We start from the raw sequence: 71,536 nt of genomic DNA, 5'->3' as shown, positions 1-71,536 counted from the left end.
TTTGTTTTTATTTTAATTAAATGACCTGATTTTATATTGATGACGTGGACCTCTAATAAGAGGGCATGTCACATTAATGGGTTTGAAAATCTGGATATAGATTCCGTTAATGAAAAAGTGGCATGAATGGACCTTTTCTATAACGGTAATGGCATAAATGAGCCAAACTTTTAACGGATGGCAAAGATGAGCCTTTTCCAATACTTCGATGGCATATTTGAGTCTTTTCCCTACTTTATACCTCTTTCAAAAGACATTTTTATATTTTTCATTTTTTGTTTCTTTTTTTAAAAACTATTTCGTCGGAATTTATTATTGGTGTTAGAGTAGCTTAAAACATTGACTTGAATCTCTTACTAATTAATAGTACTACTAGCTAGTTACTAAATAATATTCCTATTAATTAAATACGTACTAAACGTTGTTGGTTTTCACTATAACTACACATGCATTTATTGCTTAATCCAACAACTCACAATTATAATTATCTTCCTTTGACCATCTATAATTACGTTACGCTAGCTAGAGGTAATTTAATAAAAACAATTCGTGTATAGTCTAATTTTTAGTACTCCATGTTTGTGATAAAAACAGTGACAATGATTTAGTTCATTGTATTCAAAGTAACTATAGTGGATTTGTTTTATCTTATTTAAATTGTCCTATTTAAATTTCTAGCAAATTAAATTTTACCTTCTCCTGTTTGATTGAGAGTTTGTCTCGTCTCAATTGCCATCCTTAGATAAGGTTGTTAACCCTGCCGAATAAGTCTTATAAAGATCCCATTGAGTATATGTTATTGTTGTACTTGTATTAGATTCGAATATAATATAAAAATAGTTGAATTTTTTTTATTTATTTAAAATTGTGAAGAGTTTATGTTTGATTAATTTCATGGACTTTCGACACTTGTATTGATCAAACTAATTAATTATACGGATAATATGTTCTATCTAATCAAATATAATTTTATCACTATCTCAATTTGATTTGTCATTAACGTAACTCTTCCATTCAAATCTAAACAAATTGTCTGTCAGCTTGTAGTCAGGACTTCATTTGAAGCTCCTTTTGACTAAAATTTATATTTTTTAATATATAATTAAAATTATTTTTTATGTATATATAATAGAAATAGATGTGTAATCCCCTTGGGCTAGTTAATATATTCACTTCTTTAAATTATAAATTTCTATTAAAAGTTCTGACTCTGTCACTAATCACAAGTTCTCTTTTCAACAATTGTAAATGGGTCTCTATGACCCCAAAAGAAAGCAAAAATCTAGAAGTTGCAAGGGGCAAATATGAAGAATAAGCTAGATGAGTACCTCAATTAATCCCTAATTTAAAATATAAGTGTAGTTGATAGGTGTGACTTGTAACTTGTAAGGGTGTTCAAAATTAAATCATAAACGGTAACTCAAACAAGTGTTATTATTGCAATAGGTGTCAGGCTATCAGATTAATATTTTCGGAATGGTTTAGTATTTTTAAATAACGAATTATTAGTTCAAAAATAAATTGTCTAATTTTTATATCGAATTAATCGATAATCCGTTAATCCTCAAGGAAGTGATTCACGTAGAGTAAGGGTGTGCATGGTATGGCATGGAGCGGTATTTGAAAGTTTTGATATCGTAATTTCAATAATTGATTTTTAAAACGTTATACCATTATCATATCAATTTAATTCGATATGGTTCGGTATTTTGAAGTTCAGTTTCAATATTCTACGGTTTGGTTAATCGGTAACCATAGTTTGTTTAACTGCGCCTATTATATACTCGTATAATAGAGTATTATGACTCCGACAATTAAAAAAATTAGGTCTCAGTAGTATCATACTAAGACATTACACATGTAAAAATATATATTCAAAATAAAGTACAAACAACTCATTTTGTTAATCAATTATATTTCAAATACATTTCAATCAAAATAGATTAGTCTAAGTTTCAACTTCTAAACATTTATAGTTTATACTAATGCTAGGTTGCATATTTGTTAGTATTTTATTTATATATATATATGTGTGTGTGTGTGTGTTTTATTTATGTAACTATAGACTTCAATATGATATTCAATATTTCGATATGTTATTCGATATTTCAATATGTTATTTCTAAATACCAAATATCGTACTGCATACCAAAAAAAATAAATGTATATCATATACCATACTAAATGTCATAATATCAAAACCACAATATTAAAATTTTCAATATTACATGAATTTTCGATATATACCATACCATTCCTACCATAACGTAGAGAATTGGCATGCTTCAATCAGAGGGAATAACCATTTACTACACTCTGGACTATGGACCCGTGGAGGACACTTAATATTTCGAATATGTATTAATTTCATGGAAAAATTTCATAAATATCACCTTTTAGTTTACTTATTACCATTATCCCCTGTAAGGTTTTACAAATTTTCAAAATCTCTCATTTTCGTGCATTAGATTAGTGTATCTCGCGCATTAGATTAATGTATCATCGCTTATATTATTGTATCTCGCGCATCAGATTAGTGTATCATGTATAAAATGTACATCAGATTAGTGTATCATGTATAAACTGTAATGTATCTTACTTAACAATTAATGTATCTCGCGCATCAGATTAATGTATCAACACTTATATTATTGTATCCATTTGAGGGATTTATGTAATTATAAACTTTTAAGGGATAGATTGTAATTTTGCTTTAAAAGTATGTAATTTCTGTAATTTGCCCTAATTTCATTGATAACCCGATTGATAACCAATCAATAATCATTAAATCCAACAGAATCAATTGATATTTTATTATTTTGGTAGCGGTTTAAAATATATAAAATTCGATAATTGATAAGTCAAATTGTTAAGTACAAATTATCGAATTAAATCGAATCATCGATAAATATCCTACTTATTGCACCTATTCAAGTAAAAAAACATCTATAAGCAGCAAAAGCACAAATAACTATTAGGTATCAATTCATTGATAACTTGTTTGTTAGAAAAACGTATATATCAAAACAATTCAACTCTATTTTAAAAAAACAAATCAAAAGACAAACCTCTTATTTTAGTTTGGCTGCACTGAAATGGCAATTTATTAAGTAGTCTCGGTTGGCTTGTTTTGATCAAAAGGTGACTCGGAGCATGACACCTTTTATACTTAGGGGGAGAAATAAAATCGTTTAAAATGTATTCGTATTCAATATTTATACCAATCAATACTAAGCTCAACTCACATTCACACATGAATTGATAACTTAATTATAACTAATTAGTATCCTTTGGGAGAGAATTTAGAGGCGGAATCAAACTGTTAAGTCTGTAGGTTCTCAGTAAAATAAACTATTCTCACAGTCTTAGTATTCAAACTAATAAATTTTGACTACGATTCAAATATAGAAACTTTATGTTTTTAGAATTGAAATTTATATATTTGAAGACTACGTAAAAAAATTCTATAAATCAGAATAATATTTAAAAACATAAAAAGATTATGATCAAAGAAAATCTTGGTTGACTCTTGAAAGTTCAACTATACTAAAAGAGAGTAATGCACAATAATAATGGACAAAAAACTATTGGTATGACTTTAAGGTGAGTCAATCTTACACCTACAACTCCTTTTAATTGCGAGTTTCTTAACTATCAATTTCTTATATAATAATGGATTCTCAATGTAAATAAAGGATTCAGACAAAAGCAACTGAATTCTCGAGATTCTCGACTGACTGAATGCGCCCCGGTATAGACAAGGGTGGAGCTAGCGATAGCGGCAAAGCTAGCATGCTGAATATCATGAATTCGGCAAAATCCAATAATTTTGACAATGAAAAATAATAATCTAAACTCTAAAAACTTAAAATTCTAACTCCGTTTTTAAATATAAACATCAAGTACAAGTAAATTTTTATTATTGGAAAATACTTTTCAATAACGGCTACATTACTGCGACAAGCCGTACATCCGTATCCTTTGGAGCCCCACGACTAGCAACGGTAACTTTGCTTTTAAAATTTTATGAACGCAACGTTTAGTTTCACTTACTATATATTTCTCCCCAAACAAACATTCTCTTCAATATTCTTCAGTATTTATTTATTCAATTGATTATAGTTTTCCGGCCACCGGAATATTCTATTCTTTTATCAATTTCTGCTAGTTTAACGACCACCGGAATATTCTGTTCTTTCTCATTTTCTAGCATTGCAATATGTCTAAATTCTTTGGCATTGTTATCGTATTTATTCTCGTGTTAAATTCCGGTGAAGCACAAAATGCACCTTCTCAATCCCCAAATTCTTCTCCTTCTAAATCACCGGCGGTAAAATCACAAGCACCGGTTTCTTCCCCGACTAAATCGCCGGCGGTAAAATCTCAAGCACCGGTTTCTTCTCCGGCTAGTGCTCCGGTGTTTTCGCCCTCGGCTCCTATAGTTAGCCCGTCTGCTGCGCCGGTACAGTCACCGAAAGCAGCTTCTCCAGTAACCAGCATTTCACCAGCACTCACTCCGTCAATCAGTAGATCTGCTCCGGTTCCTTCTGTTGCAACTCCTCCGCCGGTATCAACTCCGGTGAGCACTCCGGCGTCTTCCCCGACGGCAGCGGATGTTCCGGCCAGCACTGCGACACCGTCAGCATCCCCAAGCATACCTTCAAGTTCAGCAAGTCCGGCAGAATCTGTTAATGGACCTACTACAGCGCCGGCGAGTTTATCACCGGGAACTTCACCAGCACCAGTTGCTGATGATGTTTCCGCTGCAATTTCAGTATTCAAGGTGCCGGTGGTTCTAAGTGGGCTTGCTATTTGGGCTGCACTTTCAATTTGAATGCATCCGGCCCAATATTGCACAAAATTCCTATTATTAAGTCTTTTATCACATTTATTGTAATTTTTTTTGACACTTTTATTCATTCAATGTCATTTATAATAAATAATTGCAGTGAAATTTTAAATTCCATACTACCCATTGCTACCTGTCTAACCGAAAAACCGCATGCATACCCTGACTTATAGCCAAATGTTTACTTCTTTCGTTATATTTTTTAATGATGTTAAACCTGCAATTTTTTAATGTTAATATGCATTTTTGTAAAAGTAAACAAATTTTAACAAATTCAAATTATTGTGTGAAACTTAGCTTGTCATAAACCCTAACTAAATCATATGGATTTATGGCCAAATTTTAACAAATCTCTAAATATTTGATCATATCTTAACGGATCACCAGAATTTAACCATAAAATTATGATAGATTTCACAATTTATTGTGCTTTACTATGGCTAAAAGCTATTTTGCACATTTTATCTTATTTTACCGGAATCAAATTAATATTAATTATTAATAATAAGATAATTATCCGCAAAAAAAAAACTTATTTTCTTGAATAGTTATTGAGCCCGTGATGGCACATTTTATCTTATTTTACCGGAATCAAATTAATACTATTAAATATTAATAATAAGATAATTATCCAAAAATAAAAAACTTATTTTCTCGAATAGTTATTGAGCCCGTGATGACAGGAATAACACCACTAGTAAAACTCTAATTTGAGTCTTTATATAACACACAAACACAGTGTATTAATAGAAGTTGTGAACTCTCATCTTTGTTTTTCAATCTTCAAAACCTATTTGAGGTTAGTATATTGATTGCCGGTTTTTAATTAGTTTACTAATTATCTAATCTTTGTTTTTTCATTGATGATTTTGATTTAATTAGTATGAAAGCCATCCAAACTTGCAATCTGTTAACTTGTTACCTCAATAGCAGATCCTCCCCCGAATATGCACTAAGCACTAACTCAATTGATGGTTTTTGTTAGTATGAAATATAGTTTGGTTTTAGGCTATCAATTTTATTGAATTGCTGGTTTTACACTATCAAACATAATGCCTCTAATTATAGTTTGGTTTTAGACTATCAATTTAATTGAATTGCTGGTTTTAGACTATCAATTCTATTGAATTTGCAGATTGTCATGGAGCCGTCAGAAGACACAATAATTAATATATTGCATCGGTTGCCTTCAAAATCCCTTGCGAGATTTAAATGTGTGTCTCGGATTTGGGGACAACATGTATCTGACTCTCGTTCTCAGAGACAATTGTGTACTCGTACTATAGGATTATTTTACCAACCTATAGGTACACAATCCCCAATTCATTTTTTCTTCACTTCATCAGAGAAGAAGAATATGGTTAAAGAAAATTTCGATGAGTCTGTAAATTTTCTACCTGACCATAGCCTATACATTATTGCATCGTCGATGGGATTTCTCCTTTGTTGTGAGCAAGAAATATATCAACAACATTACTATGTTTATAATCCCGCCACAAGGCAATCCATTGCCCTTCCCCAAGCACCATCATGTGCTAAACATGTTGCAATTGGGTTTAATTGCAAGTTAGATGACCCAATTAATAGTGATAATGTCTCATTTACATTAGTTCGTTATGAGATACCTGCAGAATCAATGGTAACAATTGAAAGTTTCAGAAGAAATGTGTGGGTTAAGATAAACCTCGCACTTGAAATTCCTCGTATTGATTTTCATACCTCTGTTCACCATCCTTCAAACTGGCTAAAATCAGGAGGATCTATTGATGGAGTGTTCTATTGGCTTGATTTTGGACCTCGAATCAACGTATATGATAGTGTCAATACGTGTTTTTGGTGCATCGATGTGCCTGATGGACTTGATTATCAACATAAGAGAAGTTTAGGTGTATCGAGAGGAGTTCTCTGTTATGGAGGTACGAGTCCTGGACTCATGAATTTTGGAGATATGAGTGTTTGGCACCTGAAGAGCGGTGTGCGAGACAAGACAGCTATATGGGAGCAGTACACTACACTAAGTGTTTGTATTCAAGTTTACACTTGTCTTAGTAACTCGGGACTTTTAAAGAGTGGACGTATTCAATCTAATCGCGATATGACATTTCACCCAGCTGAGCCGCTAATTCTTATTGTTTTAAATAACAAAAAGGGTGGTGCTGAGGTTCTGATGAGCTACGACATGGACAAGTCTTCTTCAAAGTTAGTGTGTGATTTTGGCAATGGTAATAGCAAAACGCACACCAATTTAGTTCCTTATGAGTGGCATGAATGGCCACTTTTTCTTTAGGCATTTTGTTTTTTTGAACTCTTATGTTTTCTCAGATAACAGTTGATTTTATGTTGGTTTAATTATATTACTATATTGTTTCCATATTAGTATGTTTATTCAAATTTGTTGCTGTTATTGTGCCTTGTGTAACAACACATTTCTACTCATTTGCAACAATTGTAAGTTTTTCTTCAATCATCTATTCAAATGTGGAATAAAAGAGTTTACTCCCAACCATAGTAAACTCCATTCTCAAAGCATGAATCGAGACCTCTAATCGTAAAGAAAGTATTTACTATTTCATCACAACATATTGTGGTCATGTACTAAAATGAGAAATAGTCTGGTACACTAAGCTTGCACTATGCGGGGACCAGTCCACAAAAATCTCTATTACAATAGTCATATCTACACTAAATTAATATTCAATTAATTAATAATCTCTCTAAGATAATAATTTCTTTCGGTCCCGATTTGGGTCAATGGAAAAATTTACTCATTTCAATAAGATAATAAGATAATATATTTTTAGAAGACCCCTATATAAATATATGGTCTCATTAATATTATAAATTAATAATTCTTTCAAAGTACAAATATATCTAAGAAAAATTAGTGAAATATGATTCTATTATGTTCTTTTTTTGTTAAAATTTAAATCTAGTTGAAGTTCATCTCTAACTTTTCTTATTGCATCCAAAAGTTTCGACGTTGTCTTTTCTAATTGCACCATAAAATTGTGAAGAGTTCTAGATGCAAGTGTTTCCTTACGCGTAACTGATTTCAATGGTATTGTATCATCTTCAACTTTATCATCAACATTATTTTTTCAATGATATCCACAATTTGTTCAAAGCTCTGACTCTCTGAACATGTATCATTTTCACCCATTCAATAGGTTATTAACGTCCATTTTATTGCGGTAACGAGATCATTAATCATGACCTCAAGTTCATGAATGACGTTTTCACAAGTGGATTCCTGAACAAATTTTTTGGTGTCGAAACACTCTGTAAATTAATAAATATTAATTTATCGATTAAATAATACCTCTATAAAATAATAATATTTGATGATCCCGCCTATATTAATTAAAAGAGGTTTTATTGTATTACAATAGTCTTATCCTACATTTCTGCATGAAACTGTTTTCATCGAACTACAATTTTCTAAAAAAATTTAGCTAGAATTTGTCCCATGTGTGAGTGTTTTTGTAATGACTTTTTTCTCCATTTTCTCATTCGAAAGATTTCATTTTCTATCAACAAGCAAATATTCAAACGCACAAAATCAACAAGTTGGTTGGCATATGAAGAAATTTGTGCACAAGGACAAACTTCTTTTCTTTCTATTATTACTTCCACTTAATTAGCATTTTAATTCTTGTTTTTTTTATTTCGATATATACAAGAAAACGAAGACCAAATAAAGTTAGTTGTGTTGTACTGTATATAGATTTTGGAGCAGAAGTGGAATTATAACTTCATTTTAAAGGTAGTATTTGAGACCAAAAATAATTGCATATCTGTTCGAATCATACCTCGGATTAATGAATGATTTGGTCCACTGCTATCTGCGACAACCTCCCACATGTATCAGGTAACGATGATAAAAAAACACCTAATATTTTTATCTTCATTTGAAATTAAGACCTCAGGATTTTTAACCACTGTATTTTCCACTAAGGGTGTGTTTGGTATGAAGGAAAACATTTTCTGGAAAATGTTTTCCAATTTTCTCATGTTTGGTTGGGCTAAATGTTTTGGAAAATGTTTTCCAAATCAACTCATTTTCCTCAAATTTAAGGAAAATGACTTCCCTTCTAAACTTAGGGAAAACATTTTCCAAAATTCTCTTCCAACGTCAAATTACAATTATTTTTTTGTTGAAAAAATCAAATTATTTTGTCCCTACCCTCAAACCACCCCCCAACCAACCCCCCCCCCCAAAAAAATAAATAAATAAATAAGCTTGTTTTTAAATTCATTTTTTTACCCCACCTTCACCCCTACCCCCTCCCCCTCCCAAAAAAATATTAAAAATTGTTTTTAAAAGATATTTCTAATTTCAATATTTTATTTTTTTACCCCCCACCCACTACCCTCGCCCCCCATCAACCCCCCCCCCCTATTAGCCCCCAACCCCCTTCAAAAAGAAAAAAAATTAAGTTGGTTTTTAAAAAATATTTTCAACTTCAAATTTTTATTTTTTCATCCCGATCCTCGATCACCCACCCCCTCTCCGGTCACCTCCACCCCCCAAAAAAAATTGAGTTTGTTTTTAAAAAATATTTACAAATTCAAAATTTCATTTTTTCACCCTACCCTCGACCCCCCACCCACCTCCTACCCAACCCCCCACCCCTAACTCCCCCCCCCCCCCCCCACCACAAAAAATTTAAGTTTGTTTTTAAAAAATATTTTTAATTTCAAAATTTCATTTTTTCACCCCTAGAACCCCCACCCACCCACCCACCCCAAAAAAAATAAAAAAATTTCAAGTTTGTTTTTAAAAAATATTTTCAATTTCAAAATTTCATTTTTTCACCCCCTACCCTCGACACCCACCCACCCACTCCCTACCAGCCCCCCACCCCCCCTCCCTCGCCAAAAAAAAAATAAAAAATTTCAAGTTTGTTTTTAAAAAATATTTTCAATTTCAAAATTTCATTTTTTCACCCCTACCCTCAACCCCCACCCACCCACTCCCCAACCAGCCCCCCTCCACCCCCAAAAAATAATTTTAAGTTTGTTTTTCAAAAATATTTTTAACTTCAAAATTTCAATTTTTCACCCCTACCCTCGACCCCCCCCCTTCACCCACCCCCTACCACCCCCCACCCCCCAAAAAAAATTTAAGTTTGTTTTTAAAAACTATTTTCAATTTCAAAAATTATTTTCTACTCTAGTAAAAATAAAAGATATTTCTCAAAAATATTTTTCATTCATAAATCAAACACTAAAAATCTTTTCTGTAAAATATTTTCTACTTCCCAACCAAACATGAGAAAATAAGTCAAAAATCAACTTGTTTTCCAGGAAAACATTTTCTAGGAAAACATTTTCCTTCATACCAAACACACCCTAAGTCACACTCCTGGACCATAGTGCCAACCCCAAATAAATATTATGATAAAAACCATCATAGATGTTTATCCAAGGGCTATAGAGTGAAGCCTAAACTCATCACTAGCGTGACAGAACCCATCAAACACATAAATTGCATGGTCCAATCATTTATTACTATACTTATAATGAAATTAACGTTTATAGTGTATATATATATCATCAAATCCATAGTAAAAAAATAAAAAATAATATTTTTATAATATAAGGTCCATGAATATATATGTGAATCAGACTTTGCCACAAAATTAATGGTGGAATCCAATGAGTTGTAGTAATTTAATACTAAATCACAATCTAAATAGCTGTGATAGCGTACAATATTCAACGCTAAAAAAGCTGAGAGTGTTGCCAGAGAATCCTACCCGTCAACGGAAAGTCTAATGAAGTCTCGTACAATATTTTCTAAAGTTTCAATATTCTATTGGTTAAAATTTTCTTTGGGAAAAAATGTTTTATAAACGAGATCGAAAATGATATTATTCAACAAATTTCACAAATAGTGTTCTACATTAATTGTGTTTTCTGCACTCCAATCGTATTCATTCTCTCTTAATATTTATCTAGATTATATACAAATACTTTTAGAATAATATCATTTACTTATTTACGCAACAAAAGAGAAATAAAAAATTCGTTTTTTTTAAAAAAAATATTTTCTTTACCGAATAACTTTTGTGGGCACGACCTGGCTTACGTAATTATGTATCACTGACAGTCATGCTTTATACACGTGGTGGCCTTTTATTTGAACTCCATCTTTTAAGCCTTAGTTTCCTCCTCTTTTTCTGCTAGTATTTCATTTTAGTTTTAAAGATTTTTGATTTAAGAAAATAAATTCTTAATCAATAAGTAACTTTCTCTGTGAAAATATATATATAAAAGAATATCATAACTGATATCTCACGTTTAATGTCTCATTAGTTTCTGTTAGAGATAACAAAATTAAACTCAACCCGCTCAATCTGTTTAAGCTTGGACTAGTTATTGATCTGCTCATTCATTAGCTCAATAATTACAATCCAACCCATGCTATATATGGCTATAATAAAGAAAAATAATAATTTTATTAGGTACTTAAATAATTTAAAAGAACAAAAAAATACTTAAGCTTAGTAAAAATTGAGTTGTGTTCAGTCTTGACCCGTTATATAACTCATTTCCTAACACGCTTTGACACAAGCAAATTTGAATTTGGTTAGGTCTTGACAAAATTGTTGTCTTAACCCATTACGCTCCACCCAAATTTGACCCAACCCGTCCAATTGTCATCCCTAATTTCTGCTACTTATCAAATATAAAAAAATAACTTTTTTAAAAGATCAATCAATTAAGTGCCTTCATACCAAACACACATAAAGAGAATAACATTATATTCATCCCATTTTTTGTATTTTAACTATTCAATCAATCAGTAGAGGAGAAAATCAGTAGATAACAAGGTCAAAGATTAGCATATTTAACGCAGTGACATACTCAATCAGACCACCGTCCATTTTTTTCTTCTAAATTATTTAATGAAATTAAGAGAATAGTCCTATAAGGATTGTATATTTTTAACATATGGTCAAGTATTTGCTAAATTACTTTATGTTAGTAACATTAGTTTTTCTATTTTACGTACACACATTGGGCATCGAAATATAATGCTTTAAAAGGTGACTATTTAAGCGATATAAATGGTAAGTATAGAGTACTAAAAGCTATCTTCAACTTTAAAATGTAAATTGTAAGGTATAGAGTATAAATTGTAAGTTTCTACTTTATCTTCTTTTTTCTTTTCGATATCTCTCAATATTTAAGAGAATAATATTTTCACATGTATTTTCTTTTTACATGTTAATCATGCTAGTGTACTCAAGAATCACGATGACCTTTTTTTTTTTTTTTACCTCAGGTAGAATAAAGGATAAAAAGAGAATTTCTAATTGGTGTGAAATTAGTGAAGTTTTGTTTCGTTAAGTCAACGAAGTTACTAAACAATCTTAAGAATAAAGTAGGAAAAATTCTTCAAGTAGGAATGGTATAACAATAACAAATATTCGGTGAAATTCTACAAGTAAGATATGAAAAGAGGATAAAAACGTTGTTTCCGATAAATTATCATTGACTCAAATAAAACATAACAACAAGAAGAAAATAAAAATACAGAATACTAAATAACACCAATAAATAATACGATAATTGAACCAAAAATTAGACATTTCATCTCTTTTAATATCAACAAATAAAAGGTAAGGTAGAGTAACATAAACCAAAGACACTTAACTTTTTAAAGAAGTAGAAAAAAAAATGTATAGCATTAGCAATGGTCCAACACTTCAATATTAGCTTTCACGTAACCTCTTTTCTTTAATTTCAAGTAATGAGAGTATTTGATTCTAGAGCTCCTTTACAGAAAATCAAATTCTGGTTTATGTTAGTTGCAACAAAACTTTTAAAGATGGGCTATCACTAGTCTACAATATGTAACTAGTATTATTTTTAATAAGTGAAATTATAAATTATTAGTACTTTATTTTACACATAATGATCACCTTCACGGAATCCCCACATGCATATTTGTTTGTTTGCGAAGAAAAGGGTGTAACCGAATCCGGATAATATTAACCTTTTAGAGAAACAAAAAAGAATTCGGATAATATGGTAATGCATTTCCATTTTAGTTTCTTCTGTATACTATTACTCTCACTAAATGTGGAAGAGAACCTCTATTTTCTTTTTCGCATCTTGACTAATTTCACAAAATATCTTTCAGCTCTCGCCAGTAATAAATATAAGGAGTTAGAATGAAATATTTAACTCCAATGGAAAGATATATGAAGAGTACTTTTTTCTCGTTATTTTATAGCTCTGTTGCCCATAATATCAGGATATGTGAAAGCATGTTATATGTGTAAAAATACATTATTACTATAAGGTTCGTACCTGGTCAATAAATTTGCAGTCACTTGAGATCTCACTTGCCCCAATAACAACTCCCACACTCCCACACACAGTCACAGGAATTCCTCTCTCTAACAACACCGACATGCAGCTTCCGTCGTCGGCCACTGTGGCTGCGGTGGTTCTCTCCGTAGTCTTCCTTATTTGTGCCACTGAAGCTCACAACATTACCCACATTCTAGCCAGCCATACACAGTTCTCTACTTTCAACCATTACTTAACAACTACACACCTCGCCGCTGAAATTAACCGCCGGCAAACCATTACTGTGTGTGTTGTAGATAATGCCGGAATGTCAGATCTACTCTCCAAGCACCTATCTATCTACACTATAAAAAACGTTCTCTCTTTTCACGTGCTTCTCGATTACTTCGACGCGAAAAAGCTTCACCAGATTACTAACGGCACCGCACTTGCAGCCACAATGTTCCAAGCCACCGGCTCTGCTACCGGATCTTCTGGATTCGTAAACATTACTGATCTAAAAGGAGGTAAAGTCGGGTTCAGTCCGGCTGATTACAACGGCCCTCCTCCCGCCAAATTTGTTAAATCTATCGAGGAGATTCCTTACAACATCTCCGTTATTCAAATAAGTACGATTCTGCCCTCAGACGAAGCTGAAGCTCCGACTCCAGGACCAAGCCAAATGAATCTCACTTCTCTAATGTCAGCTAAAGGCTGCAAAGTTTTCGCCGAGACTCTTTTAGCTTCTCCGGCTGAAAAGACATTTGAGGACAATGTTGATGGTGGATTAACAATATTTTGTCCCGGAGATGATGCAATGAAGAAATTTTTGCCTAAATTTAAGAATTTAACAGCGGAAGGGAAACAATCACTGCTCGAGTATCATGGAATTCCTATATACCAATCGATTTCGAATTTGAAATCTAATAACGGAGACATGAACACGTTAGCTACTGACGGAGCTAAGAAGTACGCTGTAGTCATTCAAAATGACGGTGAAGATGTTACTATAAAGACGAAAATTATGACGGCGAAAATCACGGCGACTTTGGTTGATAAACTGCCATTAGCGATTTACTCGCTTGATAAGGTGTTATTACCCAAGGAATTGTTCAAGGCTGCTCATACTCCGGCGCCGGAGTCCCTTGCTGAATCTCCTAAGCATTCCAAGTCACCACCAGCACCTGCATCGCCGGCTGATTCTCCAGCGGATTCCCCGGCTGATGGTCCCAACGGTGATGCTGATGATTTGACAGATAGCGGTGCTGTTAAGTACAACGCCGGAGCATCATTTGCCGCCGTTTTCAGTTTATGGTTTGCCTTCAATTTGTTGATGTAAGTTTTTAATTGTATTTTCTTAGGGGTTTGAAAAAGAAAGTTGGTTCTGTTAGTGTTTATTTTATTTTTTCTTTGTTAATTTGGTCATCAAATTAAAGTTAGTAACTGCTTTATTAGTCTATTTCTATACTTCCCAGTTCCCGTCAGGCTTTGTGGTTTGCCTTTGTTTCTTTTTTTAAGTTTTTAGATTTACTTCTTCTTCTTTGATTCTCTTTCTTAAGTTGATTTAGAATTTTGATTAATGTAATATGAATCATCCTTGACGAGTGAACCATTAATTATTATATTTCCATGGCCATCTTAATTATACTCCCTCCCTCCCTAATTTAAGTATTTTACTTTTCCGTCTTAACAAGTACTCTCTCCGTTCCATTTTATGTGGCAATATTTGACCGGGCACGGAGTCTAAGAAATAAATTAAGACTTTGAAATGTTTACCAAATTGCCCTTTAAAAAGTATTCACCTTTTTCTCTCCTCATAAATGTATTGGAGTATTATTTTAAGATTAAGTGGAATCAACAAAGGTAAAAAAAGAATTGTACCTTTAAATACTTACCATATAAGGAAATGTGACATTTTTTTTGGGACTGACCAAAAAGGAAATGGTGCCACATAAAATGGGACGGAGGAAGTATATGTTTCTTATGTTTGATAAGTTTTTCGATTTTAACATTCTACTTAACAAGTTTAAGATGTCAAAACTTAAAATACTACATACAAATTTAATTTAAAATTACAAAAGTAAAAAATCTTCATTTATATCTTAAACTTTTGTATCCAGTCATAAAATCCCACTGTTATTAATGTACAATTTGATTGACAAGCATTAAATAATACTCCTATTTGAATTAAGTTATGCAAGAATTAAACTAGTATTTAAAGATAAATATGTCCATTCAAAGTAAGTAATTCATGCATAACAATCTGTTTGGTGTTATTGTGTTAACCCTTGCATAAGTTCTCCATGTATCATTATTATTGACATAAATAAACATTTTTGGACCGTTATAACATATTATTTATTTTCTTTCTTTAAATTGGTTATCGTGCTTAAACAATTGCTAATAAACTAATCAATTGCTTCACAGCTACATTAACAGATCGATGAATTCTAAAATCATTTTTGGGATTGGGGTTCGCGAGAATTAACCAAAAGAAATGAATATATATATAACATGTCTTTGTACTTTTTAATTGACTCACTGACGGGTAAATCTAGGGGGCGGGAGGTGTTCACCTGAACCTCTCATCAAAATATTATACGGTATACATATGACTTAGATTTTATATCGTTATGTACTTATATATACAAATTCTGAATCTGTTGAACAAGACGCAAAAGGTTAACTCAGCGGTTCAAGACATTAAAAAGCACCTCAACATTCACGTATTTTTATTTTTATTTTTTGAACAGTTCAAATGCTAATTCTAGATCAACCATTGTTTATGGTCAATGATTTCCAGGTTTCAAACTCAAATTTTGTGATTCCTTCTAGAATTGGTCATTGAAATTAGAGCACTGAGTCACTTGTCCAGAGTATTCTGGGCCTTCAGTGTTTGACTACGGATTTAGCAGTTGGTTAGGCAACCTTGCAAATCTTGTGAGGCATTCTACAACTTTTCACAAAGTTCACAAGCCCCACTAACTGGAAGTTGCTGTACTACTACTAACTAAATTGATCTTTTCTTGACAATGACTCCTATTTTTGTAAAACACTTCTTAACAAAGGCGACTTCACAGTTAGAGAGACTCGAACTCGAAAACTCTGGTTAAGAATGAATGAGTACTTGTCACTTCTTAACAACCCTTGTACTTAACTCATCTTCGAGTAAATAACACAGCTTCATCTAAAACGCAAAATTCTAAATATCTTTATTAATGACACCATTTAAAATCACAAATTTCAATTTTTTGTTGTTTTTTCTTAAAACTTTAAACTACGCAGAGGCGTATCTAGAGGGGGTGCCATGGGTTCACGTGAACCCATGCTCCCCTTCTAGATCATATATAGTAGTGTTATATTTTTTTAAAAATATTTAAATATAGATGTGTGAACTCATATTCAAAGTATCATATAATAATGAGATGATGATGGGGTGCACTTCTCTAAGTGATGATAGAAATTTAAATCTTATATCTATCTTTTCTCTTTGAGTAATACTTTTCCAAGTGGTTATTAGTTACACTTTTGTCGTTTCAACTAATTTTTCTTTTGTTTTTTTCCTTTATTCTTTCAAAATTTTCAAGTGTGTTACATTGAGAATTCCTAAAAAAATTAACATTGTAAATTTTTTATATAATTAAATCAAATGTGTATATGAAAATTTAAAACTAGTAGTATTATATATTTTGGACCTATAATTTTAAAACTTTAATGGTTCATATTACGAACTAATCAAATTTATATTTAAGATACATTTTTTCGTAATCGTGCACCCATCTAGCCGAAATCCTGGATACGCCTCTGAAACTACTCTCACATAAATTTAAAGTGTGCATGTTGCAAAAGTAGATTGCACTGAAGACCAGGCTGCAGCCACATTTGGAATGGCCTCCCACCCCTTTATTACAGTAATATACCCCACTGTTCAAAGTTTCATATACATTTACTCTTCAACCTGTTCCCTTTAATATACATGTTTACATAGCAGTGGAATAATTGACTTTTGGTTTCCCCAATTTTGGTCCTCCAAAATATCATGAATCATTACAGATTCACCGGCTCATCTTTACTCAAGCGTTTGTTCATCTATGAGGAACAAATCAACCGTTTGGTTCATAAAGACTTTGATCGGCAATCTAAGAACTTACCTATATACTGAGTATTTACACCAAACCAAACAATGGATACATGACATGAGTCTTTCTTTTTGTTTTTCGTATTCAGTGCAGTCAATACAATTATAATATTCCAAATAAGTATTATTGTTCAGTGAGTTTCTAATCAGGTAAGAAGTTAAATGATCAGAGAATAAGGCAAGAATCAAGCAAATTAGAAGAAGTTATGCTTTCTGCATTTCATTGGACATACTTCATATGATATGGGCTATGGCATATGAGCCTTGAAAAACACATACAATTATTTGTATACAATTAATCTATGAAACTACTATATTAAGCATCAATAGTCAAATTAGATTAAAATAATTATGGAAAACTTATGCAAGCTACTTATAATCTACTTCTTAAGTATTAGAATTAAATAGACCTGAATGAAGTGGTATAGATAAAAATGAAACATACCGTCAATTCTGGCAAATTTGACACATCCTCCACTTTGTTTCTTCATAGATGAATTGCAGAGGTTTCTTGGACCAGACCATCCTCATTGAAATAGAGGTAAGTCATAGGATCACGAGTTCATAACTTTAATGGTCACTCAACTATCAATTGTTTTCACAGAAAGTCACTCAACTTTCATTTTCAACTCAAAAGTCACTCAACCTATTTAATTATTTTTTAATTAAAATTTAGTGACATGAAATTTTAATTATTAACCAAAATTTTAAGAGCCAAATACATATCTATTAAACCAGTTAATGACCCGTCCCATTTAACCCGACCCGCTAAAAGTATAATATTGAACATTTTATTTTACCATTAATTCTCTAAATCATTCTCCCTTGTCTCCCACATTCTTTCCCTCTACTACTTCTTCTCTTTTCTTTCCAAACAATCAAAAGCTAAAAGTGGTTCTTGATCCTTTGTCCCAAGTAAACCTCATCAGTCCTAAGTAAATCCTTTGTCCATTCAGGGGTATCCCTTTATATTATTTCAAGCTCAATTATACAAATGTACCTGCGAATTATACAAATCTGCAAATTATGCAAACGAGACAGTTTAAATTATAGCTACAATCCGTAAATATGCAAACTATAGCTATGGAGCATAATTAAATTTATTATAGTGACTATTTGCGAAAATTTCCTTTTTTAGTATTGTTGTTACATCCGAATTCGTGAGATATTGATGGGCCACACAATCAAGTCCGGTTATTTGGGCCTTCAGGGGAAGTGCACGGCTAGTTTACACAAATGTCTATATTTATGGTATCATTTAAAGTTTGTTCTTATTTTAAATGTTTGTACGAATATAGAGCTTCAAGGGAAGTGTATATTACACATATAACCAATTTCAAGACTCTTATTTAGAATATAACCAAAATTCATGAAACAAATTGCAAATGTTGTCACTTTAAAATCAATTCTATATGCGTGAAACTTTAGACATGCATCTGAAGTTGGACTTGTGAGTCTTAAGCTTTAAGGCTCCCGTATCTAATATTTATAGCTTAAATAGTTAAGCAGTATGTATTATTTTAATTATCATGTTATCTTTTTTTTTGGGTCAAAATTTATTATGTTATCTGATTTGTGTAGACATAGTATTTCTTTTCAATTGGAAATCTTCCTCAAAAACAAGACCTTATCTATAATAATAATAAAAAAAAGGGTAAACGCACCACCAATAGATGTGGTGTAGTGAGTGGAGTTGCTTCTCTCTTAATCAAAAGTTTCAAATTTGAGTTTTGGATTGCGCTTCCCCGCCTATACGGCCTACACGACGTGAATCTCGATTATTCAAACTCTAATGTAATGTAGATATTTGTAGATTCTCAAGTGACCGACGAAATCAATTCTTTTGAAGATTTTTTTTACTTATCTTTTGTTCGTTATGTGAATACAATATATTATTTTGAAACCATTTGTATATAATCTAGATAAATATTATAAAAGATAAAGGTGGAAGTGAGACTAGGAGTGTGGGGTGGTGCAAATGGGAGACTACAAGGATGGAATTAAGACGAGGCTTGTTGAAGGGCGAGAAGCTAAGAACACTAGAAAAATAGAAAACTTAACTTGTTGGGTTATGAAGGATGATTAGGGCGTCATGCGGAAGTTTACAATTTGCAAATTATATAGTTGATAAATCAGATAACAAAAACTTAACTAAAAATCAAAATATTATTATATCAAAACTAATATAAAGAAAAACATTGAAACTTTAGAGAGAATAAATCTCCCCATAAACAAGACTCTTAAACGACTACACTGTGAATGCAATTGTTATTGTGTTAGAAGAAACAAACCTATATTTATAGAGTCCTAAAACCTCTCCTACTAGAAAAGAACTAGCTACTCCAAAACCTTTTCCTAAAAGGAAAGAATAAACCAAATATGAAAGAATATTATATTTTCCTTTCAGGAAAAGTAAAAACATTTATGGTAATGTTTTGTCTTTTCTTTAAGAAAAAATAAATCTTAAATTATGGTAAGAAAATCAGGGCAAAACCCTAACATAACTTTCACTTGGAAATTCATTTCCTATTTTTAATAACTTTTTTTAAGGCAAGGTGAGTCCTTGAATGGTAAGAAAGAAAAGAAACATAATTTAGTAGAGAAATTGGAACTTTTCACTTGGATATGTAGCCTAAATCACTTTGATTCCTAAAAAGAGTGCAAACCACTATGAAGAATGATGGAATTCATAAAACCATTCCATCTTTTAATAGATATATATCGAATTCAAATATTAAAATGGTTTACATATAACAAATTTTATATATTATTGAGTTTAAATTAATTGAGCTCTAGTAAAATACCAATCGATCAATTTGCAAGCAAAATGAATAGACAAAAATCAAATTGACTCAATGAGAATTGAATAAAGTCAATGTTCTACTCAAACCTCAACTTCAAGTCATTGAAATAAGGACACAAAAGCAAAGCTCTCAATAATACAAGGTCTCCTACAAAGTGGGAACCCCCCACCCCCAAAAAAAAGAATTAAAACTTAAAATTCAAATAAAATTTCATTTTATCTTAATTTTATTTGAATTCCAGCTGTATAAATTGAAAGGTAGAAAAAAAGAGTCTTTGGTTCAATTAGAACATGAACCTAAGAAGGTAAAAAGTTCCATTTCTGGTATATTTGGGGTCTCATTTGAAATAAATAGAAAAGGTATTTGGGCCCTCATGACAGTGTACTAAATACTTTTTGGGCCCCTCTGAAAGATACAGAATGAGATTACAAGGCCATGGAGTTTCTTGCTTTTTATTTGGAGTTGAATTTCGAAAAATATGTTTAGTAATATATATTTTTGAATTTTCAATATTCAATATTCAATTTTATTTAAAATTACTCATTAAATTTAAAAAATGACTTCAACTTTTATTCATTATCAAACACAATTTTAATTTTCAAATAAGAATATTTTCACACCAAAATGCCCCTTAATGAAAACAAGTTGAAATGAAATAACCACCAAATAATATGATGCAGTGGATAAATCTACTTCTCCGTTAATCAAAGGTCGGATTTGAGCCTCAATATAGAAAAATCTTTAATAGGGAGTATTTTCACTCCGAATGGATCCTACACAACACAAATATGGATTTATCGTGCTCCAATGCAGATGAGCCCTACATGACACAAACACAAATTCATCGTGCTCTAATGCAGATGGGCCCTACATGACGCAAACATGAATGTATCGTGCTCCAATATGGATGGGCCCTACATGATACAAACACAAATGTATTGTGCTCCAATACGAATGGGCCTTACACTATATAAATATGGATTTATCGTGCTTCAATTCGGATATCGGATAAAAAAATTGGAATAAAAGAGAAAAAAGGGGAACAAGGGGGGCAAAAAAAAGGTAAATACTTTGCCATCTTTACTACACAGCAATACTGACTTTGTAGAGTATTCCGCTGCTTCTAATTCTTCAGTGATCAATCAATCTTTTTTTTTTCACAGAGAAAATAAAGAAGAAGCAGATTGTTCCTGAAGAACAAAGGAAAAAAAAATGTCTCTGGGTTATGCTGAAAAGCTCTCTTTTATAGAAGATGTGGGCAATGTTGGGATGACTGAGTATTTTGACCCACCTCTCCTTTTGCAAGACAAAGTGAGATTTTTTCTCCTTTTTTTGGCACTTTTTTCTGCAACCCTTTACTCCTTTTGTGTTAATTGTTGTGTTGTTTAACTTGTTTGATCATTTTATGTGGCTGCAAATACCCATAAAACTTGTTTAGGTTTTTGTGCTTGATTAAGGATGGAAATTTAGGAACTGGGGGGTGATTTTGATTGCTTGGTAGTTTGCATTTAGGATTTTTCATGAGATCCAGAATTAAATCCCACATTGTTGAGCGTGATAGGACCCTGATAATCTCAATTTCATTAATCTAATTAGGGATTGTTAAATCTTAAGGGCAGCGGCAAAGTTAAGATTTTTACTAAAAGGGGTTCGAAAGATAAAAAAGTAAATATACGGAGAAGTCAAAGGAGGTTCAATGTCTACTATATATACATAAAAATAATTTTAATCATGTATAAACGGGTTAGTTTTCCGCCAAAGGGGTTCGGATGAACCTCCTTGACTCTACCTGGGTCTGCGCCTGCTTAGGGGTGTAAAACATGAAGCATTGGGAGTTTTCTAGTTATTTTGTTCAAAAGCTTTTTGATAGTATCATGCATTGTGTTGGTCATGAGATACATGTTATACATTGGATGATAAGTTCCTAAGGTCCTTAGTCTTCTCGATTCATTAGATAATACACAATTTTCCATAAAAAATAGTATAAGTGCAAGCACTTGACGGTCCTGCACAGTGTCTTTGTCTACGCCACCAAATTTAGAACTTTCATGTATCTTAGGGCTTCAATACTTTATGAAATGAGGAATCCTTCTATTAGCAATATTATTGCAGCTTGTTGAATATCCATGCGAGTTATGCATTTAAGCTTTGATCATCGTTCCTTTTGCTATTGCATGTCTTCTATGTTAAGGGCTTAAGGTAGCATTAGTTAATCATTGATAAAAAAAAGAAAGGATAAGTAGTAGGAAATCAGTACGAGTACTTAGATAGCACTCAAAAAACTAATGGTTGTTCATTTGGAATGGTATTTGGAATTTCGAAGTTCCAACTGCTGTAGAAAATATGGTTTCCAACTTTTCATTATCTATGGTCTAGGCAACAAAAATGAACTTAATTTTTCTGGCAGGTATATAACAATTGTTTCAAATAGCATTCTGTGTCATCTTCACAATCTCCCATTGTCCCGTACTGTTGTTTTGTCTTTGTTGAAATTCTAGGACCCAAATACATTCTCTTGTTGTCCTCACGTTAAAGTGAAATCTGATTGTTAATAATAAAAGGAGATAATTTTAAGTAGATTTTGATTGCTGAATATTTAGATTCTTGCTGTAATTTCTATCCATTCTGCTGTTTAAGATTTTCTGGAAAATCAGTACTTTCTGGTGCTGGAGGATCTTCCTTTTCTTTCAGCTGCTTGTCAAAGATCAGTTAAAAGGGGAAGAATCACTTTATTTTTCTGTGTTCTTACTAATGCTGATTTTTTAAACATAAACTTTGCAGATTGAGAGACTTGCCGTGATGATACAAAAGGTGACTCCTTAAAACAGTCTTTGTCTTAGCTATGCCATGTATAGCTTTTCTCTTTAGAAGTAACCCATTCTAACTCTTGTTTCTTCTACAGAGTAAGCATTTAGTGGTGTTTACAGGAGCAGGAATATCCACTTCTTGTGGTATACCTGATTTTCGTGGCCCCAAGGGTATTTGGACTCTTCAGGTAGTGTTGTAGTTATATCAGTGAATTGCAAGCCCCTCTTTCTGAAAGCACATTGCTTGACATGTTTCTACTGTTGATACCCATGTTAAAATGTTAAGATTTGAGAATTGAATGCTGCCCTTTCGACCTAATTCTAGCTAATTTGGTCAGTCATTATCTCCAATCCTTCTTTCTACCTGCAAGGTGTTGATCATCTAAAGGTGGTGCAGAGTTTTCTTTTGTGTATTTGATCTGGGAAAGTTATATAAATAAGTGGAGGAGCACCTTGCACAATAAAGTTGTTTGGTAGGTCTATCACTTTGCTTGGTAATAATGACACGAATTAAGGAAGGTGGCCTTAAAGGAATGATCTATCTTACGATGGGGGGAGCTGCTTTCTCCTGTGCGAGTATGTTAAATCTACTGACATGCATGATACCTACCACAATTGTCTTTTTATGTGTTTTTGTTTGTGTATAGTGTCTAGTTCTCTTATTTCATTTTTAATATTGTATTGACTACTAATCTCTTTACTAAGTAGGAAGAAGCTATTAAATACACTATAGTTCATATGTGCATATGGATTGCACAAGCAATTGTATTCTTTTCTATGTTGCTCTGGCCCTCCAAAAATGATGTTGTACCCGTGTCAAATCCTTCAAAATGCATAGCTTTTAGAGGATTCAACACACAACTAGTTGTATATTTGAAGAGTTCGAGTAACATAGATTTTTTGATAACTGTGGTGTCCGGGATAGTTTGTGAGCATCTCGACTATTCCACCATGTGTTTGCTATCTCTACCACCACATGTATTGGTTAAATCTTCTCACCAAAGGCTTAGGTGGATGGGAATAAACCACTAGTGTTCTTTTGTCTTTGGCGGGATTTGAATCCTGGTTTCCAAGGTTTTCACCTACTTCATTGATTGCTAGGTACACCCTTAAGTGCACAAGCATTTGTATTATTATCTTTCATTGAGATATGAACAGATAACTTCTATTATTCCTTAGGGCATTTGATAGACAGCATTGCAGTAATGCTGTCAGGATCAAGCAATGGTTATGACATGAATGTCTGTATATAGTGTTGGAGCATTTTCCACGGATTAAAATAATATAACAATTCTTTACCGCTAAAGAATTATGGGCCATATTCTATCTTCTTATCCCTTTTATTTAACTGATTGTAGAGAGAAGGGAAAGCGCTACCAGAAGCATCATTGCCTTTTCATCATGCAACGCCAAGCATGACACACATGGCCCTAGTTGAATTAGAGAAGGCGGGTTTTCTAAAGTTTCTTATAAGCCAGGTGTGGAATTATTGGTTTCTTACTATAGGGGTGTGTTTAACGTTTGCATGGTTATTAATTATATCACTTCAGCTTTGTGTTTGTAGCTAGTGCTGCTTTCTAAATGAAGTCGCAATTTCAATCCCCAATCGCACTCCTGTTTTTCATTTCTTCTGATTAGTCATTAAGTTGTCCATTTCCATTCCCAGGAAAAGTCTCTGTTCTGCCCCTTCCAATTTCCTATGTAGTTCCTCTCTGTTAAACGAGGAAAGAGCTGCTCTATGCCACTCTTCTTGCTTGGGGTCTATGCCTGAGGCCACATCTATCTTTGACATGCTAATCGATAGCTAGGGCTGTCAATTGAACACACCCATTAATCTTTGACTTAGATTGCCTTGGAAGAATGTTATAGGATAGATGTATGAAATAATAAACACAACCCTTAGAATAGTTTTGATATTGTTACTAGTGATTTGCATAATTAAAAGCATTTTGAAATTTGAGCTTACTTTGCTAATCAACGAATCATGGTCTACCGATATATTAAAGTTGGATGATGGTGAGATTGAAGATTTAATCATTCAGTTTGATATAGCTCTTTTGACCTATTCTCATGGCACTATTTGACTGTATATATGGTCGACTCTCCTTTTTGCCAATTTTTTTTACTCCTCCGTAGGAACTCTCATCCTTTAGCTCCCTTGGGGACTTGAACCCACAACCTTTAGAGTTGGAGGTGAGGGGTTCTTACTAACCGAGCAACTCCCTCTCGTCCCTTTTTGCCAACTTCAACTAATTCATAGTGACATAATCATTAACCAGCAATTGAATGAACGCCTACACGGTTATCATTCCACCCAAAAGATTGGTAATGTAGAGGATTCATATTGCCAACCTTAACTAGATTGGGATTGAGGTGAAGTTGATAAATTGATGTTGTCATTTATGTTTTGCTCTGTTCTGAGTGTATTTACTGTTGACCTAACAGAAGCAACATAACAAAGACAACACTTCTGATTCCAATTTAATATTGTGTTTGGGTATACTTTATGGTAGTGGTGTGGATGATTTACATTACTCAATCCATTTCCTTCCATCCGAAACTTTTCCCATTTCCCCCTCAGCCAGACAAAATTAGTTCAATCAATGAGAGACAGAGGGAGTATCTATGTGCTTAAAATATGACCTTTCACTTGATCAAGAGACGTTTATTCTACTTAAATACAAAGCCTCAGATTCCATTTACTCTATGTAGTTTCAACTGTCTATTTCCAAAAAGGTTCACATTTATATCTCTTGGTGGATGATATTAAAATTTAACATGGTTTTTATTTGAAAATGGTAGAACATTGACGGCCTTCATCTTCGCTCTGGAATTCCAAGGGAGAAGCTTTCTGAATTACATGGGGATTCTTTTATGGAACGATGCCCTTCTTGTGGAATTGAGTAAGATTCCATCTTTTTATGCAGCATGCTATCCTCTGTTACTATGCATGTTCCCACATTCATGTATATTCACTCAATTTTTGTTTTATTGTATGTAGTTTTCTGGTAACATTATGGTGATTGCTTATAAAGTCTATATTTGTGAATTGACCCATGAAGGTATATGAGGGATTTTGAAATAGAAACTATTGGGTTGAAGGAAACTGCACGGCGTTGTTCCAAGGTGGGCTGTGGTGCAAGACTTAAAGACACAGTTCTTGACTGGGAGGTAACCATAAACAGCTTTTTGTTTAATAACAAAGTCCTAGGATGAAGGATCTGGGCTTCTCTTTATAGTTGTACAGTTACATTCCATGGCCCTTTAGTAGTGACAGTGAAAGATATAGACAGAAGTTTGACAGGTTGTACACTCATGAGCATCCAATGATTAAGACAAAAAGTTGTAATAGTTTCAATTTTTTTTTTGTTATCTGCTATTTCGGCCAACGCGCCAAAGGTTTTTTATGGCTAAAATATGATTCCACGTATGACTCTGTTGTTGACCTCATCCATTCCCCTCCTGTTTTTCTCCTCAGGATGCTCTACCTCCAAAGGAGATGAATCCAGCTGAGAGACACTGCAAAATGGCTGATGTTGTGTTATGTCTAGGGACAAGGTAAAGCTAACTAACTATTTGACTACCTCCGTAATCTGGAATTCTGATGCATGATACTAAAATAATGAGTTCTTACAGTGTTTGTTGACTCTAAACTGTTATACCATTTACTTCCGTCATTCTTCACCCTTAATCATGTCATGTCATTAGATAACATGACTTGTTCTACTCTTGCAGTTTGCAGATCACCCCTGCCTGTAATTTGCCTCTAAAATCACTCAAAGGCGGTGGAAAGATTGTAATAGTTAATCTTCAGGTATATTATTCCTTGGGCTAAATGTAACATCAGCAAACACATTTCCCATATTTCCATTGACCCTAGTTGTGATGATAAGAAAATGCATCAGAGCCTCATAATCTCCTCCCCCCTCCCCCAACCAAAATTTTGCTTTGTCATTTAAGATTTTACTGTTTACAACTATTTTTAGTGTGTAAATGGTTTTCATTTCACCTCTTGTTCAGGAAACTTCTTTATGAAGGTGTCTAAGGTTTAATTTTCACAATTCAAGATGTACTGCCATGTTTTAATCAAAAACAACAAATATTACTTTCTATTCTCAAATAAATGCAATTATTTCTCAATCACTAAATCATTTAGGCAAAGCTATCATTTTCCTTACAATGCACATATGGGACTCCTAGCTGATTAGTCTGCTGTACTTTGCCATGATAAATGATTCAGGCCCTGCTTATCAGAGCCAAAAAATAAAAGGAGATAAAGGCTTTTAGGCTCTGTAGATGCTTAATTTTGAATTTTCTACTAGGTCAAATATAAGAGGATCTCCGAGGGAATTAGAAAGTAAAGCTTTAATTATCCCGAGGATGAAAATTTCACAAGTTTCATATCAAAATATTAAAGATAGGTGAATATTTCTTGCTCATATATTGCGACCTTGGCAGTGACTGTACTTGAAAATATTCTCTACCGATCTATGAAAAATATGTTGGATTAGTAGGAGTTCATCTGTTACTTAGCTCTTATACCCCCGTCCATTATTTTGCAGAAAACTCCCAAGGATAAGAAAGCAAGCCTACTGATTCATGGTCTTGTAGACAAGGTAACATATTTTTGTTGTTGTACCTCTATGCTACTGAAAGTTGTTATCATAGTTCATAGATTCTGAATAGTAAACATTACACTATTGCTTGGTGAGGTTTCTCATGTGGAATTGCTAATTGGAATATTCAACCTTCATCTGACGACTTGGACTTAGTAGGTGCTAACAACTCTTTAGTTCAAAGTCAACGTTTATTCGTTAACCATGTGCTTTAGGGGCATCACAAGTCCCCCCTTCCTTCCCTCCCCCCTCTCCCTCAACCTCAAATGTCCTTGAAGTGACTTACAAATGGTTTTGTTTAGGCATGCCAAATGGCTCCCATTTGATTACATGCAAATTTAGCTATCAGACCTATATGCAATGCAAATTCACATGTTCATATATTCTTTTCTTATGGTACTTGATCTGAAAAAAGACTTGTACTTTTGATTGATCCTGTTTCCAGAATGTTTACCAATATAGTTATGAACAGGTAATCACAGGAGTCATGGAATTCCTCAGTCTGCGAATCCCACCTTTTATTAGAATTGATCTTCTCCAGACCATTTTTACTCAAGCCTCAAGTCTTGGTAACTAATCTGAATCTGTGCCTATCTTCTTTTCATTTAATTGTCCATTTGGTATTTTGAAGTCCTCGAGATCAAAATACATTTTCACTTGTACTTTTATTTTGCAAGCAATCTCAGTGTGTGTGAATGTGCACAAAGCAAGTTACAATTGATCTGGTCCTCTTTTGAGTGGGTCATTCATTAAATATGTCTTTTGATCTATCCAATTTACTTGTTTTGCAGATGAAAAATATGTAAATTGGAGCCTTACAGTGGCAAGCGTCCATGGAAATAGAGCACCATTGCCTTTTATCAAATCTGTAGAGGTGAGTTAATGTTTATAGCTATGTCTGCAGATTCTGCTGATTATGTTGAATACACATGTATGTTCTTATAGAATATAAGAACTGTGGAGGCTCAGTGTCTTCCTCTCCTCTCACAGCCACCCCCAACCCCCACGCACACTTACATTATTGCGCCTCTTAATCAAGAAGTGAAGGAAAAATTTTGTGGCATGCCTTGCCTCGTCCTCCCTTCTTTTTCTGCTAGGAATCACGGTTATTAAATAGAAAAAAATTAGCATGGAATCAATAGCTAGCGGCGGGTGCATCAATTGCATAATCAGTGGCAGTGTCAGCATTCTCCACTGATAAACCATGACCTTTATGAGTTTTTCCTTTGATATTTTTGATTAGTTATGTAGACCTGATTGAAATAAAATGATCTATCACTTTAGGACTTGGGGAAATGGCTCTGTACCCTTGCAGCAAATCAGAACATTATGACCTTCCTTTTGGAGCCTCTTCCTAAAGGAACACTGAATTCGTTGGTTAGATCTTGCCTCTTTTGAGGACCTATGTGTCACGGACTTAGAGTCTTACTAAAGCTCCGTGCGGCACTTGACAACTTACTCACCAATCTTTCACGATCTTGTAAGCTCAAGTAAGCCCTTTGAAACTAAGATCGCTAAGAGAATGAAAAGGAAGACTTAGAGAATTTTAGAAGAAGGCTTATATTGCTTATAAGAAAGCTTTACAAGTTGTTGGATGCTTGTTCTCAAGCTTGGATGGTGCCTTGCAAATGAGGGGCACCTCTATTTATACTATCTCCTAGGGACTAAAATGTAATTAATATTTACTTTACAAGTCCCTAAACTATTTACACTTTGGTCCCTCCCCAGAATCTTCTACTAATTCTAGGAAATTCTAAAGCTTTCCAAGAAAATATCTAGTCCCTCTTCTAGAATTCTCTACACATTCTAGAGAATTCTAAGGCTTTCTTGGAAACTATCTAGGACCTTCCATTGCCTTCTAAGTTATTCTAGAGAATTCTAGGGAATTCTCTAGCCTTCTTGAATAATCTAAAGGGTTCTAGAGTCTTCCGGAAACCTCTCCACAACTCTAGACCCTTCTGCCCCTATTCGGACACAAAATTTCACTTTGATGTGGCGGGACGTGACATATGGCTCTGTTCACCTATCCTGTGTATCTCTTGTTTGAGGTATGCAGATCCAAGGCTTTCGGAATCTGTTGTGGTACCATATGAGCTAAGAGATGACAATGATAACAACAACAACATACCCCGTATGACAATGATAAATGGGCTCTAAAAATGTGAGCAGGGATGTGGCAAGTAAAAGGGAGTGTGAATTGTCCTACTGTAAAAGTGTTGATGCTACTTCAACTTACCTCAGTTTTTTCTGTCGATTGAGTGAAGCAATTACTTTTTGTGGTGACTGTGAGTAGCTTAAACCTTTTTTACCTTTTCTTTTTGGGATGAAGTAATATGTTATCATTAAGAAGGCATCAAGAAGATGCATAAGGAACAAAAAATACAAAGAAGTTGACTGTGAGATCTTGTTGCTACAAAAAAACTATGCTAATGGAAGATGTTTGTTACGATGCTTGTTACTTGTCTCATCTGCAAAACAGTGAATTATCTTGTATTTCTTTTCCTTCAGTAAATTATTGTCATCAGTACTAGTCCTTAGCCTTCATAAACTTTCTGGATCTATTATGGTAACAGCTTTGCTGCTTTTGAAATTGAACTGTAGGTTTCTTTTTCAGAAAGTCAAAACATGAAAGCGGCTGTCCTGGATAAACAACCTCTTTATCTGAAAAGGTAGTTTTATAATTTGAAGCTTGCTATGTTGAATGTGAAATATAATCTTGTTGCGTCTTTGTAATACATTTTCCTCTGACATAGTTGCTCCCGTATGTTCAAAATATTTTGCTCTTGTATTAGTAATTCATGATTTTTCATCAAAATATCACGTAGAAAAGGATGTTTAGATTATCCGACAATCTTGATCAGACATTTTCCAGGTTATGGATATATTTGAAAAGAAAGATGTTTTTGTTGTCAACGAAGAACTGTAGCATCCAAAAAATAATTTTAACAATCATTTATTTTTTCCTCTCTTGTTTGCATATCATTACCCTAATCATAATCTAACCTACTTAAATGGAAAAATAAAGAAATATAAATTGGACACAATAAAATGAGAAAAGGACAATGAGAGGTAATATCATTTCAACAGTTTCCATTTTCTATCCCAAAAAGGAAAATAAAAGAAGACTATAGTTGATATAAAAAGTCAGTTTGCTAAACTCAAAGTCATTGATGAGGAAAAAATCTGGAAAAAAGTAGCTAAGTAAAGGTGGAATCTTACCCATTGATTTTCTTAATCAAAATTTTGAATTTATCTCAGCTGTATATGCTAGTTTTCCCTATTAGTTATTGGTGAGGGTTTTTTTCATATGTTCACTATAGTTATAAGCTCTCTCAAACTTGAGACATTCTTATTCAACTCCTATTCCTTGTCAGGCGGACAGTTAAGAGTACAAATCCTTTTAACATTATGATGAAATTGAACTTCAGTGATGGTTGCAAGTGTTCATCGGCTGAAATCACGATTCCTATTGATTTTAAGGTGAGAGGACGATTTTTTTTCATCTGAATAATCACTAATTTGGTTAATCTCTGGCCACATTGTTCTAATACTTAATTCAGATAAATGCATAGAAAATTACACTGTTATGGCTTCTATATTCACTTTTTATTGATAGAAGACACCTAGCCAATTCCTGATTTCCATGCTAGCATCCATTGTCCTTGTGGAAACTGAAAGATGATAAATTGATAAGTACCATGCTTGTTATAACTTCTAAATATTGAGTGTAGATCTTCTGCAGAGTTTCAATGTTCTAGACATTGTTTTATGTCCCACTGTCATTTTCCTTAGGCTTGGGCCTTGCCATCAGTTTTTCTACTATAATTGGTATACCTCTTGGTAAATTTGCTGAGAGGCTAGAACTATTTCAGCACTATTTGGTAAAAATATTTCCTAGGCTGGTTTTTTCATGCCAGCATATTCCTTTGTGTGGCATAGATTATATTACTGCCATGCTACCAAGAATAAGATGGTCCATTGTGTTTAAAGGCATTCTTCACTTGTGAGGTCCTTTGCTGGGTGATATTCTTCTCTTAGCCGGTGGCTGTTTGATCACCTATAAAGAGGCGAGACTCAATTATACTTGGCAATGCTCATTGATGGAGCCAAATGATTGATTAACATGCAAGACGTTGTATTGGTGCAGTTAGAAAAGAAGAGACCCACACTTTGGTGGGACTTGACCCGGAAGGCTTCTGAGTCAACAATTTACCCATAGCCCACATCATCCCCCTACGTTGTGGGCATCACAAGAACAATCAAGCATATCATTCACGATAAGAGGACCCTGCAACTGATATCTGTCAGATAATTTGTCTTTTAGCTTATCATTATGTTGTGTGACTGATCTCTGCATGCTTTGAGAACTCTTTTCTCAAGTTGAGGGTCTTATTGGAAACAGCCTCTGTGAGGTCTGCGTACAGCCTACCCTCCCTAGACCTATTGTGGGATCACATTGGGTATGTTGTTGTACTGATTGTTCCGAGGGGTGATTATAACGTTTGATTCTATCGTGCAGATTTCAGCAGATGTGTTCAAAGATGATAAAGACTCCATCTTACAGAATCTAAGAGAAAGCGCCCTCACGGATCCTAGCTGTGGACAGACATCAGTTATTGAGAAAAAGGTCATTATGGTTCCTAAAAGTGAAGTCATAGTACATGCCATTGTAACAAACATCGTCAAGTTTGACAGAAGCAATGGGGATCTAAGTAATGGGTCATTCAAAAGGAAATATGAATGTCTTAATGGCATTATTCCATCACGAAAACGATCAAACGGTAGAAAACCCAGAGCCATAATTAATGTAAGGTGATCTTCAGGGCTATACAGAAACTATTGTAAATATTAATGTAGCCAGCACTCTGGGGGAAAAAATGTTAATATGTGGAGACTGGGTGAATTTTGATAGTTAATACACTCAGTCTGGTTGTTGATTAGAAAAACTGAAATTTCTTAGCCCCTTTTTTTTGTTTAAGTCTAAAGTTTTAAAGCTCTCATTTCTTTCTTAATCTATTCTTGAAACTATATACATGGTATATTATTATCGATCTAAAATTTGATATCTGTAATTGTTTTATCCATTTTATGACTATGTTATAATTGCAAGTGACAATATACTCTGAGTTTAGATACCCTCTGTGTGTGTGTGTCTGGGGGGATGGGGTGTCCTTTCAATCCCACAAAAGGTACGACTAAGTTTGTACGAGAAAGGTGAGTGTACATCCTTTATCATATGGAATTATATTGATTTTTTTCTTTTTTTTTTATGACAAGCCGCCATACTTCTAGTGTTCATAGGGTAAACCACTTTTAGTGTAATAGCTTGTAAATCCACATAGAAAAGGTAAATCGTTGGATAATTCCCGTGCATGAGCTTGACCGAAAAACCATGTTGTAATTTAACTCAAGAAAGCTTTATGTAAAAAAACAAAGTTGATTTGCTTGTTTGTAACTTATCCTCCTAAATGAAATTAGCATCTGAATTTGGTGTATATAATTTAGTGATTATAATGACTGCAAATTTGGTTGCACATTTACATTAAGATTAATCTACATCCGGCCTCATAAGATATATTATCAAATTCGTGTTATTTCGTATGGTTCACGTGATCGATATTTTTATCTCGCATTTTTAAGTTTGACCGTAGAATAGGGGTGTGCAAAAATTGAACCGACCAATAAATTGAATCGAAAAAAATGTTATTGGTTTATTGTTATTGGGTTATTAGGTTAATGAATTTTTAATGATTTTATAAAAAAAATTATCGGATTATCGGTTCAGTATTGGTTTTTAATATTGGGTTATTGGGTAAACCAATAACCCATTAAGCCTATAGTAATTTACTAATTAATAAATAAGTAATATATAAGTAATTTATCCTAAATATTAAATATTAATTTCAATTTCTTACTAGTTATGTCTTTGTCATTTAGCCTTCAATTCATACTTCACTGTGACTTTGAGTTTACCACTTCACATTATACAAACCGTCAAAACCTAAAGTAAGAACATTATTCCTCTTAATTTCTCTTCGTGTTACACATGCATAGCTCTTTCATGCTTGTTATTATTGTTTCTATTTTATGAGCATTTGTAAAGTTACATTATTGTTTTGTCGCGTCAAATTTATTAGAGAAGTCATATATTTGTTTATAACCATTTTCTTATTGGTTAAACCGAAAACCGATAAAAAATATCTTATTTGTTTGGTTATTGGTTTAGTGTATTTAAAAATTGAAAACCGATAAACTGAACCGATAATACATAAAACCGAACCGAACCACGAACATATAAACTAAATAATAATTTTAACTTATATTGTCGAGAATTTTATACGTTAAGTTAAAATAGTACGAAAATAATACAAACTGTTCAATCACAATATGTATACGATGTTAAATCAAATCTAGAAAATGAACATTTTTAGATGCTTATTCAATAATAACTTTTTTACTCCAAAAATAGTAGCATCACATACTAATCAATAAGTATATATTACTAGTATAATAATTGCTTTCTTAAAAAGCATGACCAATAAACACAAATTTCAAAAGCAAATACAAAAGCTATAGTAATAATGGTTTCATAATCAATACAAGTGTTTTACTTTATTAAATACACAAGTGTGTATCTTAATTAAATGGAGTCATATTACATGATCGAGTAATAATGTAATTTTTAACTCACGAAATTTATATAGTAAGAAAAACAATGTTGCACGATTACTTGTTTGTAGCTTATTTTTATTTTGACTAGGGTTTTTTGAAAATAACCTTTTCACTCCATAATTATTGAGAATTTTTTTATATACACCCTATTTTTTCTCAGAATTTTACTTTTAAAACTTTACTAAATATGTTGTTTATCTAAGGGTGATAAAAAAATCAAAATAAAGAAAGCTAAGTCACTTATTTTGTCAGTACAAATTCTCGTAGAGTTAAGTTGACCAAACTTGATGTATGCATCAAAAGTTATGGTGAAATAAATAAGATTGAGTAATGAGCGTTCACAATTTTATATATATATATATATATATATATATATATATATATATATAGGGTTTGTTTTCTATGGACGGATTTTTTTTTTGTAAAATATTTTTCAATTTCTCATGTTCGGTTGGACATAATTTGGAAAATATTTTCTTTAGGAAATCCTTAAAATAAGGAAATGACTTTCTTAGTAGAATTTGGGACGTTGATTGAATCTTCCCCACCTTCTAACACACTATACCCCCACTCTCGTAGCCTCTATTCCCACCACTCCACACTCCTACCCTTCACCTTAGCTTTTATATTATTTGTCTAAATTAAATATTCTTAGGATAATATTTTTTTCTTACGTATTAAACACAAAAAATAGATAAGAACATATCAATTATTTTTCTAGAAACATTTTTCATGAAAAACGTATTTTTTAATACCGAATTACAAAGCTTAGTATAATTTTCTATATACACTACGAATAATGTTCAATAGATTACCCTTCACACTAATAGGATTCTTCTATTTAACAAGAGATCTTGAATGAAAAAAAATCTTGATGGAAAAACATTTTATGCTTTAAAATTTTGTATACAATACAATCAATCGAGACATCGAACTGAATAAAAAATTAAACAAACAAACAAAAAAGGTTTCAAAGATAAGAGTTAATTCTTTGACTATGTAGAAAGTTAAAAGCAAATTAAGGGAAAATGTAATTATGACTTTTGGAAGAAATTTTTTATTGCATAGGTGTCACTGTTGAAAAAAATAAATGCAAAACGTAACGTACAAATTAAAAAACAAGAAAAACAAAAAAGAAATGAAAGTAAGGTGACCTCCTAATTAATAAAATTTGTTTTTATCATTTGTGGAAAAAAGAAGTGCTTATAAAAGTTTTTCCTAATATAAACTTAAGTGAACTATAATGTGAACTCCAACACTAAACTCCAAATAAAATACCCTAACTAAGCTAAAAAAAAATGTCAGGAAGGAACACCATGAATCAAGCTTCAAGTTCAGGTACTTTTAATCACTTTAATTTTTTAACATGAATTTATGTTCTAAGCAATTGAATATCTCGTGTATGATTAGATCGATCAGACTAGATCTAGAGTACATAAAGAAAAATCACGATTTCATCTTTTTTTTTCCTTTTTTTAGGCTTAAATCACTTGAATTAATTTTTTACCTTTTTTTTATCATGAATTTATGTTCTATGAAATTGAATGTCTTATGTGCGATTAGCTAAATCATGAGTAAATAAAAATAAAAAATGACTATGATTTTTATTGTTGTTTTTTCTTTTGAGGCATAAACCACTTATTTTTTATCCCTTTTTTTCTCTATCAAAATTTTATGCTTTAAGAAATTGAATGTCTCATGTGTCATGATTAGCTAGATTAATGAGTAAATAAAAATAAAAAATGACTATGATTTTCATTGTTGTTGTTTTTCTTCTTTTCTTCGGGGCTTAAACCACTTAATTAATGCTATCACTTTTTTCTATCATGGATTTATGTTTTAAGAAATTGAATGTATCGTGTAAGATTAGGTAGATCGATTAGACTAGATCATGAGTAAATAAAAAAATTACTATGATTTTCATTGTTAGTTTTCTTCTTCTCTTCTTTGAGGCTTAAACCATTTAATTTTTTCACCTTTTTCTACCATAATAAATGTATGTTCTAAGAAATCAAATGTCTTGTGTGTGATTAGCCAAATCAATGAGATTAAATCACGAATTTAAAAAAATGACTATGATATTTGTTGTTGTTTTTCTTCTTACCACTTAGTTTTTTTACCTTTCTTTTCAATCATAAATTTATGTTCTAAGAAATTGAATGACTCGTGTGTGATAAACTAGTTCATGAGTAAATAAAAATTAAAAATGACTAAGATTTTCATTGTTGTTGTTTTTTCTTCTGTTCTTTGAGGCTTAAACCATTGAATTCCCTCAAAACCCCACCCTCACACTTTTTTTCTCTATCATGAATTTATGTTCTAAGAAATTGACGTGTGTGATTAGCTAGTTCATGAGTAAATAAAAATAAAAAATGACTATGATTTTCATTGTTTTTTTTCCTTCTATTCTTTGAGGCTTAAACCACTTAATTCCTCAACCCCCCCCCCCCCCAAACCCCCACCCCACCCCCCCACACTTTTTTTCTCTATCATGAATTTATGTTCTAAGAAATTGAATGTCTCGTGTGTGAGTAGCTAGTTCATGAGTAAATAAAAATAAAAATAAAATATAACTATGATTTTCTTTGTTGTTATTTTTTCTTCTGTTTTTTGAGGCTTAAACCACTTAATTCATCCACACACTCAACCCCCCACACTTTTTTCTCTATCATGAATGTATGTTCTAAGAAATTGATTGTCTCGTGTGTGATTAGCTAGTTCATGAGTAAATAAAAATAAAAAATGACTATAATTTTCATTGTTGTTTTTCTTCTTCTTCTTTGAGGCTTAAATCACTTAATTACTCCCCATCCCACCCCACCCACACACACTTTTTTCTCTACCATGAATTTATGTTAAAAAATTAAATGCTTCGAGTGTAATCTAGCTAGATCGATCAGACTAGATCATGAGTAAATAAATATAAGAAAATAGTCTTCTTCTTGTTGTTATTTTGCCTAAATTAGGTATTAACCACTTAATTTTCTTGTTTTTTGAGGCTAATATTTTTTTTTTGTTGTTGATAATTTTGCATGATCAAAGGCAAGAAAAAGAGTAAGAGCAGGAACAAGAACAAGAGAGGCAAAGTAGTGGGATATGAGAGGTACATATACAAGGTTATGAAAGAAGTGAATCCAAAGCTGGAAATATCATCAAAATCAATGGTTATATTGAACAATTTCATGCAAGACATGGCTGAGAAAATCGTAGAAACATCAAAATCATTGTTGAAGTACGCGGGACGAGCAACGTTAACGTCTATGGACATGCATAGAGCAGTGAAAATGGAGTTACCAGGACAACTAGCTAAACATGCCATGTCTGAGGGAGCTAAAGCTGTTGTTCGTTTTGCTACTCATGAACAAGCTGATAAGTCCAAAATGAACTAGTTAAGTGAAAATGAAACTTAATTTGTATTGTTAGTATGAACACCTTTGTTTGGATGGTTGTTAATTACCCGTTGCATGGTACTGTATTGTCAGTTTAAATACAATGTTTCGTTTGATTGTTGGTTATATCGAATTGTTAAGTAACAATGAAAAAACCTATTTTATATAACGATCGATTTGGTGTGATCGTATTGTTACCTTCCTATTTTCTTCATAATCATATTTCATCTTTTATCCTACCTTTTCATAGTAGCTTTACCTCATACCCTACTTTTCTTGTAGAATATTTATCGTTCAAGTTATGAATTTGTGTCATTATGTAACGACAGAGAACGACATTTATCATTTAAATTATGAATCTAATGTCATTATATAATGACGGAGAACGATATTTATCGTTCAAATTATGAATCTTTGTCATTATATAGAGAACAATATTTATCATTCAAATTACATAGTTGCTCTATCCATATCCTATTTTTTTTTAGGTTTATCATTTTAAAAATATGAATATGTGACATTATGTAACGATGAAAAATGATATAATATATTCAAATATTGTATTTATTAAAATAATACGGTACAATCTACGTGTTAATTTGTTGTTTTATATATGTAGTTACGTTTGAGTTTTTCTTTTCTTTTTGTTCGAAACTATTTCATCCTTTTCTTCTTGGGATTCTGAATAACTTCAAAGTCTTTGTTTCAGTTTCTTTTTTTTCGTCTTTTACTTAAAAAACTGTATCTTAAACAAAAAGTTAAATTAGAAACACTAATATTTTGGTATTTATTTGATTTATGAAAAAAAGGGTATAAGACAAATTGAGAAGAAAGATGCCTTTGACTAGCTTTAGAAAATTAATTTCCGGAGGAAACTAAGTAATATACAACAATAACAAAGCCCATTTGGTCATGCGATATGAAATTATAATTTAAAATCATAATATGAAATCGTAATATAAAATTATGAGATAAAGTTGAAGTTTTGTTTGAACATATAATTTAGATTTTATATGTTGTATGTTTTCCATAAATATAAAAATCTCATAAATTATAAAATACTCAAGTGAAATTTCAAAAGGACGAGGTGTACGTAGATTTGATCGTTATCTTATAAAGAAATTAATTTTGAAAAATCCTCGACTTTTCAATTACATGATATGAAATGAATAAAACCGTAAAAAACTACGTAAGATGAAACTATTAAAAAAAGAAAAGTACTACTGAAAGTAGAAATAGAAGAGATAATCAAAGTTTAAGTAATAAATACATCGATAGTTTAAATAATATTTACATCATTCAAACTTATATCACCTATTTTAGCAAGTAACTTGTCTTATTTCTTCCTTAAAAAACATCAAATTCTACATTTAAAAAGGTTTATCTGTAACTATGGTATTATTTTTTTTTTGAATAATTTGATAATGTAAAAAATTATTTAGGGCAAGGGCAAACAATGTTTAAATCTTAGACTTAAATATTAGCACTGGTGATGACATGAAATTCTTCAATTCTTAAGTTTTAATCAAAATAGCTGCCTACAACAACAACAACAACATACCCAGTGAAATCTCATTAGGTGGGGTCTGGGGAGGGTAGAGTGTACGCAGACCTTGCCACTACCTCGTGGAGGTAGAAAGGTTGTTTCCGAAAGACCCTCAGCTCAAGTACATCAAATCCAAGTAAAAGGAGAGGAAAACAGTGTATAAAACATAACATCCAATAAGAAAGATAGTATATGATCAACAAAGGAGACAATAACATCAATAAAATAATGTGAGAAGTGAAACGCAATAAACAACATAAGGCTAAGGGTATCACAGACAAGAACTGCAAGTGCAAGGCTAGGACTACTACAAATGCTAACAACCCATACCCTCGCAAGGAAAGACAACACGCTAACTCTACTAGCCTTCAACCTTAATACGCGACCTCCACTCCTTCCTATCTAGAGTCATGTCCTCGGTAATGTGAAGCTAATCAAAATAGCTGCCTAATATTATATAATTGGTTGCACATTAAAATTACTCCCAAGTCCTAATAATATGTATGACCTTTTAAGTTTTAATATCGAATATATCTTCTTTTATGAATCTTTAATTCTACATTACTGATGTTTAAATATGACTTAGTTAACTTGTATGATCAACTTTTTAATTTAGCGTATTGATGTTTAAATTTATGATTTTATTTTGCATATCGATTTTTACGTCTTTATTAATTTAATGTACTTATATTTAAATTGATTTTAATTTTATTTCATAGGTACTAAATTAATTTATACGATCGAGATTTTTTTTCTATACTTTATTAACTTATATGATCGAGATTCTTGCTTCATGTCAACGATTAGGTTTTCAAATTATCTACATGAGCACACCATAAAAAAAATTTGGGGACGCGTGTATGTAAATTGTTTTAAGAGCGTGAACTCCACAATATATTAGTCCACGTGACTGATATTTTTACTGCGTGTTAAAATTGTGTTTATTTTCGTACAATTTAATTTGTACGGTCAACCATTTAATAATCACGCGTACTGATTCATTAATAAATATAGTAGCATTCTTTAATCAGAAATAACCTCTTTACTTATAAAATAGAGGGAAGATCTGTATACAGTACTGTATGGAATACTGATTATGATATCTTACTGTATGAAATTATACTGACTATATGATCATAATTATTATTATTATTATTGGTGTTGTTGTTATATTGTTTTGTAATGTAGTAGTATCCCATACTGATCAATATATTCTAGCTAGCAGAAAAAATATGTTCTTAAAACATTTGCCAAAAAAACACAAATTTCAAAAACAAATATAGAAGATATAGCAATAATGGTTTCATGATCAAGGTATAATAAGTCTTTGACTTTAAATACATAAGTGTATATCTTAAATTAAGTCATATTACATGTGTATAAGTACTGTAATTTAACTCAAGAAAGTTTTATATAATAAACTAAGTCATATTATTATAAATATTGGATCCAAAATGTTAATTAACATCTAAATTTGGTGTATAGAATTTAGTGATTATACTAACACTTCAATTATTGAATAATATGAAGTATAAGATTTGGTTTCCTAATAATCACTTGTTTTATCACTAAATTCTCGTGGAGTTAAATTAACAAAACTTGGTATATGCACATGTGGCACATGTATACTTAGGGTGTGTTTAGTACGAAGGAAAATATTTTTTAAAAAATAATCATGTTTGGTTGATCATAATTTTAAAAAAATATTTTTTCTAAGAAAACATTTTTTTTTTAAATGAAGACATATTTTTCCTAGTAGAAATAGGAAAAACAAGTTCCGCGAGTTACATTTCACTGATTATACCTCCTTAACCTACGACACACCTCATTAATTCCCCCCCCCCCCCCCATACACCGACCCCCACCTCCACATTTCATAGGATTTTGTCTAGATTAAATGTTTTAAGATAATATTATATTCGATTACGTATCAAATTTAAGAAAATAAATAAGAAAACTCACTTATTTTCCTCACAAACATTTTTCTTGAAAAACATCATTCGTCATATCGAACAAAAACCCTTAGTATAATTTTCTACTTACACAATATATAATTTCTCAGCGAAAGATATTCAACTGACCATACCCTTCACTATTTGTGGCTACGTCATTGTTCATAGGATTCTTAATTTTATCCTAATCAGAGATCTAAGATTCGTTATCTAAACATGAGAATGATAAGAAGTTCCTGATGTGGAGCATTTTTTCCTTTAATTAATAAGTATTATGCAATGTGAATCAAAATTAGTCGAGACTCTAAAATGTATATCAAACACCGATCGGCCTTGAAATCAAATATAAAATAATTTTAGATAAGGGTTTTCTTTGCATATATGCAAAAAAAAAAGGTTTGAGCAAATTCAGGAAATAATCTCATTATTCATTTTGGAAGGACGTTTTTATTGCCTTGGTGTCACTATTAGTAAACATGCCGAACGTAACAAATTAAAGAACACCAAAAGAAATATCAAAAAAGTAAAAGTGGGGTATGATTAAAAATAAATAAATAAAATAAAATAAAATTGTCCGAGTGAAAGAAAAAGTTGTTAATAAGAGATTATATAAACTTAAGTACTGAGTAACAACTGAAATCATACCACTCAAAAATAAAAAGACTAAAATAAGTTGAAACTACCTAAGTTAAGAAAATGAGTAAATTAAAAAACATCAAAGGAACATCGAAAAAGTGAAAGTGGGGTATGATTAAAAATAAATAAATTAAATTAAATTAAAATAAAATAAAATTATCCAGGTGGAAGAAAAAGTTGTTAATAAGAGATTATATAAACTTAAGCACTGAGTAACAACTGAAACCACACCACTCAAAAATAAAGACTAAAATAAATTGAAAATACTTAAGTTAAGAAAATGAGTAAATTAAAGAACACCAAAAGAACATCGAAAAAGTGAAAGTGGGGTATGATTAAAAATAAATAAATTAAATTAAATTAAAATAAAATAAAATTGTCCAGGTATGGAAGAAAAAGTTGTATATAAGAGATTATATAAACCTAAGTACTGAGTAACAACTAAAACCACACCACTCAAAAATAAAAAGACTAAAATAAATTGAAAATACCTAAGTTAAGAAAATGAGTAAATTAAAGAACACCAAAAGAACATCAAAAAAGTGAAAGTGGTGTATGATTAAAAATAAATTAAATTAAAATAAAATTGTCCATGTAGAAGAAAAAGTTGTTGATAAGAGATTATATAAACTTAAGTACTGAGTAACAACTGAAATCACACCACTCAAAAATAAAAAGACTAAAATAAATTGAAAATACCTAAGTTAAGAAAATGAGTAAATTAAAGAACACCAAAAGAACATCGAAAAAGTGAAAGTGGGGTATTATTAAAAATAAAGAAATTAAATTAAATTAAATTAAAATAAAATAAAATTGTCCAGGTGGTAGAAAAAGTTGTTAATAAGGGATTATATAAACTTAAGTAATGAGTAACAACTGAAACCACACCACTCACAAATAAAAAGACTAAAATAGATTGAAAATACCTAAGTTGAGAAAATGAGTGGGAGGAAAAACATGAATCATGCTCCAACTTCAGGTAATTTTTTCACTCTTTTCTTCTATCGTGAATTTATGTTTCAAAAAAATTGAATGTCTCGTGTGTGATTAGATCGATCGATGAGACTACATAAAAAATTTGCGGTGTTATTGTTGTTGATTTGCCTAAACACTTCATTTTCTTGTTTTCTACGATTCAAGGTCTGACTTGGTAAATTTATTTACATGACCAAAAAAATGTTGAATTTTGTATGTGTTCTGTGTATATCACTTCTCAATTTTTTATAATCATTTCACTTTTTTCCTACTAGATTTTATCTTTGCAAAAATTTAATGTCTTACCAATGTATCACCTGCAAATCAAATCACGACTTAATTTTAAAAAAAAAAATGATAATGATTGTGGTTTCATCTTTTCTCTTCTTTTTTTTCCGACCTAAACCACTTAATTTTCTTGTTTTCTTCTTCAAGTTCAGATAATTTTTTCACTCTTTCCTTCGATCATGAATTTATGTTCTAAAAAAACTGAATGTCTCATATGTGATTAGATCGATCGATGAGACTAAATAAACTATTAACAGTGTTGGTGTTGTTGTTGTTGTTTTGCCTTAACACTTCATTTTCTTGTTTTCTACGATTTAAGGTTTAATTAACTTGATAATTTTGTTTCCATGACCAAGAGAAAAGGTTGAATTTGGTTTGTGTTGTGTGCATATTCATTTTTCAAAATTTTATAATCTATTCATCTTTTTCTTATTTGATTTTTTTTTTTTAATTTAATGTCTTATGAATGTATCGACCTGCATATCAAATCTGAGTTAATTTTTTTTAAAAGATGATAATGATTGTGGTTGCTTTTTTTTCTCTTTCTTTTCGGCCTAAACCACTTAATTTTCTTGTTTTCTGCCCTAATAAATTTTGGATTGATAATTCTATATGATTTAATTCTTATTTTTTTATAAAAAAAAAACAAAGTGAGAAGGGAAAAAAAAGGAAGAAGGTTGAATTTTGTATATGTTGTGTTGATCATATATCAAAAAATTCTTCTTTCTTTTTTCTAACAAATTTTACTTTACAAAAATTTAGTGTATCATCTAGATCATGAGTAAATGAAAAATTTATTACCGTCAAGCGGTTGAACGCTTCTTTCTTTTTTACTAACTATGATTTTCGTTGCTATTTTTTTTTCTCCTCTTATTTTGGGTCAAAACAACTTAATTTTCTTGTTTTTTGCCATTAATAAATTTTTGAGTCCTATATTTACATGGTCAAGAAAACAAAAAGAAAAAAAAGTTTGAATTCTAAATTTACCGTGTGTTTGATCATATATCAATTATTTCTTCTCTTTTTATTTTGTGAATTTTACCTTTTCAAAAACTTAATATCTATCAATGGGATCGATCATACCACTAACCAGATTATGAGTAAATAAATAAAACCAACTATGATTGTCATTTATTTATTTACTGCGTCTAAACCACTAAATTTTCTTCTATTCTACTGCTAAAAAATTTCTTATTGATAATTTAGTATGTGTTGATTATTATACCAAATTCTTGTGATTTGTTAACATTTTTTCTCATGAATTTACCTTTCAAAAATTGAAAGTTTTGTAATTTCTAAACCACAATTAAAAAAATTGTTTCATCAACAATATTCTCAAAACGTGTGTTCATCTCTTTCTTTTTTTGGGCTTTGAAGTACCACAAGATTCATGTTTTCTACAGTAACGTTTTATTTCTTTTATTTTATGATTTTTTAAAAAAATTTGTTTGTATCCTTGGGAAGCTTATTAAAGTCTTTGTTTCAGTTACTTTTTTTCGTCTTTTTCTTACAAAAACAAACAAAAAAAAAAGCCTCTTAAACATGAAAGACTAAATTTTTGGCATTACTGGGAGCATCACTCCAAATAGGCCCAACAATATGTAATTTAAGTTTAGCAGGAACTTCAACGTGGCTTGGGACACCGGATGAAATTTTTTTTAGCATCACATAATTCTTGAAAAAAAAGATAAAAAGCAAATGAGAAAGAAACGGAGAAAACTAAATTCTATATATTATCACTGATCAGCCTTTTAATTTAGCATATTGATGTTTATATTGATTTTAGTTTTGTGCTATGTTAATTTATTAATCGATATTCTTTTTCGTACTTTATTAACATAAATGTGATGATATTTAAATTGATTTTATCTCCGTACTATAATAATTTACATTATCGAGATTCTTTTTTGTACTTTATTATATTTAAATTGAAATTAATTCCGAACTAAATTAACGTATTCGGTCGGAATTTTTGGTAGTACTTTTATTACTTATATGATCTAAGATTCTTGCTTCATGTCAACGATCACGTTTCAAATTATCTATACAAGCACAACAATAAAAATCAAAAGGCGCGTGTACACTTGCTTGAAGATAGCGCGTGAACCAATCAATTTAACGATTTACGAGAATTTTTTTAAAAACTCAATTGATATCACGCGCTATCTTCAGGCAAGTGTACACACGCTTCTTAAATATATTTTTTTTCATTTTTTAATCTTAAATACTAATCTAGAGCAAATATCTCATTATATACTTCATGTCCAAAAATTAATTATGTCCTTCTACCATTTTAATACTCATATTGATTGAGTCATATATGATCCAATTAACATTTTCCTTTATCTTAAGCTCATATATAGCAAAAATCTTGTAATCAATAAATGTCTTAATTAAACATAGTTTAAGTGTTTATGTTTACGACACTTTAATATTTCATATTACTATAAGCTTATAGACACTTATTTTTTGGTATGTAAGGTGCAAACGACACCAACGTCAACACAGAGGTGGATCAGCTAGCTCAGCGTCTATTGAAAGTGCAGCTCCCCATGGCGAATGTGACGAGAATCATGCGTGGTATTCTTCCAACGAACGCGAAAATCAACGATGGATCGAAAGAGTCTGTCCAAAAATTAGGGAGCTACTACATCAATCGTATCACAAAAAAAGCTAAGGAACGTTGCAATAGGGAGCAACGAAAGACTGTGACAGCTGAGGATATTCTTTGGGCCATGAACAAAATGGGCCTAACTAACCATGCTGGGCTTTTAGCCCAATACCTCAACAGGTATCGTGAATATAATCAAGTGAGTTGTTTCAACGTACGCAAGCCCAATTGGGAATTAACTCTCACGTCACTCGCTGCACCACATCCAATTTTGCCTATTGAACCCATCCCGGGTTATCCGTACCCGTATTTTCCACCAAATGTGCTGTTTTATGATCCTGTTACTGCTGCCTTGGTAACTTCCAGGTAAATGAGTGACTTTGAAAATGAATGATCTTGAATAAATAATGTTAAACACGAATTGATTTTACCGCCTCTAAATTTACAGGGACTTTGAGATGGCGGTGGGGAACGATGGTAGTCCTTCTGAGTCATCTTCTTCAACTGTTGCGCCTGCTTATCCATTTGGACAGTGGAGGCAGTAGACTGATGATGTGAACAAGCAGGTGGCGTAGCGTTGCGAAAATAATAATGTTTTAAGTATGTTATATCGTTTGAACTCTATCTGGAGTAACAGTATGTTTCAGTTTCTTGTTTGTGTAATCAAGTTTGTATGTGTTTTTAAGTTTCCTTGTTAACAACTCTATGTTTATGTACTAATAAGCCACCTGTGTTTTATCCTTGTTAAAAACTTTATGTTCTGTACTAGTAAGCTACCTGTGTTTTGTGTAATAAATATGTGTGTGTTTATAATTTCCTTGTGTTTGTTGTATGATGCTAATAGTCTCACTTTCTTCTTCTTGTGAAAAGAATTGAGCTATGGTTGTTCAGGACTTTTCTTAAATGTTGTCGTACCTGTATTTGATCCTCAAAAATGCACTATTACATTTTTGGGAGATCCGTTGTCATGCATCTAGTGAGACATTTTGAAGAGTCCTAGCAACCATAGCAAGCGAGTAGGCAATCATGGTTTATTTATAACCACAGAACAACAACAACAACATATCTAGTGAAGTCCCAAGTGGACGCTTCATATATAGATGCACTTTTAGTGAAATCTTGGGGGTTTTTTGTGTTCTTAATCACATGAAGCAGGATATGTACTTGCACTTATTTTACAAAAAAAAAAAAAAAAGTTACAATTGGACTCAGTTGTTGGATCATTGCCCTCTATAAAGATTGTGTTGTTTGATATAATCAATTACTTCATCGGCTGTCAAGTATTTCACTGATAACCCTTTTGAGATGCAGTCCCTGACATGAGAATGAAAAGTTAGCTTGTCCACCATTTTTATCCAAGATTCATTGCATGTCATTCTAGCTAGTCAGATTGATGATTTTTTACCTTAGTCCCGTTGAACTGATTCCATTTGGTACTACTTCATCCACGACTCGGATATTCTTCTGCAATTTTACATTAGTACACTGTATATTACACGTCTCTTCGACAAATAAAAGAGGATGGGAAGTGTGAAGCTGTCGAATAATTTTGGCATGCTAACATTTCAATAATGTTTACTACTACTAGTGACGCTGTACAACAGTCAATCATCTGAAATGAGAGAACAAGGGACTAGGATATGGAGTTCTTAATGAAGTTACCTTATATTCATTCAAAATTTCATCACCGGTGATGATTTTTTCAACATCCTGGCCATCTCTTCGGACACAAACCAAGCCGAAGTCTCTACATATGGCCCTGACCTAGAAAATCAACATATGAACATATTGCATAACTATAGTGCAACGTGAAGGAGGTATTTCACTTACCTGCTCAGGTATCCAAACACCAGGTGTGCTGAAAGATTCTAGCAGATCAGAACCACATACTAGCATAGCCATGAGGTCATCTGCGAGAAAAATAACCAGTGTTTAGAACTTGAATGGAACTTCGTAATCTACAAAGCTTTAAAACAATTTCACTTGGATAGATAATACAAATTTAAAATGTTAACCAATTATTCCCTCCCTTACAGATAGAATGGCATGTTCACTTTTGCACAGTTTCTTAGGGTTGCATAGTGACCAAGTAATAAGTAGTTACTACCTAGTTACTAGTTTATTAGGTAGTAACTAACATGCACATTGATTTACGGTAAGTGGGACAAGTAGGGTGATGGACTACGGTTGCTCAATTGACCTGTAAAGTAGGAGTTATTGAATTTGCAATCATAGTATATAATAAGTGAAAATATTCAATTCTACAAACTGAACATCAAATTGAAAGAATCGAATGGAGAATATGACATCCAATTTGAAGCTGAGAATTGATCTTTCTTTTTTTAAAAAAAAAAAAGAAACTGAGAAAGTAGAAACTGAGAAAGTACACATCAGTACACAATAAAGATACCTCCACAAGAGAAATGAACTGCACAGTGATCTATTAACTAATCGCTCAGAGATTTAGACAATGATGAAACTAGGCTTCAATACCTAACTTTCTTCTCTTTCCAGTTTGGTTCACTTTCATTCATTTTCTAATATTTGTGGGAAAATAGTTTCTTCCTACTTTTCCTTCAACTATAAGTTAGTAACAGCCAAAATATATATACTAAGCATGCAACTACCCCTAGGTTTTTAACATTATCGCCAGTTAACCTGCTGCTACATTAGTCTTTGTTCCCTCGCTTAAATCAACTACCAAGTCTAACACCATCCAAGGGGAATAATTGCGAGCTAGAACTTGGAGATGAAACCCACCAGTTCGCGGGCAAAGGAAGATCTGCAGAGGTGAGAGGAGGGAGGTTGGAAGGGGTAAATGAAATTTTCTTTCACTAAAGCCATAGGAATGAAAGAATCTTTATCACAAAGAAATAAAATGGTTTCGGGAAGATTGCAAGTTTCTTATTAATCATTGGCCATAAATTCCTATCAACACTATTCCAACACAGATCAACTTAAGGCAGATGTGGATCTTACCGGTGGATGTCAAACTTCCACCACTGATAGCAGTTTTTATTCTGGAGAGAACTGTCAATGTTCGTTGATAGCTATCCTGACTTGCCTGCACAAAAAATTCAAGAAAAATCATTGACAGGATTAAGGAAAGTTAGTTTATCCCAGACAGCAGCAATGGTGTAAATACATCAAATATGAAACTAGGCTATGCAATCATACCAAGTAGGACCTTATTACTCACACTGAAAAGGGAGATTTTGGGGATATTTTTTTTGGGAGGGGAGGAGGAGGAGGAGAAAGAGATGAATAGATAGATAGAGAGACCTCCCAGGTATCTGTCATAACAAATTCTGAGCTTTTGCAGGCTAACTGGCACATTGCAACACGATGCTCCGCAGATATAAGATTCTGCAAAAATGAGGAGCAAATAAATTAGGAAGATCTTTTTCTGCGTGTCAGTAACATCGACACAAGATATAAAGCATGTTCAATTTCTTATAATAATATATATTTGACCAGTATAAATGATAAAGAAAGTAAGAAACAAAACCTCATGACTAAGAACAGGATGCGCTAGTATAAAGAAATTTCAGGTCCCAGACCAGAAACAACATAGACTAAGATTCATAATGCAAAATGAAATGGATCAGAAGAAAGTGATTATATAGCAAAGCTAGTTGTACGTGTTTTCTTTTAATTACCCTTTCCAATTACACATTTTTAGCAGCTGCAGTGCTGGAGATATGCTAAATACCTTCTTCTTATATGCATCATTTACAGGTGACATGTAACCTCCAATCACACAAATTCCTTCTGAAGTCAATGCATCTCTTGCCAACTCTGAATTAATATCGCCAAAAGTTTAGCAACATCCAATAAACAGATTAAATGAATTTCATATTCTAACAACATATTAACTCTGAGCAGCTTATGTGCTGGAGGACTTAAGACTATACATGGCTTGTTGCTTTCATCTAAATAGAAGAAAAATATGGAAGATTCTTCTCTTTGGCACACACGCAAATACACCTCCTTCAGTCCCACAACCCTCCCTCCCTCCCCTAATAGAGAATAAAGGGATAAAAAGAAGAAAAAAGCTCAGCGGGGGAAACGTAGTAGAGGTTGGATAGTACTTACCAAAACAGCGCAAGTGCATATAAGTTGGAGGATTGAAACTTCCTGTTGATACAAGAACTGCATATGTCCTTTTCCTAGTAAGAAGAGAGAGAGAGTTAGCAAGTATCTACAGCAGAGATCGAATCAGAGGAAGAAGGGTAAAGAATAAATAATATAATAAAATCCATAATAAAGCTAACTACGTTGGCAAGTATGTATATTCAGGTCTTGCTTTTTTTCACTTTTTTATTTATGCCTTTCAATATACCACGGAAGTATTACAACACTAATTCAGTTGTGAGAGTCTTCACATTGGAAAATAGACTTGGAAACCACTCAACTTTGCTTCCTTGTAATAAGCTTGTCCATTATGGTGATTGACATATGCCCCTTCCCAGCATAAATAACAGTACATTTAAAAAAAAAATGAAAGTGAAAACTACCATTTCGGAAGCTTAAAATCAGATCCTGTCATAAACAAGCACAATTCATGACAATTGTAAATTGGCAGCTCTAAAGAATGAAAGGCAAATGGGCATTATAAAACAAGTGAGCCAACCATGAATCAAAGGCTAGTCCACACTAAAAACTAATGTAGAAAGGCTAGTCCAAGATCACATACTAAACTTACCTCCTTTCAGGACTTAGTTGCCCCTCCATATGTTTTATTAAATCCAAAGACAACTTATCCAGCGGTAAAGCAATATCGGTCTTACCTATGAATTTAAACAGAATGGTTAGCAAGAAAACAACTGGTCGGTTCGGTTTAGAGCAGAATCAACAACCAAAAATGCGGACTCACATCTGCTAGCCATAGCACATACTTTACAGCAGCAACAACAAACATACCCAGTGTGGTCCCACATAGTGAGGTCTGGGAAGGGTGTGATGTACGCAAACATTACCCTTACCTTAGATGTAGATAGGTTATATTCAATAGATCATCGGCTCATGGAAAAACAGTCCAAAGTACTCGTGAAAAAAGGCAACGGAAGTGAAAGCATAATAAAACAAAATCTATGATAATCAAACTACAAAAAACAACCTATAACAATAGCAATAGAATGACAAGAAACTACATGAACAATACTATGACTACTAGTATGAGCGGATAGCAAGACAAAGCACTACTAACTTAAATTGTGTCTTCCATAACCTCCTATCTCTAAAGTCATGTCTTCGTTAAGCTGACACTGCACCAAGTACTTTCTAACCACCTCTTCCCAATCCAGTCTCCATTCATGCTTTTCCTTTTGCTAATCAGTGAATGAAAACTCACTTTATACTGAAATCAACCTTTTTTACCACGAATACTGAAATTAATTTTAAATAAAAGCTAATACGAATATTGATGGCTTAAATTAAATCACTGCCTCTAACATGGTAAAGGAGCAATCTTTTACATGAATATCACCATTCTCTATTCCACTATCCTATAATTTCTTAATCGCACACTTTTTACCAAAAAAAACTCAAAATTGGAAACATCAATCAATTAAAGGAGAATAATTATAGACAAGTAAATTGAGTACTTACTAGACATGTTGCTGGTGAAGAGTATTTTCCACGGCGACTGCTTCTGAGGATATAAATAACCACGACGAATATGGCCTGCGTGTAAAATAGGCTGGGAACTTTCTAGTTGCTCCGCCGGTCGCCGGGTCACTGGTCGCCGGTCAGCCGTTGAGACGTGGAGAAGGGACGGCACATGGGACTAAAATAAAAGAGAATATTAGAAAGGATAAATTGGTCCAAGTGTAATTATTTTTATTGAAAAAATAGGATAAAACAATTTTTACAAAAATAAATAAATTTGAAGGCATGTTTGTGAAATTATCCCTAAATTTAAAGGTTAGAGATTGATGAATATCTCAATATAGAAATTAAAAGGGCTCAAAAAAAGCAAACCAAAAGAGAAAGTTTTTCTTTTCTCCTTCTTATTTTTAAAAACAATAATAACATATACTCAAAAATAGAGCTTCGTAAATAATTGATTGATAAAAAATAGATAATCTTAAAATTTAACACTTGAAGGGGTATAAAGTGAATTTCATAAATTATGAATACAATTTTAGGCAATCAACGATAATGATATATCCAAGATCAAATTTAAATAAATAGTGAGTTTGTTTTATTCTCCATAATTGAGAGGTAGATTTATGACAGATCGCTAACAATATAATATATAAATTTATTTTGACATAGAATAAACTTATAAATCAACTTATAAACATGCTTTTGTAAATTCAATTGCATATAAGATTTATAAATCAACTTATGGACATGCCTTATAAATTCAATTGCATAGGATTTATACGTCGATATTGACATATGAGACTTATAAATCACAATAACTAAATATAAAAGTGAGAATAATTTTAAGTAAGTTACACTCAATAAATACATTTTATAAAACAGAATAACATATGCTAATTTACAATTATTTGTAGTCACACGACTTAAAGATTGTATTGACATATGCAATTCAGATATTGCATGTAAGAATGTGTTTTTAAAAAGAACAAATGAAAAATACATTCTAAATGTGCAAATTATAAATATAACTTATATTCACGTTTTGAATACATTTGATAAATAATAATTAAAACGTGTAACTTATCAACCACAAATTGTTAAATGCTATTTATAATTTTATTTTTTTTTCTAAACAGAAATCTCAAAGGATAGATGTGACTTAAAATATGAAATTCTCATACATTTGCTGGTAAATAATCACACATTTTTGAAGGTATTATATTAAACTTGAAATGTTACTCATTTGAAGTAACACATTATAAATCTAACATATTTTGTTAACATTAAGCAATAAAAAACATATTTAATTGATTCAAAATTAAATATATTTGAGTCATATATTTAAAATAAAAATCCAATCATATCACATGAATCAATACTAATATTTCACCCTTAATATGATCAACTAAATTATACGTCAAACGAAAATTCAAACCCAAATCAATTTGATTTTAAATAAAGTATCAACAAGCCTAGGAAAAATATTTCTTAGGAAATTTGAGCAAACGTCGTCGTTTTGGGTCAAAAAAAATTTTGAAAATGCCTAAATCCCCGCTCAACCCAAATTGATCTCTGCCATTCCTCTTCCTCAACGTTCACTATCCCTACACTCCCATTCCTCCTCCTCCCCGTGCAGATGCAGAGTCACCGGACGGCGTAGATACGACGGTGATACGGTGTCCTATTGATTGAAATGTCGACGGTGGAGGATCTGTTCGTAGAAATCTTCGAGAGAAAGCATAAGATCATCGAACTAGTTAAGCAACATACTGACCGGTATAGTCAACACCTCGCTACTAAATGTAAAATCCAAGGAATTAATCCTCCTCCATGGCTCTTAAATTCTCAGCAGTCTTCAAATCCCAAAGGTAATTCTTCATTTCAAGCTTTTGCTTGTTATTATCGCCAATTTCTGTTGTTCCAAGTGTTCTAGGGTTCCGGTCTTACGTTAGGTGAATGCAATTGTAGGATGCAGGTCAAATACATAGTTAAATATTTCTTAAAAATATGCTTAGTGTGTGCAGTGGTACTCAGCACCCGCTGAATGTGACTGATAGAGGAAAACTTTTTTTTTTTTGGGATAATTGTGATGTCTGAGCCAGCTTTTTGCACCTCGACTGATTCCACATGATACTTGTCATCTCGCACGGCAACAAATACTAGGTAACTTTGTTCACCAAGGCTAAGACCTATGAGAAGAAATCACCTAGTAATTTTGTGAACTAGAGACTTTCATTGGCCACTAGGTCACACCCTTGCGTGTAGGAAAACTTGCTTGTTTATATACATCCTCATTCTCATTTATCTGTCAAAAGTCGAAATTTTGAAGTTTGAACAGCAGAGAGTTAAGGATTTTCATGTTTCTTCACTCTCTCCTTTTTCTAGTGTCTGATATGGGGAAAATGTTCTTGTTTATATACTCTTTGTCATCTGTTTGGTTTTCAAATTCATCTTTTATCCAAAATGTGTCTCCTTTTTCCTCAACAAATTTAAGTTTGAAGTTTTCAATTGCCATTTTCTATGCTTCAATAATTTCATGTTCTGTTTTGTTGAACAAGCGCTTAAATGATATCTCTCTCTTTTTTTTTTGCCAGAGCTGAACAAAGAACAGCTGATTTCTGTAAAAATCCCACGGCCACCTACTGTGCGACAAGCTAGTGCTCGTTGCTCATTGATCAAGAGGCCAGTTGTCAGAGATGACAATGAAGAAATGTCTCAGGGGGAATTCTTGGAGGTTCATGTTACCAACAAAAGTTTTCACCCTGAAGATGGGTCTGCTAATACAGCTGTAGATCCTGATAATAACCAGGAATGTGCTCTGAATACTGTTCCTGAGCCTGATGTAAGTGTTAACTCTCCCCTAGATCAGACAGATGCAATAGTCCTGAACAATTTTAATGATTTAGACCTGTCGCTAGCTAGAATTCAGAGGTCTAAGTCTAGACAAAAGGCTCTTCAGCTTCGAAATAGTGCACAAACAGAAGCAAAGGACTGCTCCAGTCGGCAGAAAAAATGTGTTGTTACTCCTATAGGGATTGGCCTTTCTACTTCTGAACAAGTTGATCACAATAACGAGTCACAAAAATTGTCTGAACCTTGTGTAGTTAGTAGTAGTAGTGGTGGATTTAGGGAATCAGCTGAAAGAACTCATGAAGAAGAAAGAGAGATCAATTTACAGATGGGTGAAAATTCGAAGCATAAAGCATCTACCAAGTGTCTTGAGGGTGTTAATCATTATGTGGAAGTAGATAGCTTGACTGATGTTGCTGAGAGAAGTCATACAACAGAAGTAGATAACTCTTTTGCTACAGCTCAGAAAGGTCATTCAACACCCAAACATAGTTGCAATTTTGCTGCCACAGGTATCAGTTTGTCTGCTTCTCAACTAAATAAATTTTCAGACAAGCCAGACAATCAGCCAGAATCTTTTCCTGTTGGTACTGAAGTCAGCAAGTTAATGGAATTTGTAGAAGTACACCAGCATGAGGGGATTGAAGTAAATAGAGTCACGAGGTCCAGAAGTAATTGCAAACAACTAAACTGTATAAATGATTCTCTTAAAGTGGATGGTTCTGCTGATGTAGTTCAGAAAGATGATCATACCCAAGCATGCTCTGCAGGTTGTGTGCCAGGTAGGTCATTGGAAGTGGCTAATACATCTAATATTCACAAACCAATAGTCAAAAGCCACCAAGAGACTACGAAGAAGAATGGTAGTTATTGTGGTAGAATCACAAGATCCAGGAGTATGGCCCCAAAATTGCCTTGTCCGGGTGATGATTCGCATGCCACTATATCCACATTTTCAGATAGGGTGAGCACTGATGTTTTTGCCCCAGCAATTGGTGGATCATCGGCAGTGTTATTTACCAATCTTGATTCTTTGAAATCAGCTAAACCTTCTCTAATATTGGATCATAAGAGCCCAAAGACACAAAGTAACATGGGCAATGAAGTCATAGCAGAGCCTATTGATACTTCCATTGTTGCTGGTTCTGGTGGTGCGGGTTCCATGTCTGCTGATTCAGAGAAGTCTTCGCATGAAAATTACGACACTCATTGTCCAACTGGCAGTAAATCAGTCACTCCTTCCTCTGATAACAATGAGACTCATAATAAGCAAGGTAACACTGAAGCTGTGATGGAAGGATCTCCTACTTGTAGGTCTAGAACTGGCAATTCTAAACCAAAAGTGGGAGTGGAACATCTGGTTGCCAATCCTCCACATGATTGTTTTATGCCCATAAAACCAAAGCAACTCGACTTTGATGACACAGAAGAGTGTAACCTGAAGATGACCTTTACTCCTAACTTTGAGGAGAAGAGCACAAAATCAACAGATGTAATTTCCAATACCTCACCAGAACCAACCTCAGAAAAGAAGATATCTGGTAGTCCTATAGATAACAGAATCTCTAGGGAACAGTTAACACTTGAGCGAGAAATTTCAAATAAGTGTAGCGAAGTTCCAGGGAGTTCATTTTCTACGACAATCAGAGAGCCTGCCGGTACTGTAATGAATGGGTGTGCCTTGGATATGGATGAACATCATGCATCAAGGGATACTAAAGATGAGTCAAGGGGCGGACAATGTTCACGGCAATCTTCTTATCTGCATGATGATGAGACACTGTCAAATGATGTTGGTCATCATGATGCAGACACTAACATTGAACTCAATCTGAAGGAATCATATAATTCAATGGTAGATAACGTTGAAGTGGTATGTTACACACATATGTTTGTCTTACATGCATCCTCTTTTGGCGACACTATACAACTGTGTGGCAAAGTAATATGTTCCTAATATCTATTATGTCTTCATTTTTACACTTCACTATCTATTTTTAGGATATCTTGGAGTGATCAACAGTTTTCTGGTGCATGACTGCATGAATCTCTTGATTTGACATTAAAGATCTGCAAAATAGCTTGACATATAATCTAGTGACATTTATAAAGTTTTAGGTACTCACTCTATGTATTTCAGTAGGCATATATGTTTTACTTTGCTGAATTTGGATGCCTGCAGATTCTGAAAAGCTTCAAATATCTGTTGTTCTTTATAACCATGATGTCTGGGAAAATCTTCAAATATTTGATGAAGTAGCTTAAATCATTCTTGTAATAATTTGGAAGAGAATCATCTACTACCGATAAAGCCTTTAGGTGGTTGTTGTGCCAGAAAGTTTTGATAAGTTCGTCTTTTCCTTGTCATTTCTTTGAAATTATGTTCAGTTATAAGCTTGTTGGGTTTGCTGAATGCAAATGACATACTTAAGATTTTGAAAGAGAGTATCTATGTCATAGCGTGATCAAAACTTACACTCATGCCATATTTGTAGCTGGCTGATACACAAAGTTATACTATTCATATTTGAAATTAATAGTGGTACTACCATTAATTTTGGCATTCACAGTTTTGGGATCTCCAGTAAGTCATAGGAACTTGTTATTCTATTTCCTGGCACACCTTGGATCCTTTTCAATATTTAGCCAAGTGGACAAAGGGCAGATGGTTGACCTATTTCTTTGTAATAGAGGGTGGATGCATCCTCTTTTGGCTTCTTCATGAAGAAGCTGTTTGAGTTTAGGACCTAATTTTCTTGCAAGATGACCTTCTATTTCAGAAGGAAAATCACCAATGTGTGCTCCTTTATTAGCAAGTTCAATCAATCTATTCCTCATATGAATTTCTTGGATCTTTGATTTAGTCTATTTTTGTTTTAAGTAGTAAACAGACAGAATTTACACAATTTTTGTGGTACCCAGGCAGAACAATGCTCTGCTGACATGTAACTCAAGATTTAATTAGCAAGAGAAAGTTGAGCATTGTTTTCAAGTGTATTTGAGGTTGAATTTTTTCTCCATGGCTGGACAGGGAGGTAACAGTTGTGACAGGACTGCTCAATGTTTGTCTACATCTTATGTTGCCAACACCAAAATTGCTGCTACACCTCACATCTCAAGTTTGACTAAAAAGGTGACTGGAGATACCCAGGATTGCTTGGCGAAGAACTTTGACATTGAAGATCCAATTTCCATTTCCCCAGATGCAAAGAAACGGTCTTGCACGCTAAATGATTCAAATTTATCCCGTTTCAATGGTGAAGACAGTTATGGAGATGTATGTGTCAAGTGTGATATGGACAGGGATTCCCTACCATCTGGACAGAATGATGATGAGAATCTCAATCTCTCCGTATTAAGCAAACTTGAGACTACAAGGGAGCCCTTGTTTGATGACAGATTCAGATCTGCTAAGATGGATTCATGGCCACAAGTTAAGAGGAAAAAAGTTGAAGATAAGCAAACTAACTGCTTTTCTGCTTGTCCAAACTCTCAAACGTCAAAGCTTTATCAGGTACACGTGGATACTGTAAGCTTAAACTTCAACACAAGTCAAGAAAAAACAGACAATGTTGTGGAACATACACCTTTCAGAACCAAAAGTTCTAGTGTTAGTATATCCGAGAAGAAAAATTGTCATTTGAAAGAAGGAAGTGGTTCATTGCCGAAGCTGCTAAATGAAATGGTACGTGAAGAATGAGCATAAAACCTGCTCTCTTGCCAACAACATTTTTTTCAGAAGTAAAAGCACTTGCACATGCTCCTATGTTGTTTAAGTTCAATCAACATATTGCTTGTATGAACTCTTTTATGTAGTCTATATTTGTTATAAGTAGTAAACACTCAGAACCTACACAATGTTGGTGGTAACCAAGCAGAACAATGTTATGCTGACATATAACTCAACTTTTGCTTACCAATATAGAGTTACACATTGCTTATCTAACATTGTAACTTTTTCCCCCATGGCTGGACAGGGAGGTAAAAGTTGTGACGGGAATACTCAATGTCTACCTGCCTCATATGCTGTCAACACTAAAACTGCTGCTACACGTCACATCTCAACTTTGACTGGCGATTCCCAGGATTGTTTGGTGAAGGAACTTGAACTTGAAGATCTGACTTCCATTTCCCCAGATGGAAAGAGACAGCCTAGCATGCCAAATGATCCAAATTTATCTTGTTTGGATGGTGAAAATACTCATGGAGATGCATATGGTAAGCACAATATGGATAGACATTCCCATCAGAAAGAGAATGAAATGCTTACATGGAGTCCACAACAATCTGGATCCAATGATGAAGATAATCTCGATCTTCCGGTATCAAGTGAAATTGAAAATGCGAGGGAGTCCTCATTGTTTGATCGAAGATTGAGATCTGTTAAACTGGATTCATGGCCACAAGTTAAGAGGAAAAGACTTGAAGATAACCAATCCAACTGCTTTTCTGTTTGTCCAAGCTCTCAAATGTCTAAGCTTTATCAGGCACAGATGGATGCTGTAAACTTAAACTTCAGCGCAAGTCAAGGAAAGACAGACAATGTTGTGCAAGGCACACCTTTCCGAGCCAAGAGTTCTACTATGGGTATGCCTGAGAAGAAAAGTTGTCCTTTGAAAGAAGGAGTTGGTTCCTTGCGGAAGCAAAACAAAATGGTACAACACTTAAAATTAATTTATTCCTTTGCATATTCAAGTTGATGCACAGATACTTTTGTGTACACAAGTAGACTTCATTGGTGTACACAATAATTTAAGACAAGGTTTAGGGTGTGTAGGAATTTCCTGTTGCAATTCCCTTTTACCATTTGTTTAGCTGGGAAACATTTTTCTTTTTTGCAAGTTCTATTTCACACTACAAATGAAACTATTGCAAAAATATGTCCATAACCATATCCTCTGAAAAATAGCTATCCTTGTTGTTAGTGTGTTTGTTTTTGGCAATTGTGACCCTTGGGGCAAATTAATGACTGCATGGATGTAACATTCTGCTTGTCATGGAAGTCCATTTGGCGAACTAATGTGTTTAGGTTGTGTGATGACTCAAATTTTCTTCAATTCTAATTTGATCTTTTTGAGAGAAGTTGTTAAGTCTGAGCCACTGCCAGGGTCATTAACCGTATCACACCTTGTATTATGAATCAAAGACACCCTTGTATCACACCTTGTATTATGAATAAAAGACACCCTTTCTATGCTGGAAAGAGAAGAGGAAAAAGGAAGTCTCATCTTTGCTTAATACAATATTTTCATCATTTAACTTAATGACTCAAGCTGGTTTAACTTAACTTCACCTATGACATAATTTCTGCCATGTCACTTATCTGCAGGATGTGATGTGTTATGAAAAGCAAAATAACAGCACCGAGTCTGCTTCCTCATCTGATGACAAATTGTTACGTGTATCCCATGTCTCAAGTTTGTTTCAAAAGTCAGCTGAAAAGGAACTGGAAACAGGAGAAGAACATGAACTCCTTTCCAATGCTGAGAAGTTCTCCGATGAACAAGATATTCCAGAATCACTGCACCTTGAAAAGAATGTTGAGTTGGATCATCCTGAAAACCTGACTTGTTTGGAGAGAAAATCTCATATTGGAGAACAAAGCCTATATTCCCAATCTTTTGTTTGCTCTTCTCCACAAAATAGAGACTTGGATATCGTTGATGCTAATCAATCAATGCCCGTGCTTGAGGGTTTCATTATAGATGCCTCAACAGCAGGTGGAGAATTAGATATTACCCAGCTAGAGATCAACTATGAGACGACCATTCAGCGTGCGAGCATTCTGGAGCAGATCTGCAAATCAGCAAGTGCACATACACCCTTGTCTCATTTCACATCTTCTTTTGGGTTTGACCGTGCTCAAAATCTATATCAATCTTTACCTAATGGGCTTCTTGAGCATCTGGATCTGAGCACCTTCTTGTCGGAGGAGGATGTCAACAAACAGGTTAGGGCAAGTGATAGCTGCATGGATGAAGTGAAAGATTCTAAACTGGAGATACCTTGTTCTGATTATCAACCTTCTTACGGATGTCAATTTGGAGGGAGGTCAGGAAATCAATACCAGTCTCCTGTTGGAAAGTTTTGGGAAAGGATCCCGTCACATTCTAGCAGTTCAGAGAAGGGTTTGAACTTAAACCCAGAGCTCATGTGTTTCCCAATTGAGGAGGATCCCAATAGTAGTGAGGAGAATGAGACTGCAGATGTGGCAGGTAAAATCCGTGATGAATTGGATTCAACAGTAGTGAAAAGTCATGTCAAAAGACTACCACTTGCATCAATATCTAACTCATGTCTGAATCCCCCTGCTTCAGTCTCTGCGGCTGAGAGATCTCATGCAAGGGGAAGTTTGGATTCTGTCAATACAGATGTTAGCTGCAGTAGGCATCATAATAAAGCCAAGAGAAAGCTTGGAAGTAGCTTCAGAAATATGAGTGCTGCAAAGGTAAAACAGACTTCTTTGATGGGTGCAAAAGGAATTAAACAAGGTAAGGAATCCCTTAGGAGGTCTAGTAGGCCAAAACTATCAGCTAAATCCAGTTTTAAGAGAGAGAGACAGAATCTTTCAGAAAAAGGGCCAAGTCATAACAACATTGTCACAAATGTGACTTCATTTATACCACTAGTCCAACAGAAACAAGCAGCTGCTGTATGTACAGGTAAATTTTCCTTCTTTTCTTTTACAGCAAAAATTGGAACTATTTTCATTATAAAAAAGGTAAAAAGATAAAAGAAGATTTGTAACAATCTTGATGCTCTGTAGTGGCAGGACTGCTTGTTAGTATCAAACGGTATCCGTCTTGGTTGAACTTAGCAGAGTAGGATATTGATACAAGTAAATTAAGTTCTGTTAACTTGGTATTTACACAATTAATTTTGGTGGTGTTTTGCATCGATAAATTTGAACTCCCTGGACATTTATTTTGGAGGTTAGAAACTTATCGCTCCCCCCAACTTAAAAAGTCCGGTGGTATTAGCTAATTGGCCTTTGGTTGTCATTGTTGCATCTCCAGTGTTCTTCTATATAGTATCATGCTTCTACTATGCTTTGAGCATGTTATACCTGAGCTTTGAGATTTTGAAGAGTATTCAACAGCAATATCAAATTTTCCTTTGATTATGCAATAATAGCACCTACATTATTCTGCTAACTGAATAACATGTTACTTTAGTTCTCTCAGAATTTCCACACTTTGTTCAGCTGCTTATTTTGGTTGTGCTGTGCTGAAGATAAAAACAATCTTTACTTGAGTGAAAATGTTTAAAGTTTTTGTTTGTATTCTTACTGGAACATAAATGAGGATTGAAAAACTAGAAAATGCTTTACTTCTCTGAGTTCAATGTGGACCTAGCGCAAGTACAATGGAAGAAAAAGCTCTAAATAGGTGGCAACATATAGCTGGAATTAAGTTTTAGTCATGATAATATGTTTACTTTAAAGTCCAATGTTTTCTAGGAGATGCTGATTCCTATTAGAAATGTATATGCTAGATATAGCCAGTAGAAAATAAGAGAAAATTTAGTGCTTTTTATTTTTATCTTGATAATATTGGATTGAGACGAGTTTAAATGGAGCAACATGAAAATTCATATACCTGGGCCCAAGCGGCCCCAACTTGCCTGCAGCTGAGGCATAGTTGTTTTCTTTCATAGAGTTGGATTCCCTTGTGATGATCTGTTGCAAGCAAAAGAAAATTCAATCTTGAAGGTTCAACATGTTATTTCCCAGCCAGCTTTGCTTATTCTGATCAGTAAAACAAACTTCTCCCACCCAGTTTTTCTCCTGAATGTTAATTCTGATTATGCAAAATGAAGCTTGTGCATGATCAAGGCTGCCTTTTGATAGTTACTGGTGTAATTACGATTTTTCTGTTTGTCCACAGGAAAGAGAGATGTAAAAGTGAAGGCTCTGGAAGCTGCTGAAGCTGCAAAACGCCTGGAAGAGAAAAAAGAGAACGAGCGTAAGATGAGGAAGGAAGCAATGAAGCATGAGCGGGCACGGTTGGAGCAAGAAAATTCAAAACAATTGGAAAATCACAAGAAAAAGAAGGAAGAGGAAAAGAAGAAAAAGGAAGCTGATGCAATAGCAAGGAAAAGGCTGAGGGAAGAAGAAGAAAAAAATGAGAGGGAAAGGAAAAGAAAGCGAGTAGAAGAAGCACGACGACAGCAGAGAGAGCAGGACGATAAAATTCATGCTAAAAGAGCGGAGAAAGATAAAGGACTTCCCACTAATGTATTCAACATTCTTCTTACTAAGAATTCTCCCTTTTCTGCTTCTGTTTTACCGTGCTGGTACACTAATTACTGATTACTTTTTCTGTAGGATGAAAAGACGATGGCTAAAAAGAAATGTAATAATGATGTTGATATGTCCCAAAAAGAAAAGGAAAGAGTTGGAAAGACCTTCAAGAAGCAAGAAAGTGAACCGAAGCCAACTGAAACTTCGAGAAATGATTCATTTCAAGCAACGCCATCACCAGGAAGATGTCACATTGTTGATAACTTTACTGATCATGAAAAGGTGATGCATCCACATAGAAAAGTCATAATTTATACGTGAACAACATCTAGGTTCATTATAGGTTCTGATTGTCCACAGCCTACACTAGCTTTTCCCACAGCACCAATAAATTATTAACCTCCCTCCAAGAAAAATATTATGATTGACCGCGATCCATATGGAGTAGGCTATGTAGGCTTGTAACCCTGTTTGCATAGGCTAGTTTACGATTTGAGTTCCAAATCCTAGGGGATCTATGTTGACATCTCTTCTGACTTATGCTTTGAGCTCCAATTCCTTCAATAAGCAATGCCAAATTGTCAGTTGTACACCCTAGCATAACAGTTCCTGCAGAAACACCTACAATAAGTTCACTGTGCTTAATAACGTCTCCTGTAATAGCAGTATAACTACTACCCAATGAAAACATCCATTACATTCTCATTCTCAAAATTCTAGAATTTGTCCAGGTTTCTCTATTTATCTAAGCCATATATAAGTTTCTATAGTGGAATCTGACTTTAATCTTTATTCTTCAAATCCAACATAACTTTGTCAAGAACCAAGCTAGCAAAGTATAGTTAGAAAAAGAGAGGAACACATCCCAAAGAGAAGCCAGTTCCAGTTCATTTTTCGAGGACAATCTGCTTCATCTAATAGACATTCCCAAAATGCTAGGTATGAGATGCATATGCAATTCACATATGTTATTCTACTCTGAAAAGTGAAGATAGTTGACGTAAGTAGCACGGTCTGATAGTGTTCAGCAAGGAGTGGTTGGTCCAAAGCCGGTTCCTTAACATATGCTAAAAAATTGGTTTATATTATTGTGCCAAGAGCAAAGACCGTACCTGCTTGTGATGCAAATGGGCTGGGGGCTGGTACTGCTAAAAAGTCCTAACTCATTTTATTGCATTCTCCGAATTATAACGCCTGCCCTTCTTCCATTTCTTATTTTCTTCCGAAACCTGCACAGAAGAAAAATGAAAGATGATGCATCCCAATGACAAGGTCATATTATAGTTGAAGGGCTTAGTTGTTTCTGCTAGGATAATTAGCGAGTTTAATATTGTGCCAAATATAAAGACTTTACCTGCTTGAGATACAACAAGCACTGTGCTGCTACCGCTCAAACCTCTCCTAGCCTTTTTATCATATTCTCTAACTCTTATGCCTGTCCTGTTTTTCCAGTTTCTTCAGAATTCTGAAGTTGTTAGGTTACAGTCCATATGGCAACTTACCTGACAAATTTTGTACATAACTAATTATTGATAGAAAGCTTGTTTTTTGTTTTCTGGTCAAATGTTCATGGCAGAGTTTTGCTTTCAGTCCTCACACTGGCATGTATTTTAATTATTGCACAGGCTGACAGTGAGTGTGGTACCAAGAAAAGTCGAGAGAAATCATATGAGATCTCACCTTATCAGTGCTCTGATGATGAAGAGGATGAGGATGTAGATCTACCCATCCGAAAATTTATTCCCTCGTGGGCCAGGTGATCAAATCCATTCTTTATAGCACCCGAAGCATTAAATCTTCAGACCCTTCCTTCATAATGTGTAGTTTATAAAACAAAAAAGTAAAGAAAATTCACCTTAACATATATCAGCTTGTAATACTGCTAACATTTCTCTCAACTAAAATTGGATGTTTCTGCAGTAAACCCAATGTGGCTAGTGTCCTACCTCTGCAGCAAGGAATTGACCCTGATTCCATATTTCCCCCCGATAGTTTCTGCAGTATGGATGAAGGTATCTTTTTCCGCCTTTTATTTAACAGCTAACGGAGCTTCTTTGATTGCTTTCTGAATTAGAAACTTTCTTTCTTTGTAGTACTTGTGCCCAGGATTGTTCAGCAGAGACCTGTTGCACCTATCTGATTAATTTTACCTCAACTTCAAAATTTGTTTATACAAGGGTAGTGCTTCTGCTCGAAGACAAGGTTGTCTCTTCTTTCCCATATTAACTTGTCATTTGTATTATGCTTGTCACAATCATATGCTAGAAATCTATTTTGCTTGGACTCTTCAAAAATGCCGCCAAGTGCATGTTGAATCCTTTTAAAGTAGTGCATTGTTTGAGGATCCAACAACATTTTTGGAGAGTCTGGAGCAGTGTAGATTAGATTTGACTTCTGGTGTGTATTTGGATAAATTTCCTTGTTCTGCCTCCCATACACTTTTTACGTTACCTTCATCATTGATCTCCAATCAACGAAATTAACTTTATATTGTTTTTTGGCAGGACTTTTGTATACATAAATTGTACATATGGGAAGGTGATATTTGCTATGCAGCCTTGGCAAAGCCTGTCTTAACGGCTGTGCATGCTGTCGTTTTCATTCCCTTTCGACATGTTCTCACTTCCAATATCAGCGATTCAAAAACCTTTCTAATGTATATACGCTTGAACCTTGATGATTAGAATACAGAACTACAGTCATAATACTATATGGCTGTCATTTGTTAGATTTAAATAATTTTTTTGACATATATGATTGAAAGGAGAAGGTAAACACATGTTGTTATGAATGCAAATGGCTAAGAGACCATAGCGGATGATTGATCAAGAGCTCAAGGGAGTGGTAGAGGTATAGGGCTTAGCCTTACAATGACGTTGAAGGTTGCTCGTACACATAATGGAGGCCTTCCCGACATATGTTGCAACATATCTAGTAGCATGTTCTTACTTCATCTTTCCCTTAATAAGTCATCAAATTTGGTGCTTTTTGTTTGGGGAGGATGAAATAGAATTTTAAGTCGTTGATAGTTTCCAATATTTGGCACTTTTCATACTTCTTGAATTGGGAAGATGGAAAATTAAGTGTAGAAGATTAGGAGCATGTAAATTTTGATCTTTTACTGAGCATCATTTCTTTTAAATAGAAAAGTGTTCTGATTCTATTGGATTAAGTTAAAACATACTATGGAGAAACTAAACTTTAAAATTGGACTTTCTTATTATGGATAGATCTTGCTAGTAAGAAGCTATTTTCGAACCAGATTCCATAAATTCACGTGTTCCTAACTAAATTAATGAATAAGGAAGCGCATCGGGGTGGAGTTCAAGAACTTTTGTTCTGTCTATTTAGTTTTTGCACAATCAAATATGGTTTTTTTTAATTCATTCCACGTGATGAACTCATCATGTATAAGATTATTGAATTGAACCCTAACGGCTCTATGGGTCTATTACTATAGACTTTATAGATTTAAATAAAGTGGAAAGTTGATTCAATAATCACATTGCATTCAGTGTCATTGTTGATTATTGAGGCCATTGTTGTCCTCTTTGGAGATTCTCTGACAAGTTTCTTGGATTGCATAACACAACTATTATATATTTACTCGTCGTTAATTACTTGTTTATTTTGATAAAATAAGAAAAGATAAAAAAAATTACTTACTATACCCTCAATTAATTACTTTGAAAAAGGGTAGAACTTCTTGAGAATCTTAAGTTTTTAATTCATCAATTGCATAATTAATAAGGGTAAAATGATAAACTCACTATATAAATTATTGTTTTCTTAATAGGTGTGTCAATTCAAAAATGGACAAGTAATTAAGGGTAGAAGGAGTAAAATTTTATGGTAAAGTGATCAATATTATATCACCTTTAATTAAAGGTCTCTAATACGGGATTTTGATGTGATGCTACATGTCATAGGAATAGTTTTACCTCTCAAAATAAAACTTCTGAATGTGAATTCAGATTAATCGAACTCCAAAATAAGTATCAAACAATCATGTTTTTGATACTCCTCTATTACAAACAACCTTCCTACTCCACTAACATCATAATAAAATCAACATATATCTTATTCTTCTCAAACTCCATTCATGAGATAACTACATATAATTTATTAATATTATTATTGTTATTATATGTGGATAAGTATTAAAACTCGTCAAACCTTTTCCTCGATGTTAAGTTTCTACCAAATACCTTGTCGTCAATACTATACAAAAGACCACAAGTAATTGGATAAATATGCTAGCAATTCACTAATAATAAAAGAATATAGTAGGGCCATTGGGGTCCAATTATTCTTTTTCCCGTTAATTTTTTATTTATTTATACACCCAAAGATATATACATGCAATAATTGGTCAAACAAAATTAAATAATTTGGTTCAAACTTTGTCGTACAACGGCTTGTTTTAAATTTTAGTGTAGTCAGTGGGACCTAAATTTCACTTTCAATAAATACAATTGTGGGCTGTGTATAATTACAACAACAACGACAACGACTTACTATATCCCACAAATAAATTCAAAAAAAAAAAAACACGTAAATTTTATTTTGTAAGGTAGATAAATTATTTTTGATAGATTTTTAACTTGAAAAAAATACATTTTAGAAAACAACAACAATAATAATAAGTTGCATTTATATTAGGGAAAATGGATAAATATACCCCAAACTATTATAAATGGTATGCAGATATCCTCCGTCATACTTTTGGGACATTGATGTCCATGCTGTCTAAAAACTAAAGCATATATACCATTTATACTAACGGACATACACGTGTCATAATCTTATCTGCCGACCCGACGGATAAGATTGCACGTGTTCCTATTTAGTCTTCCATTAGAGTATAAGATATATATGTTCTAGTTTTTGGACGGTAGAGACACCAATATCCCAAAAGTATAACAGAGGGTATATGCATATCATTTAAGATAGTTTGGGGGTATATTTATTTTTTGTTCCTCTATATTATAAGATATTAAAAATTATTTTTTGATAGACTCTCAGTTTAAAAGAAGAATATACTAAATGAATATAAAAAGATATAATAACAAAATAGTAAAATATAAATCATATTAGTAGGGGCCCTCAACAAGTAGGACTTCCAAATTCGTCTGCATGTCTATATTACCGTTATAAGTTCTATTATATTCCTCTCGACATTATTATATACTTTTTCTCTTTATAACTTTTTATGATAGTAGTACTTTTGCCCCTCAATTATAAATAAAGTTAATTTTGATCCCTTGACTATTTAATATATTAAACCTTCTGATTAAATGTGGTTTTATTTTTTTATGTAAGAAATATGTTGAACATAGATTATTTTAAATGTATATTATTCTAAAACGTGAAATAACAATGTGTAGATTTGATATACATAATAGTGACCGAAAAAGCTTATGTGGAATAATTGTAATTGTAAATATCTTATTTAGTTTAGGAATTTATGAGTCAATTCATCTTAATTTTATTATTGCCAAGTATGCTCCAAGCAATTGACTATTATAGTGGGTATCTTCATTTGAGTGAATTTAGAAGTTATTTTCTTTTTGTTATTCCATGTAAACGTAAAATAATACACGAACAATTATATAGTGATATAGTTAATTCTTGATTGCTTATGAGGAACAGAAAAGAATACACATTTCGTAATTGTAGATTAATATGGGTTGTCAGATATTTTAATGATCAAAATTTGTTATTATTATCCTACGTATTAAGTACTTGTATTTTATAAATTTTCTATCTTCCTTCAGAGTTATGAATGGAGTTTTATGATAGGAGACAACAAAATTAGATGATTTATTTTTATTTTGATGGACAAAGCTACATGATAGTTGTTCCTCGTAGAAAGTAATAGATATATATATTATAGAATTTGTCGAAATGAATGCAAGTTAACTCAATACTATGATTATCAAATAATAATAATATACTCCACATTTTAACTAAAAAGAGCAAGAACATAAAAAGTAATATACTAATTATTCTCACAAATAAAATCTGAGAAACTAGAAAAGAAATAGTGTATACGTAGACATTATCCTCCTAAAAGGGTAAATAAATTATTTCTAGTAGACCTTCGTCTCAAATACAAACATATCATAAAATAATTAAAAAAACAAAAATAACGAAAGTGAAGAAGTAAATGTATCTCAAAAAGATTAAAGCTGAAGGTTATGAAAATTAAATACAAAAAGTGATTACTTATTAATCCAACTTCTTAAATAAAAAATAATAATTATCTCATAAATATTTCTCTAATCTCTTTCTTCAAAGTTAAGAGAACCGACAAACCCAAAGGCGCCTATTTTTCATAACCGTTTATACCCCATTATCATTTTTTTCCCATTCACATTTCCACCATCTCCACTAATTCAATCACTTTAATGTGTAAATTCAAGATTTTATCTACTTGTTCTTCATATTTCTGAAAAAAGATTCAATTTTTCCAAAAAAAATCTCAACCATGTTTGTTTCCATTTTCAGGTTCTTGATTTTCTTCAGTTTCTTCTTATTAGTATCATCACAAAATTGCAGCTTTGATTTACAATCTTTTACACTTCGGAATTTCACTCTTCTTGGTGATTCTTATCTTCGTAATGGTGTTGTTGGTCTTACTAGAGAGCTTCAAGTTCCATCTTCAAGCTCTGGTTCTCTCATTTACAATAACCCCATTTCGTTTTTCGATCCAGAAACCAAGAAAACGGCGTCGTTTTCAACAAGATTTGCTTTTTCTGTTAGTAACATCAACCCCTCTTCGTTTGGTGATGGATTGGCTTTTTTTCTGTCACCTGATAATCAGACATTGGGTAGTCCAGGTGGGTTTTTGGGTTTGGTGAATTCTTCACAGTTAACTAAGAATAAGTTTGTTGCTGTTGAATTTGATACTAAGCAAGATTTGCATTTTAATGATCCTGATGATAACCATGTTGGTCTTGATATTGATAGTCTTATTTCAATTAAGACTGCAAATGTGAGGTTAGCTGGTGTAGATTTGAAAAGTAGGAATTTGATTAGTTGTTGGATTGATTACAAGAGTGAGGAGAAAAAGTTGATGGTTTTCTTGAGTTACTCTAGTTTTAAGCCTAAAAAACCAATCTTGATTGTTGATATTGACTTGTCTGATTATCTAAAAGAGTTTATGTATGTGGGGTTTGCTGCTTCTACTGAGGGGAGTACTGAATTGCATAGTATTGAGAATTGGAGTTTTCGAACTTACGGATTTGGCCCTGTGAGGCCTCCTCATAATGTTTCTGATAATACTGTGATTGTAAAGCCTCCGATTATTCAAGATTCTGGCCATAAACATCATAATAAGAGTTTTGGGTTGGGTTTTGGAATTGGTGGTCCAGCTTTCTTTTGTGCTGTTCTTGTAGCTTTTGGTTGGATTTCTGTCAAGAAATGGAGGGGTCTTAACACAGAGAAGAATTTGAAAGCTGAGCTTGTTACTGGACCGAGGCAGTTCAGTTACAAGGAGCTGAGGTCAGCTACAAGAGGATTTCATTCCAGCAGGATTATAGGAAATGGGGCTTTTGGTACTGTTTACAAGGCGTTTTTCATGGAATCGAGCTCTATTGCTGCAGTGAAAAGATCGAAGCACAGCCATGAAAGTAAGACTGAATTTGGGGCTGAATTGTCGATCATAGCATGTTTAAGGCACAAAAATTTAGTTCAGCTGCAAGGGTGGTGTATTGAGAAGGGAGAGTTACTTCTTGTTTATGACTATATGCCTAATGGGAGTCTTGATAAGGTGCTATACCAGGAATCCGAGCATGGGAATCCGCTGAAATGGCCTTACAGGTACAATATAGCAGTTGGTTTGGCATCTGTTCTGACTTATTTGCATCAAGAATGTGAGCAGCAGGTGATTCACAGAGACATAAAAGCCAGCAATATTATGCTTGATGCAAGCTACAATGCAAGGCTTGGCGATTTTGGGCTGGCAAGACTTATGGATCATGACAAGAGTCCGGTCTCAACACTTACAGCTGGAACAATGGGATACCTTGCTCCTGAGTACCTTCAATACGGAAAAGCAACCGAGAAAACTGATGTTTTCAGCTATGGTGTGGTTATACTAGAAGTGGCTTGCGGGAGGAGACCAATTGAAGGAGAAGGGAGTGGTCATGAAATGGTGAATTTGGTTGATTGGGTTTGGAGACTGTACTCTGAAGGTAGGATTATTGATGCAGCAGACAAAAGGCTTAATGAAGACTTCAAAGAGGAAGAGATAAAAAAGCTGCTACTTGTTGGACTGAGCTGTGCAAATCCTGATAGCACAGAAAGGCCTTGTATGAGGAGAGTATTTCAGATACTAAACAATGAGGCGGAACCTATCTTTGTTCCGAAAGTGAAACCAACTCTAACTTTCTCCACTAGTATCCCATTCAACATTGATGACATTTTCTCAGATAGCGAAGGAAGTGAGGCACCAGAACATGAGCTCGAAATCAGAATAGATTGAAGTAATAGTCTTGTGAATTTTCTGCAATATATATAGCTAGAAATTCTTTCATTTTTTTGTGTGCAATTGTAATGTGAGCTGATATACATTAGGCCTTTTGACTATTGTTTGAAATGAGGAAAGTTTAGTAGCCTGAGTTCAAATCCATTATATTGAACTCTATGCTATTGTCTGTTATCCTGAAACATTTCAAGGTTGTTCAATCTAAATCCGATTAACATGTCATTTATTTCATCTTCTGCACATTCTTTCATATCATGTACTGCTAATAGTAGTTTTGTCTGCTTATTCTGAGAAGAGCTGTTCGGATAGTAGTGAGTCGAAAACAGGAACTTTCAACACTATAGTTTTGTTCACTGAAATATTTTCACTCTGAAAACATCAGATTCATATCCATTATGACTAGAAAATCTTTGTTGAGAATCCAAAAGAAGAATAACAGTTTCTATTGGCAGAAGCAGAGAGAGCACATTCCAATAACAACAAATACCATTTTGTTGATAACAGATTGTGCTCTCTCTCTTCTGTCAACAGAATTTCTCTCTTTGAATCCTCAACCAAATCTTGGTGATTTCTATGATAAACATTGATTAATAATCGCGTAAAAATGTTAACTAACACGTTGTCAACAGTGTTAAACTATACCAATAGCATGAAAAATATTTACGTTGTCATTGTATGTAACTTAACAACAACCTACACCTCAGTCTCAAATGAGTTGTGGGTATGAAAAACACAAAGCAATGAAAGAAAGGACAC

General features: G+C 33.1%; 8 protein-coding genes across 8 annotated transcripts; 7 read left to right on the top strand and 1 right to left on the bottom strand.

Moving 5' to 3' along the window:
* Nucleotides 1-4,118: 4,118 nt before the first annotated feature.
* Nucleotides 4,119-4,954, top strand: LOC125840741 (lysine-rich arabinogalactan protein 18-like). The gene has a single exon (XM_049519720.1). The coding sequence runs from the start codon at nt 4,220-4,222 to the stop codon at nt 4,832-4,834; it is 615 nt and encodes a 204-aa protein (XP_049375677.1). The 5' UTR covers nt 4,119-4,219; the 3' UTR covers nt 4,835-4,954.
* An 8,320-nt stretch (nt 4,955-13,274) lies between these two features.
* LOC125840111 (fasciclin-like arabinogalactan protein 1) lies at nt 13,275-14,620 on the top strand. The gene has a single exon (XM_049519089.1). It carries the CDS (start codon nt 13,275-13,277, stop codon nt 14,490-14,492), a length of 1,218 nt encoding a protein of 405 aa, XP_049375046.1. The 3' UTR covers nt 14,493-14,620.
* A 6,531-nt stretch (nt 14,621-21,151) lies between these two features.
* Nucleotides 21,152-32,475, top strand: LOC125808033 (NAD-dependent protein deacetylase SRT1). Its single transcript, XM_049487814.1, has 14 exons — nt 21,152-21,406; nt 22,877-22,906; nt 22,998-23,090; nt 24,261-24,380; nt 25,705-25,805; nt 25,965-26,073; nt 26,381-26,460; nt 26,638-26,716; nt 27,465-27,518; nt 27,991-28,087; nt 28,310-28,392; nt 30,120-30,187; nt 30,893-30,998; nt 32,038-32,475. Exons 1-14 carry the CDS (start codon nt 21,308-21,310, stop codon nt 32,332-32,334), a joined length of 1,416 nt encoding a protein of 471 aa, XP_049343771.1. The 5' UTR covers nt 21,152-21,307; the 3' UTR covers nt 32,335-32,475.
* Nucleotides 32,476-35,488: 3,013 nt separating this feature from the next.
* LOC125807422 (uncharacterized) lies at nt 35,489-37,579 on the top strand. The gene is made up of 2 exons (XM_049487139.1): nt 35,489-35,528; nt 37,233-37,579. Exons 1-2 carry the CDS (start codon nt 35,489-35,491, stop codon nt 37,577-37,579), a joined length of 387 nt encoding a protein of 128 aa, XP_049343096.1.
* A 5,091-nt stretch (nt 37,580-42,670) lies between these two features.
* On the top strand, nt 42,671-46,132 carry LOC125807414 (nuclear transcription factor Y subunit B-9-like). The gene is made up of 3 exons (XM_049487128.1): nt 42,671-42,692; nt 45,458-45,953; nt 46,036-46,132. Exons 1-3 carry the CDS (start codon nt 42,671-42,673, stop codon nt 46,130-46,132), a joined length of 615 nt encoding a protein of 204 aa, XP_049343085.1.
* A 525-nt stretch (nt 46,133-46,657) lies between these two features.
* On the bottom strand, nt 46,658-51,358 carry LOC125840003 (nicotinamide/nicotinic acid mononucleotide adenylyltransferase). Its single transcript, XM_049518986.1, has 10 exons — nt 51,198-51,358; nt 50,293-50,377; nt 49,683-49,756; nt 49,300-49,385; nt 48,870-48,953; nt 48,567-48,651; nt 47,418-47,497; nt 47,250-47,351; nt 46,993-47,051; nt 46,658-46,901 (listed from the first exon to the last, which is right to left on the bottom strand). Exons 1-10 carry the CDS (start codon nt 51,202-51,204, stop codon nt 46,808-46,810), a joined length of 756 nt encoding a protein of 251 aa, XP_049374943.1. The 5' UTR covers nt 51,205-51,358; the 3' UTR covers nt 46,658-46,807.
* A 1,431-nt stretch (nt 51,359-52,789) lies between these two features.
* LOC125806975 (uncharacterized) lies at nt 52,790-65,045 on the top strand. Its single transcript, XM_049486728.1, has 11 exons — nt 52,790-53,065; nt 53,792-55,920; nt 57,079-57,732; nt 58,025-58,702; nt 59,377-60,709; nt 61,934-62,283; nt 62,374-62,571; nt 63,915-64,045; nt 64,210-64,301; nt 64,383-64,491; nt 64,794-65,045. Exons 1-10 carry the CDS (start codon nt 52,891-52,893, stop codon nt 64,427-64,429), a joined length of 5,787 nt encoding a protein of 1,928 aa, XP_049342685.1. The 5' UTR covers nt 52,790-52,890; the 3' UTR covers nt 64,430-64,491; nt 64,794-65,045.
* Nucleotides 65,046-68,621: 3,576 nt separating this feature from the next.
* On the top strand, nt 68,622-70,879 carry LOC125808951 (probable L-type lectin-domain containing receptor kinase S.7). The gene has a single exon (XM_049488635.1). The coding sequence runs from the start codon at nt 68,780-68,782 to the stop codon at nt 70,775-70,777; it is 1,998 nt and encodes a 665-aa protein (XP_049344592.1). The 5' UTR covers nt 68,622-68,779; the 3' UTR covers nt 70,778-70,879.
* Nucleotides 70,880-71,536: the final 657 nt, after the last annotated feature.

Source organism: Solanum verrucosum, unplaced genomic scaffold (genome assembly GCF_900185275.1).
Source record: "Solanum verrucosum unplaced genomic scaffold, falcon-dt-bn FXZP01000277.1, whole genome shotgun sequence".
Taxonomy (NCBI): Eukaryota; Viridiplantae; Streptophyta; class Magnoliopsida; order Solanales; family Solanaceae; genus Solanum; species Solanum verrucosum.
The sequence above is the reverse complement of the archived record's forward strand: the minus strand, read 5'-3'. Positions and strand labels throughout refer to the sequence as shown.

What these genes read in the sequence shown, in the direction of transcription:
- LOC125840741 (XM_049519720.1), top strand. Translation starts at nt 4,220, where the DNA reads ATGTCTAAATTCTTTGGCATTGTTATCGTATTTATTCTCGTGTTAAAT.
- LOC125840111 (XM_049519089.1), top strand. Translation starts at nt 13,275, where the DNA reads ATGCAGCTTCCGTCGTCGGCCACTGTGGCTGCGGTGGTTCTCTCCGTA.
- LOC125808033 (XM_049487814.1), top strand. Translation starts at nt 21,308, where the DNA reads ATGTCTCTGGGTTATGCTGAAAAGCTCTCTTTTATAGAAGATGTGGGC. An exon ending in AGGGTATTTGGACTCTTCAG is followed by an intron (nt 23,091 to 24,260) that starts GTAGTGTTGTAG and finishes AACTGATTGTAG; the next exon opens with AGAGAAGGGAAAGCGCTACC. An exon ending in TTCATGGTCTTGTAGACAAG is followed by an intron (nt 27,519 to 27,990) that starts GTAACATATTTT and finishes AGTTATGAACAG; the next exon opens with GTAATCACAGGAGTCATGGA.
- LOC125807422 (XM_049487139.1), top strand. Translation starts at nt 35,489, where the DNA reads ATGTCAGGAAGGAACACCATGAATCAAGCTTCAAGTTCAG. An exon ending in GAATCAAGCTTCAAGTTCAG is followed by an intron (nt 35,529 to 37,232) that starts GTACTTTTAATC and finishes GCATGATCAAAG; the next exon opens with GCAAGAAAAAGAGTAAGAGC.
- LOC125807414 (XM_049487128.1), top strand. Translation starts at nt 42,671, where the DNA reads ATGAATCATGCTCCAACTTCAG. An exon ending in GAATCATGCTCCAACTTCAG is followed by an intron (nt 42,693 to 45,457) that starts GTAATTTTTTCA and finishes TTGGTATGTAAG; the next exon opens with GTGCAAACGACACCAACGTC. An exon ending in GCTGCCTTGGTAACTTCCAG is followed by an intron (nt 45,954 to 46,035) that starts GTAAATGAGTGA and finishes CTAAATTTACAG; the next exon opens with GGACTTTGAGATGGCGGTGG.
- LOC125840003 (XM_049518986.1), bottom strand. An exon ending in TATGCACTTGCGCTGTTTTG is followed by an intron (nt 49,386 to 49,682) that starts GTAAGTACTATC and finishes ATATTAATTCAG; the next exon opens with AGTTGGCAAGAGATGCATTG. An exon ending in TTATGACAGATACCTGGGAG is followed by an intron (nt 48,652 to 48,869) that starts GTCTCTCTATCT and finishes TTTTTTGTGCAG; the next exon opens with GCAAGTCAGGATAGCTATCA.
- LOC125806975 (XM_049486728.1), top strand. Translation starts at nt 52,891, where the DNA reads ATGTCGACGGTGGAGGATCTGTTCGTAGAAATCTTCGAGAGAAAGCAT. An exon ending in AGCAGCTGCTGTATGTACAG is followed by an intron (nt 60,710 to 61,933) that starts GTAAATTTTCCT and finishes GTTTGTCCACAG; the next exon opens with GAAAGAGAGATGTAAAAGTG. An exon ending in TTTCTGCAGTATGGATGAAG is followed by an intron (nt 64,302 to 64,382) that starts GTATCTTTTTCC and finishes CTTTCTTTGTAG; the next exon opens with TACTTGTGCCCAGGATTGTT.
- LOC125808951 (XM_049488635.1), top strand. Translation starts at nt 68,780, where the DNA reads ATGTTTGTTTCCATTTTCAGGTTCTTGATTTTCTTCAGTTTCTTCTTA.